General features: G+C 39.0%; 6 protein-coding genes across 6 annotated transcripts; 2 read left to right on the forward strand and 4 right to left on the reverse strand.

Moving 5' to 3' along the window:
* Positions 1–2,859: 2,859 nt before the first annotated feature.
* dhodh (dihydroorotate dehydrogenase) lies at positions 2,860–13,365 on the reverse strand. The gene is made up of 9 exons (XM_022201242.2): positions 13,250–13,365; positions 11,453–11,665; positions 11,162–11,361; positions 9,234–9,316; positions 8,640–8,827; positions 6,951–7,064; positions 5,496–5,649; positions 5,235–5,394; positions 2,860–4,263 (listed from the first exon to the last, which is right to left on the reverse strand). The coding sequence occupies exons 1-9, from the start codon at positions 13,265–13,267 to the stop codon at positions 4,176–4,178; spliced, it is 1,218 nt and encodes a 405-aa protein (XP_022056934.1). The 5' UTR covers positions 13,268–13,365; the 3' UTR covers positions 2,860–4,175.
* Positions 13,366–20,483: 7,118 nt separating this feature from the next.
* On the forward strand, positions 20,484–27,061 carry pkd1l3 (polycystic kidney disease 1-like 3). The gene is made up of 8 exons (XM_051945018.1): positions 20,484–20,704; positions 20,798–21,000; positions 22,252–22,439; positions 22,685–22,817; positions 23,672–23,867; positions 23,982–24,201; positions 24,889–24,973; positions 25,826–27,061. The coding sequence occupies exons 2-8, from the start codon at positions 20,913–20,915 to the stop codon at positions 25,870–25,872; spliced, it is 957 nt and encodes a 318-aa protein (XP_051800978.1). The 5' UTR covers positions 20,484–20,704; positions 20,798–20,912; the 3' UTR covers positions 25,873–27,061.
* A 2,267-nt stretch (positions 27,062–29,328) lies between these two features.
* ist1 (IST1 factor associated with ESCRT-III) lies at positions 29,329–35,186 on the reverse strand. The gene is made up of 10 exons (XM_022201222.2): positions 35,029–35,186; positions 34,330–34,430; positions 34,013–34,193; positions 33,835–33,922; positions 33,656–33,739; positions 33,438–33,548; positions 33,152–33,343; positions 32,455–32,556; positions 31,926–31,971; positions 29,329–31,279 (listed from the first exon to the last, which is right to left on the reverse strand). Exons 2-10 carry the CDS (start codon positions 34,418–34,420, stop codon positions 31,113–31,115), a joined length of 1,062 nt encoding a protein of 353 aa, XP_022056914.1. The 5' UTR covers positions 34,421–34,430; positions 35,029–35,186; the 3' UTR covers positions 29,329–31,112.
* Positions 35,187–36,254: 1,068 nt separating this feature from the next.
* Positions 36,255–43,540, reverse strand: mphosph10 (M-phase phosphoprotein 10 (U3 small nucleolar ribonucleoprotein)). The gene is made up of 11 exons (XM_022201191.2): positions 43,401–43,540; positions 41,418–42,090; positions 41,145–41,326; positions 40,883–41,048; positions 38,971–39,112; positions 38,786–38,853; positions 38,555–38,692; positions 38,353–38,463; positions 37,908–38,015; positions 37,587–37,817; positions 36,255–36,526 (listed from the first exon to the last, which is right to left on the reverse strand). Exons 1-11 carry the CDS (start codon positions 43,484–43,486, stop codon positions 36,377–36,379), a joined length of 2,055 nt encoding a protein of 684 aa, XP_022056883.2. The 5' UTR covers positions 43,487–43,540; the 3' UTR covers positions 36,255–36,376.
* On the forward strand, positions 43,483–48,829 carry mcee (methylmalonyl CoA epimerase). The gene is made up of 3 exons (XM_022201214.2): positions 43,483–43,604; positions 44,473–44,813; positions 47,878–48,829. Exons 1-3 carry the CDS (start codon positions 43,577–43,579, stop codon positions 48,028–48,030), a joined length of 522 nt encoding a protein of 173 aa, XP_022056906.1. The 5' UTR covers positions 43,483–43,576; the 3' UTR covers positions 48,031–48,829.
* Positions 48,830–49,102: 273 nt separating this feature from the next.
* LOC110955984 (ferritin, heavy subunit) lies at positions 49,103–52,943 on the reverse strand. The gene is made up of 5 exons (XM_022201203.2): positions 52,623–52,943; positions 51,340–51,445; positions 50,463–50,609; positions 50,049–50,174; positions 49,103–49,545 (listed from the first exon to the last, which is right to left on the reverse strand). The coding sequence occupies exons 2-5, from the start codon at positions 51,439–51,441 to the stop codon at positions 49,387–49,389; spliced, it is 534 nt and encodes a 177-aa protein (XP_022056895.1). The 5' UTR covers positions 51,442–51,445; positions 52,623–52,943; the 3' UTR covers positions 49,103–49,386.
* Between the last annotated feature and the right edge of the window lie 2,064 nt (positions 52,944–55,007).

Raw genomic sequence — 55,007 nt, forward strand, 5'->3', positions numbered from 1 at the left:
CTGAGTAGTGACAGACGGGAAGAAAAATGTATGAATATGTATTAGTAGTACTACTGTGTACTACTATATACACAACGCACAACATTTAGCTGACTGATTGCAAAGTCCAACAACAGAAAACAAATTATGAAATTGTAATAATTTATGATACAAGAAGACCAAATCTGCAGCCACAATAGAAGCTCTGAGAGCAAAGTGTGAATTTTAGCATGCTACTGACTCTTAACATGTTGATGCGTAGCAGGTCCATTTTCATATACGCCACAAGTTTCCTTGATCAGTAGCCACTGAAATACAGAGGACCTTCTCTTTGGGACAAACTACATTACTCCCTCTAAAAACATGTATTAGTTATATTATTTATAAGCATTTATAATTGATTTGTAACACTTTCTGGACTTCAGTGAAAGGCATCTCGGCTTGTAAATTTATAAACTCCACACAAATCACACATTTCTACCAATTTTTGAACTGCCGATGCTTTAAGGAATTCCACAATTTTTGTACTTATCTTTTGGTAAATATGTAGCTATATATACACTGATCAGCCACAGCATTATGACCACTGACAGGGAAGTAATTAACATCGATCATCTTGTTATAATGCAACGTTCTGCTGGGAAACCTTGAGCCCTGACATTCATGTGGATGTTTGACATGTAACACCACCTAAACATTGTAGGTCAAGCAGGAATTCTAAGTGGTGGCCATAATACATTAAAATATTTACAAATGGACACAGGTAGATACACAATATCTACCCGTGTCCATTTGCTGCTCCTCATATGTCCCATTGCACTATTTGGTTCAATGCTTTACAGACACATTTTACAAGGATGGAAATTATATATCATGTTGATTCAATGATGTGTTTATTTTCCCTTTTCTGCTACTTTTTGCTTCTTCACTAGCTGCATGTGTATTAAACAATGTGTTCTGCTGAGATGCTGTCTACTCACACTACTGTATGCAATAAAAAAAGCATGCCTGAACTGTAAAGCCTTCATTATTGAGCTTGTAAATACATACCAACAGTAAACACTTGGTTACTGCTTGTTCCAGATGATATACCTGACTTCCCTGGCATTCAGACTCAAAACGCAGCACAAACAGCATCTCAGGAACAGAGTGCTGAGTCCAGTCAAAGTTATATGAGGAAACTGTACATCTAAGTGGCTGTATTTTTAAGTTTTGCTCGTCTGGAAGCCAAGCCTCTCCTCCCCCGTGGACACCACATATGGGAGACAAGCCGGTCTGGACTTAGCCGGAGGACAAGGAGAAGGAGGCGCTTGGCAGCTCACAGCTGATCCTCACAGAAGTGTTGCCTTCACTGGCTACATCTAATGACCGCTGTCTATTCTGGGCTCAGCAGGCGGTGTGGCGATACGCTAGGAAGGCATTTCATTGTGTCAATGAGTGAGGAAAACCTAAGAATAACTTTCAAGACAGCAGACCAGACCTATGGGAGTAATAATAACAGAGGACAGTGAGAGTTCAGCTGAGGGGAAGATGACTTGAAGGGCTTCCTGTTTCGGTGCAGGGAACTCAGCAAAGTCATCTCAGTCCTTCAAGTCTGTAAATCTCTTATATCATCCGACCTCCAGTTTGTTTGCTGCTGCTGCAGATGAACAGGATAGATCGGGCAGATGTTTCTCCTCAGAAGGACAGCAGAATGTTATTTTAGTCATCGTTTAAATTCTTGAAAATAATTGCAGTTCTTTTCACAGTGTAACCTTTGTTTATTTCTTATTGTTATCTTAAAGCATTTTTTTAGTCTGCGATTCTCCTTTCCCCACATACACACAAGAGCAAAAACAGAGTTTGCATGAATTTAGAGACTGTTAACTGTACAAGCCAATTCAAAACAAGTCAATAATTGCAAATTCCTCAAACTCAAAGTACTACATCCCCGCCAAAACAAAACAATTCAACATGAACGCAATCTCCGCAAAAATGTTTTTCATCATTGCTTCAAGGTCTTCCAGAGCAGGAAAAAGCAGATGGTTGTAAACAGCCAGCTTGACCTGACCAAGTGTAACATTTAGCAATTAATTAATTTTTGAAGTCCTCCGGTAGACGATAAAAAGCTCATTTAAGAGCTGGTTGCAAAGATCATCTCAACAACATGACTCAGAAAATACAAGCGTGTTTTTAAAGAAACTGAAAAAGAGTCTTCCACAGAGGGACATTAAAATCTTTAATAGATTTTCCACTAATCCGATCTTCAGTCTGAAGGCAGCGATATATTAATAAGTGTAGTCATTGCACCAGTCAGTTGGTTGATCTTCTGGGGACAATAAACAAGCAGAGACTCCTTCAGAACACCTTTCAGTCTCAAATAAAGACGATCAGGGCTCTGGCTGACAAAGGTGCTGTTATTGGTCAATCGGTCATGCCACATACAAGTCTGGTTTATGTCTTTCAAAGTAAAAACGTACCTTATACATACTTTATAGTGAAGCAGCACAGAAATTACATAAAGGCCAATTCATGCCTTCCAAGTCTGTGTGTCTGCAAGGATCTGGTGACGTAACTTCACCATCTGCCCAAGTTCACGGGGATCTGCACGAATCCCTCTGTTGATGTTTGCATGAGGCCCAAAACTTGTAACTGCATGAGGGTCAATATATAATTGATAAACTTGATAATTTATTAAGTTGAGATAATCATGACAGATATTTCTTTTTTGGCAATATATCAAATTTGATATTGAAAATAGCTAATTGTATCTGTGTCCAAGAAATCACTTTCAATTAATTACAAAAACGCCTCTCAAGGAAGTGCTTTAATTCCAGATCACATGACCTGCTCCACATGATGTCATTTCCTCCTGAAGAAAAGACTGACAAGACTCCAAGGCTTTCTGAGCCATTTAATATAAAGAGATGTGGATTTATGGCATGTCAAGAGGTTTACTACAATATCTTTATAAATAACTTTCAATTTAAATTTTACTCAATTGTATGTATAATATTTAGAAGTATCTTTCTTTATAAATGCCATGTGGTATTTGGTTATATGCTAACACGTTGATTTTAAGCCTGAAAACAGCAAAAATGTCAACTACGTTACAAAAAATCTCGCAATTATATATTGTCCCATTAACTGTTCACACTGAGACACAAGAACCACATGTTCTAGAAAGGCAAACGGTCCTCAAAACAAATGCTTGCTATGAGGAGAGACTGTAGAAGAGATTCTCCATCATCCACATCTGTATATTTCATCATTACAACATTTATATTTGAAGGACGATGGTGTCCAAACACAGTGGAAAATTCTGAAATCTCCAGAAAATCTTGTGCCGAGTTCGCCTAAAGTGCAGACTTTTCTATACCTATAATGCATAAAAGGAGGCATGCATGTATCTGCTGTCTGAGAGGACTACAAGAAGTCTATTATTTATCAGCCCAGCATCTTCTGAACACTGAACATTGTGGCTTTTGTTTTCTAGAACATTTCAGTTTTGCACTTCAAAATCAAATCATGACATTCGATAGAAAAACAGGTAAAACAGGTTTTATTTAGTGCTTCTGAGGTACCAGCGCAGTGCAGAATAAATAACCCAAATAACATTTGAGCTGTTGTTGTGTTTAACTGTTTTGTTCTGTACAGCACCATGCTAAATATCACCTTACTGCATTTCCACACGCCTTGCTCCACTACTTGTTTTAGAGGCACAAAAAAACTTAACACAATGTCAGTTTTTGATAGTTTCTATTCAATTAGACAGTTCCTAAAATGGATGGCAATGAATTTACTGTCTTAACCACACATCATTGTGGCAGATTACTTTCTTCACACACAAGAAAACAGTTGGCAGGAAGTGACTGAAAAGTCTTAAAGACTTTGGTGTCAGTGGGTCAGTTTGAGAAACACTAACTGCTGTTACACTGTAACAAAAAATAAACACCTGAAATCAAGTTACAGACCTCAGCCTCTTAATACTGTAGATGCAGCATGTAAAGATTTATCATTATTGACTTCTAATTTTCACATATGGTGAAATCTTGTGAAGGCAGTTCAGACCATAATTTATCTCCCACCCTGGAAATCAAGATGGACCATCACAAATACTCTGCATTGACCAGAGTTTGGGAAAAGCTGACAATCGTGTTGCCTTGTTGGAGGAGACGGCAGCTACAGATGTCTGTGTCAACATTTACCATTTACTCTTACAGCGAGCTCTTCTTAGAAGTCGACCCGTCTGCTTCCCTGTGATCAGCTCCAACTGCTTCAGAAACATTGCTGAAACCTTGTTCCCTGTGCAAACAGATGCAGTCGAAAATTACAACACTTGCATCCAATTTTTGGAACAACTTTATTACACTAGCAATGCTGTCATACGTGACAATGACTTTTATCTACTATTACCAGCAGCCTCTCCCACATTTTAACCATTTAGCCAAACTGTTCAGGTTCTATTTGAAGGCAAAACCATCATGTGACCTGCAGTATGTCATGGAATGATGAAAATGATCTGCAAACTGTGATGGATAGTTGATAGTTTGGGTCATACCTTTTTAGTACACAGGCCCCAAGTACTATACAATTTGGGATAAACCAGAACTATATTTTAACACTTTGAACCCCAAAACCTGTCAGCAGGTTTAAAAGCTGAGTTACGTAAGTACGTAAATAACCAAATAAATAAGAAAATTGAACAAAATTACACCATTTATCATGGGCAGAAATGATAAAAACAGAGACAGTTTTCTGATTTTGAACTTTCAGTGCTCATCCACAAGGTGCCGCTCAGTCAGGAAAACTATCCAAACCGATACTTAGAATTGAGACATTTAAACAAAGCTGCTTAATTCTACATCTTATTTAAGAATTTGTGCAAAAACACACTTTTTAGGCTGACTACAATATGAAAAAACAAATAAATCTGCACTCCATGACAAAAATTCAGAGTCTTTCATGGTACTATTAAAGTAGTTTTTTTTATTTTATTTATGGCATTCTAACTTTGTTGCATTGCACGACAGACATTTCTGATTCTCCTGTATTTCTACATATGTTTTTCTGCATTTGGTGCATTACTTGTTGCACTGAAAAATGAGCCCACAGTGAGTAAAAATGTGACAGTAGAAAAAAGACAACATTCAGAAACTGCTTATTAATTATCAAAAAAAAAAAACTAAAAATAAATAAATCTTCAAACTTTAGGAGCATCTGTGGCTTCAGGGTATTTTCCTTTTTTGGTCACTTCCATGCACACTCAGACTCACTTTAGTAGTTGTTCCAGTTCTCGCTTTATCTTCTTCACTACAGGTGGACCCTGATAGGTCAGAGCAGTGTAGAGCTGAACTAAAGAAGCACCAGCACGGATCTTATCCATCGCATCCTGTCCGCTGGCCACACCTCCGATTCCAATGATTGGAACTTTACCTACAATAACATTAACACGCACACAGAACAATATTTTGAACGTGAAATTGAGACTGAGGGAATGAGAAATGAACAGAAGCATCAGGTATTTAAACAAGCACCTTGTGTGAGGCTGTACATCTCCCTGACGGTGCTGGTAGAGAGGTCTTTGAGAGGCTCTCCACTCAGCCCACCGACCTCAGACCTGTGCGGGTCCTGAAGCGACTCTGGTCTCGACACAGTGGTGTTAGACACCATTAAACCATCCACTCCCAGCTTCAAACACAGAACATACAAAGAAGCAAAGACAGAGAGTAAGTGGCGTCTGTAGCTGTGGAACTCAAGTATGAAGGTGACTAAGAGTAAAGGCCATCTGACTTTCTCAGGCCTCTCATGTGAAGTGCACTGTGACAAAGACAGAGTGTGGCTGAGATATTTGCTTTCTTTTCCCTCTTTAATGTCACTTCCATTAAGCTGTGCCTCCTCCTCGCTCCAATGAGCACAAAAACCTACTGAAGTAGTGATAAAGCTACCAGAGCAGACAGGAAGAGGAGAGCCATACCTTTTAAATGACCCTGTCCGAGTTTGAGGCAGAGCATTTGTGGTTAAATTAATGATGCTGAAAATCAGCGGCTAATAAACAGTCAGTTAAGGCATTAAAGCAGTGACCTTTCTGATGGTTTAGATTATCACGTAGGAAACAGAGAACTAACTCTCTCACCTTATTCAATCTATTCTACACATTAAGGTTGCTGCATAAAATAAAATAAAAGATGAAACTAAAGCTAAGGCCGGTTTTGTCAGAACTTGCTATAATTTCAACAGCCGACAGCAGCTTTGCATAAGGATCTGAGGTCTGCAGATTCTGTGATGTCTTTGAACTCTCTTCAGAAAAATAAACACACACCTGCTAAAAATACATTTTCATTGATTTGTGGTTCTATAGTCATATCTTTATTTGTTAAACTTGTGTTTTTAAACCTCATTTCAGTTTTTATTCAGTCCATCAGATTTGATTTCAGTCGCTGTACTTGGATCACACTGACTGCCTTTACTTGTAGCCCTGAAATGCTTACATTTTTTGACTTGTGAAGCACTTTGTACTTGTATTTTGAAAGATGCTGCATCAAGAAGGACGCTTTCAATGATGCTGAACTCGAACTGTTTTTTAGAGTCACATTTACTCCTTTAAATGAGTGAGTGGCTGCAACCTTCCTGAGGGTGTGTTCAGTTTGCATGAGAACATGTGACGTGGTTATTAATGTTGTCACGTCAGAGGAGGATGTGAGCTTTCATCGTTTTTTTTCTGTGAGAGGTCCCCTGTATTCTTGAGAAAGATTTTAAGAAACAATTCTGAAAAGCATTGTGTGTAAACTCCAGATTAAACCTGCACACAGCCTCCATTTGCCATGAGCGCAGCAGAAATGAAGCACAGCAATAACGGAGAGAATTCAAATAATATTTCACAGGAAGCAAACATTAGACTAGAATATAATCAAATTATGAACATCCTACAAAATCCAATTAAATGCACATTGGAAATAGAAACTAAATATGTACAACAACTAAATTCAAACCTCAGTAACAACATCAGCGATGTCCTGTTTGTCCTGGGCAGTGAGATCCGGAGCGATCTTCACCAGCACCGGAGGTTTGCGTTCTTCCTGCAGGGCATCACGCTCCTTTAACACCTGTACAGATTGTAAAAGTGTGTTTGTTATAATGTTAAAATAATAATCAATGCCCCTGCTCTACCAGTTGAGCTGGTTGAGAGGGCAACCAATAAACAAGGGTCATATTCCCCAACGCAGCGACCCATGGCCATTTGCTGCCTGTTTTTTACCCACTCTGCTCCCCACGTTTCCTGTCTCTCTCGCTCTCCACTATCCTCTATAATAAAGGCTACAAAGGCCCAAAAAAAGAAATAAATCAAAATCATCATCATCAAGTGAAAGGGCAAAAAGAGGCACAACTGTCCTGTAGGTTTTAAAACCTTGGAAATGGATCCAGCATCAGAATTGATCTAAATCAAAGGATGAGGAGTTGAACAGCTCCTTTGTTTATAGAGCAACGTAACACCACGTTTAGAAGCAGAACACCTTTACAAATTAAAAACATGCTTCAAAACTCATGAGCCTTGGAATTGGGTTTGAGAACACTTTATGGAGATGGAGACTTCTGAAATATCTTCAAAAATCTAATTGTTGTGGGCGCCCCAGTAGCTCAACTATGAAGAAGGGAAGACATGAAGAAGAGCGATAGCCCTCAACACTACTCTCTTCTCCCCACATTTCTTGTCTCTATCTACTTAAAACTATAATAAAGGCTAGAAGCCCCCCAAAAAAAACGTATTTATTTTTTTAAATCTAATCATTTTTACTTCCCTCCATCATCACCTAAACCTCTCCGATTCGGCTCTGCTGACGGGGCATATGGCTTTTATCGCATATGTTGCCACTGCTCTGTGACATTCATTAACCCTGTCCTTGACTCATTTTTCCTCTTGCTGCGAGGGAAAACAGCATTTGCTCCTCACAGGGGGGCTGTTCTGCAGCTGCAGAAACTAAAGTAGAAACAGCACAGAGGAAATGCTACCAATTCTACTTTATCCCTGAGCTACTGTCATCAAAGTAACAGTTTACATGACCTGAAGGAAAACTCGTTAGCTGTTGTTGCTGCAGGTCAAAAAATATGATGCATGATCAGAGGTAAGCTGAAGTGATGCACCCGCATATCAAAGTTCAAGTGAAGTTATTAAAAATGGCACTAGTTCTCATTCTGACATGATGGAAAGCAGTAGTCAAAGGGACAATGACTCCTGCTTGCCACACCAGGTTCAGAGGCAGACCAGTTAGAACTACTAGTTCAGCTTAGCAAAGTCAAGGTAATCTTTAATCTACCTGAAGGGCAATTTGTCCCACAGCCAGCAGTACAACACAGTGGTACGCAACAGCATGTCACTCCACACCACACAGTAGGCAAAAAAGGCGATGAAATGAAATAAAATAAAAAGAGATCATTCTTTATTGTGCTGTATCATCTCTTTTCTTTATATTTTATTGTCTTTCCTTTAGTTTTGTCTTTCAGCTAATGTGGCTGCTGTTAATTGTAAAACACTTGCTGTTTTTAAATGCACTTTAAAAATGAATTGGACTTAGCGAGTTCAATTATTTTTGATTTCAAAAGGCTGAGCATCTTCCTAACTCACATTGTTGTGGCTGTTGCCTTGTGATCCAGTAATGTAACAAACATTCAGACGTTCTTACTGTATGGAGGAGCTGGCGGAGCTCAGCCTTCCCTTGTAGATCACGGAGACCCGGAGTGTTGGGACTGCTGACGTTGACCACCAGATAGTCAGCCAGGGGACCCAGCACTCTCACCCCCTCCAAGTAATCTGCCCCTGCGTCCCGAGACAGCTTGTTCTTCCCCAGGTTGATGCCCAGGGGAAGGCCAACTATAAACACAGACACGTACGCACACACAAACAGGAAAGCTCAGATAAACACAAACACAGGCTGCATCATCAGACACATGACTCAACGGGGGCAGGGGCTGCTGACGCTGGTGTGGCGCTAACTGAGCTGGGGACACGATAAAACGTGAGGAAAGGACGGGTCAAGATCATTAAAACAGAACAGGATAGATTAGTGTGTTTAGCTAAGTTTACAGTTTAGTGCCGGGCTTCCCCATTACAACCTGACCTCATGGTGAAAAACAAACATATGACAAAAAAAACCTAAAGATTCATACCTTACAGTATTGAAATGATAGATTTTAATGCTCTGTACTCAGTAGGTTTTTAAGCTGAATCTGATATCACTTTCAAAGTAGTTCACTGAATATAATGAAGAGCTGCTAACCTTTACTTTGCTCTTGCTGCGTTTCTTCTCTGGCCTTCAGCCTATTCTGCACTTCTTCCAAACCACAGCTGTTGAATCCATATCTGGAAACACCACAAAAACATGCACACGCAGCGAGCATAAGGTCATGCAGGGGAAAAAAACAACCTTTAAATAAAAATAATCCTTCACACTTCTTAAACACAGAACTAAAAATGAGCTAAAATTGAGCTTATGACATTTGTAATGAGAAGCTAAATGATAGGGTTGACAGATTTCTCTCCTATGAAGCCATTTCAGTAAACAAAGATGACATTTGTGATGGTGAATCTTCTTCTCTGATCTGTTCATTGGCCTTATTCAGCTGTCAGTGCATATTCTGAGGTCCTGGCTTCCTTTTAACGATGGATGAATTCTTGGGGTCAAAACAAGGCTTTATAATGAGATTTGGCTTGTTAAAAAGTACAAACATCTAAATGTCTGAAAATGTATTCCGTCTAATTAGAAAAAGAAACCAACTTCCAGCTCATAATTGGACATAGCAAGATGTTTTTTCCTCACTGCTGCAGCTCGGCTTTGCTCTGTGTTCATTTAAAGTCCCCACATATACAGTATGTCAATTAATGTTAAACATATTTTTTGTTTGAGAAACACATTTACTCTAAAGCACACTGTCTGACGAGTATATTGTGGATATGCTACTTACATTATAAATTATATATAATTGTAACTGAGTAGCACTTAAGAAGAAACATCGTCAAGGGCAACAAATGTGTAGTTGTTATTATGTGCAATATTTGCGACTTTTGCACTCCTCTGTTTTTTGTTCCTAAGACCCCTGTAACAGTAAATTTCTCCTTTGTGAGATCAATAAAGTCTATCTTATCTTATCTTATCTTGAATATAAAACCTTAGTACAAAAATTTACCTAAAGTAACAACTAATTTTACAGAAACTGTGTCAGAGATGTTGGAATTCATTCTCAGGTAAACTGACAACGACTCATGAAGATAAATTTTCATAAATTATCATAAATGGCCCATTTTACTGCTTAATTTGACAGAAATACAAAAGTTAATTTAGTTCAATCTGTGCTACAAATTATACTTTCATGAATAATTAGACAAACCTGTGAACACTTATTTATAGTTTTGCAAATGTGAACCCTGCAGTAGTAGTAATCCTGTAGGCAGAATATTTCTTTGAACACACAGAATAAAGTAATAACAAACATTGCCATTACTGTCTCTGCTCTCAGTTTCGGTCTGTTCTGTTTTTAACATAAATTAAGAATAATGAAACTCTTATACTGTCATCATTTACTAATAAACTGACTAACAAAACAATCATTTGTGGTAGTAAAGCATAGAAAATAAATAAAATGAGTCATGAATTGGGACCACTCACTGGTAAATCCAGCATCTCTGTGCTCCACCAAGAGTGAAAGAAAAGTTTTAGCTTTTAAAGCTGACATATTGTTAAAAAAAATCTCAAATTAACTACATTGTAAATTAATGCAATAACTGCTTCAAGATTATTTTCCAATATTTTGCAATAGAACGTTACATTTTTACAAAAAAAGCATCTAAATGCCATTGAAACAGTGAGAAATAAAGAAAACATTTCATATTTACATAAAAACACTGTGACAGCAAAACATGGTTACTAATTTATACATTTTCCAGTACACTGGATACACACAGCAGCCCTGCAAATATGTTTCAGTAGAATTCGTAACACAGAAAATTCCCATCTCTGAAGTGGCCATAAAGTAGCATCAGCACCTCTTTGACATGGTTAAAAAAAACTGAACATTAAAGCCTCAGTGAAGGAGGAACATATACAACCAGACTGCAATAGTTTGAGTATGGTGGAACAAACAGACCAGACAGCAGAACTTTGTTTTCCAGCTGGAGCACTGACAAGAATGAAGCCTCCCTGAAACGTACCTGTTTATAATCGCCTTATCTGCAGAGAGTCGAAACACGCGAGGTTTGGGGTTCCCGTCCTGTGGTTTGGGAGTGATCGTCCCAACTTCAACAAAGCCGAAGCCCAGTTTGTACAAGCCGTCCACTGCCTCGCCGTGCTTGTCGAAGCCTGCCGCAATCCCAACAGGGTTCTTGAACTTTAATCCGAGGACGTTCACTTCCTGTAGAGACGCAATAAAAAACACAACAAAGTCTTGTATCAGTTATAGAAACTGCCCAGTCCACTGAGGAGGCGGTACGGGACATGCTTACCAATGATGCGGGGTCCTGGTAGCGGTTCAGAGGCACCAGACCCAGACCGATCGTCTTCACTGCCAACACATGTGCCGTCTCTGCCCCCACAATCCTCTGCAGCAGGGGCATCAGCTGGTTGGCATAGAAACGCTCATCTCCAACCACAGTGAGGTAGGAAGCAAACAGAAGGCTACCTGAGCTGATGACCTTCACGGCTTCTTTCAACTGTTTCTGTTTCCAAGAGGAAATAAAAATGGAAATGGAAGGAAAAATGTCATTTCAAACATTCATTAGTCTGACTGGACTGCTGTCAAGTTTGCAGAGAACCTGTGTTGGCATACAGAGTCTTGTTGAATAAACAGCCGATATTTAGAAAGAAAAGTGGCAGTTCACAAGAAAAATTGCAGACTGTCACACATCATATTATGTCTTTGAACACAGGAAGTCAAATCGAACACAGAGGAGCACCACCAACAAAATTAATCACACTTGTTGTTCCTGGCAGGACAAATTCAAATGTGGGCCATGGAAAAGTTCTATTTGAAAAATCTTGTATAAAATAAGATTTTGTTGAAACTTAAATACAGAGCTGACACCATGAAGAGCGTAACAACACAAAAGACACATGAGTAGCATAACATCACAGTAATCTAGCTTTGTAATCTGACAGAGGTCGGTGACTAGTTTCTTTGTGAAAATACGCTTAATTGTCACGTTAAAGGAAAAAATAATATATATCTAAAGTGTCTTAGTAAGATAGTAGCGCTATGTGCAGCCAGAACAACTATAGTGCACATTGGCATTGATTCTCTAAGTCTCTGAACTCCACTTCTAAAAGATATTCCCTCAGTTGGTGTTTGATGATGATGATGATGGTGACAGTGTTTAACATGTCAGTCTAAAATCTTCCATATGCATATAATTAGTTTGAGGTCTGGAAATAAGGGCTACAGTATATGATTGACACCATTTTTATGATTTAGTCATTCATTGACCCCATGTGACCCATGGATGAGGACTCTGTCATCCTGGATCCTAGAAATGTTTCATCATGAGTTAAAATCTCCTCTTTGTTGTCTAAAAGAGCCACCAGAGGTCATCACTGTAGGGGTCAAAGACTCAAGTGTTTTACTTTAATTTGCTTAAAACAATTCTTTATTTATGCTGAAACTGTCCTGCTTGTGTTAAATTAATCTAAAATTTAAACTGGTTTAAGAAGACAGAGTAGCTTAAGATATCTTTATGAAATAATGCCAAGGCATTCTTTGATTGCAAGATCCTGGTATGTACATTAGTGTAAAGAATTATTCCATAACAAGAGCAGATGACAGCATGTATGTACGCATTTTTAAGTTCTTTAAGAATCACCATTTTGGACTCCTGGACTGATTGCTCAGCTTTAACGATTTTCACCATCAGTATAGTAACTAATGTGCATTCAAAGGTGCTTGACGAATTGACATCTCTTTACTGTAAAATGTGAAAAACAGCTCAGTAAGGTGAGACAAGGCTGATGTAACAACAGTTTTAGTCGCTTTTCCCAGCAGATTATTACTTTCTTGAGAACATATTCTCACAAATCACCACACTAATGCAGAAATGAGGCGATTACTACAAAAATATAAGCTGCAGGTAACAGTGTTTGCAGCCTGTATGTGTTTCTGTGGTAACATGCAAAGTCCGTGCAGGCTGAAGCTACAGTGTTTCCTGGTTTAACGCTACCATCAAACCACGCGAGCAAACAGGAAAACACGTGTCGTTTAAAATCATCTCATTCTGCAGAACAAAAACATAAAACACTGTGTCTGAAATTACCTTCAATCGTCCCGCCATGTATGCAGTTTTGTCATTGCACTAAAGGGCACTGGTCGCCTTTCCTAACATGTTACACAAACACACGCTTCCTCAGCTTCCTGCTTATCTTCTCGCGATACTTCAATCCGCGGTTTGATCGGGAGGAGGGAAACTCCATCAATGTGCTTCTAAATGAACACAGTGAATATGTGTGGTGATTTAGGTTTTAAAGCAATTATCATTAGAATAAATACCAAACATAATAAACAAAGTGTTTTCCATCTTAACTCCTAATAAAAAGTTTAAATTGTGCTGCTCAGACTGAAGATCTGCTTGTGTGATCTTCAGTGAGAGTATGTCTCCTTCACTTTGCATCTTGTTTGTGTGTCTCCAGTGATTTTCCTAATGGACTGGGAACGTATGCAGAGTTTTTCTGGAGAAAGCTCTCTAATTTTCATGTCACGGATCCAAGTGTCCTTGCTCAGTTGTTGTTCCAGCCACAGTCCCTGCAGCACTATGTGCTTTGGCTCTGTGCTTTATCAAAACAATGGATACGTTTGTTCGAACATGCGTCTTTTTGTGGATTTCAGTTGGATTTCTATTCGCACCTGAAAAGTCTGAGGCCTGTCATCAGTGCAAGTGTGAATTTGTTTTCAAGAATGCCTGCTTTGAGTTTGTTAATGAGTCGTACACTTGGTCTGAAGCCAGAAGCAGCTGTGAGGAGCAAGAAGGACAACTCCTGAAGATGATCAACAGCCCCATCAAAACCTTCCTGAATGGCATCAGCAGAGAGAAAAACACTGGAAACTTCACTTGGTGGCTTGGAGAGGGAGTCAGAGGAGATGTCCAGAGACCCACTACAAGTGAGTGGCTTTTGTTTTATTGTGGTATTTTTCTCTATTCCAATTTATTGTCTCTTTGGCTTGTGATCTTTAAAATCAAAAAGTGTCCATCTCATCCCCTCTGTTATGGCCTTTACATGCAGAGATGTACAGCTAAGGCAATTAAAAAAAAAAAAAAGACTTTTCAGGTTGTTTGGTTTGGTTCATCAGTAGCGGTATTGTGGCTGAAGGTTTTTCAGTAAGAAAGAAAAGGAACACATGAGAAATAGAAAACAAAACACAGAATTATGTCATGAACCTAAGGAAGGCTGATGACTTTCTCGTGCTACGAGTAAGGCTGGGTTTCATTTGAATTTTTGTGGTGTGAACACAAAGTGGATTTTAATATTTTTGAATGCTTTCCTTTGGAGGATTTTAATATTTTTTATGTGTCAAAACAAAATAAAATAGCTGACAAGTTTGTTAATTAATTTAGATAGATAGATAGATAGATAGATAGATAGATAGATAGATAGATAGATAGATAGATAGATAGATAGATAGATAGATAGATACTTTATTAATCCTGAGGGAAGTTCAAGTAATTCTAATTTATTAGGCAATAAATCATTCATCAGGCAAAAATGTCAAGTATGTTCTTTCAACTTCCAAGACATGAGAGTTTGGATAATTTCTTGGACAAAACAAGCAATAGCGAGACCTTACACAGACGTTTTGGGAACGGACTTCTTTACTCTCTTTTGATTTTTCTGAAAAATAATTGGTAGATTAATTGATACAGTTGATGGTTCAGTCCTAATGATTGTAGTAGACAGTGGCGCTTCTTGAGAATCTGTCTCAACAAGTCAGCTTCCCTCATGCCGTGTGTTTCTTTGCACACATTTGTTTTTTACGTAACAGTAAATGGCGTTTCAAAGGACTTCTGCACATACATGAAGCTGAATCCTCTTCAGCTCAAAGCATCTGATTGCAACCAGAGACGAGGCTTCCTCTGCACCCACAGTACGTCCAAATCACTGCTTTAACGCTGCGTGTTTTCCTTTCTTCTTTCATTCTTAACAACTGACTGATTTTTGTCATCATTTAATTTCCATATTTCACTCTTGTGTCACTCTTGCTTTAAAGTTCTGCGGCCTCCATCAAATGCATCGGTAAGAGACACAATTTCACACATTTAATCAGTAAGAAGCCATGTAAACCTTAAGGCCTAATTTGCATATGTTCTCTTCACAGAATACAGTGACATCCAGTCATCCAACCAGATCTCGTAAGTTAGATTGAAACATTATTTTTCTTTGCATTCAGCACCCATAAAGACGAGTTTACGTATCTTCTGACTTTTTCTTTCTCCACTTTTCAAACCCACTTTGATTTCAGGGCCCAAGAGGGATGTAAACCTCATGGGTAAGAATGTCGCGGACATTACCAAGCTACTCGAGGTGAGAGAAGTTTCACTAACTTTACATACATCTTCTTTGACTTGTGAATTATGAAGAGTGCTAAACTGAACAAAAAATGAGCTTTTGTTAATTATACTCCAAATTTTACAAGTGCTGTTTTTGTGAAACAGGAAGCAGACAAAGAACTACTGCGAATTGAAACAACTCCTGGGGAGCCAACAGATAACAACAGGGTCTGTACCTTTATTTTGGAAAGCCTGTGGCAACTACGTCAATGTGGTTCCATTTTGTCCGTATGCTATACCATGCTTAATTTTGTCTGGTTCTCATTCTCACAGGACAAATTTGTTCAGTATTTGATGGACGGCACTCAAAAACTGACTCCAGAGTTTGCTCTAGAAAATGACAACATCATCAAGCACATTTACAACTGTTGCTCTGCCATCCTGTTTCTCTCAGTGGCAAAATGTGATGCTGATGTCAACCCAAACCGTGAGGTAAATTCTGATAACTATATAACATCACCCTCCTGCACACAGTGCCATGTTACTGCTTTAGCTACCACAGTCATGTGATGCCGCGTTTTTCCTCCCTAGTCCTTCTTTGAGGATGTCATTGAGATTTTTCGGCAACTTTCTATCCTGACGGGTAATAAAAAGACAGTTTTCGAGTACCCAACAGGCACCATTTATCAGGACAGGTTGGTGTTTTTGTTTCAGATTATCACTTGTCTTGTCTTTAAAAACTGTTAGATACAAATTAGATTTTCTCTGCCATCAGGCTGAAGCCAGCTGAACTCGGCAATCAAGTCCTGGGTTCAGAGGAAGAGGGTGAATACGTTAAGCTGCCCTCATTTGAAGCACTGAGTCCACACATTGGAAAGTCAGGCCCAATCACCACTCAGGTCAGTGTGTGTTGTTATTAATATCACACGTGTTTGCATCTTTGTTGTTGTCTCCAACCTTTTTAACAAAGCTTCTCTCCTTTTTAGCTTGCCACTTTCTCAGTTAACCCTCATCCATCTGATGACAACATAAGCGGAATTGTTTGCAGCGTGTTGCTTAACGATGGAACGTCAGAGATTAAGATGCAAAACCTGTCAGAGATGATTGAGGTAAAGTCGGCATGAAAACTGGCTACTGTGTCATCAGAATTCTAGCGCTATTTACTTTAGGTGACACTTTTTTTTGCAAGCAATTACTATGGTGCCTCCTGGCAGTGCAAGTATAATAATGGCAGTAACAGTAACAGTACCTGCACAAAACATGAAGCTCCTCCTTGACAATGAAGAAAAAAAAGCTTGGAAACCACAACAATGGAGTTAACACCGATGAACACAACACAGAACACAGGAACTGTCCATTCAAAATGTTAGGGAGAAAGAGTAGTCAACACATAACTATTGTAAATAGGAAAATATGTATTGTTATTTTTTGTTATGACACCCCCAAATGTTTTAATTAGTGCTATAGTCCAAAAATATGAATATCATGTTATATAAATTAAATATTGGGATTTTCAAGCCTCCATCTCTACTATGAATGATGTGTATCACTATTAAAGTCAAAGGCGAGACAAATACACTCTAAATAATCGTCCATTTTGCCCATTTAGCCACACTTTTGAGGTAAAGCTGGCAACAGTAACTATGCCAGGATTTCTTTTATGACTATTTTCATTTTTAAAAGTGTTTGTCTTTGATCACTGTAGTAGATTTATCCCCACAAAACTACATATGACCTGACAATATGTGATTTAAGAAAAGTAAACAGTGGCTCATACTGGGAGGCTCACTTACTAAAAGAGGGCTGTGTAAAAAAAAAAATCCCTGATGGTTCCTTTTCCTGACTGTGAACTTTTGCTTCACATTCTAATTTTAAACCTTCTTGTTGAGCACAAACACCTGCAGTCGGACATTCTTATCAAGGCCCTATCCTTTCTTTCTCCTCCAGATCTTTTTGCCTCGTCCCAATGCTTCAGAACTGCTGAACACCACTGTTGTGTTGGAAAATAACAAAAAATCGGTGACTGAAGTCAACATTACAGACCCGTATATGACCGTTTTCGTCACTGTGGAAGCCAGCGTCGACGTGTCACTGGCTGTGAAATTTGCTCTCGGATCACCTGATGCCTCTAACTCCAGCAACTCAACCATCTTGACCCGCAAAGGTAACAACCTCCTCTAGCATACTGATCTTCCTGTGTGACCTGATTGCTGTCACATTCTAGTTGAGTTTAACATTACTGAGGTATTTTAAATCCTCTGTGACTGCAAGAAGATTCATTCAGTTGGTTCTTGGAGTATAAATTCACATATTTGCAAATTCTTGTTTCAGGAGGCTATCGGTTTATGATAACACCAGAGATGACACGTTACACACCTGGGACCTACTATGTTGACGCCAGACTCTACAATTCCACATGGGTGCCAGGTTTGACACTGAAGATCACTTCTTTTATGAGCAAGTGCTTGTACTGGGACGTAGACAAGGTGAAATGGAGCACTGCTGGCTGCATGGTAAGGCTGCACAAGGATAAAGTTGGATATCGTGGCTGTATTGCTTCGTAGCAGAGAGTGATGTGCTGTTTTCCTCTTAGGTCGGAGACAAAAGCACCCCAGAGCGAACGCAGTGTCTGTGTAACCACCTCACGCTGTTTGGGAGCTCCTTCTTCGTGATGCCGAACTACGTTGACGTATCTCGCACAGCCGAGTTGTTTGCCACTGTGAATGAGAATTTCGTGGTCCTGGCCCTGCTGTGTGCTTTCTTTGGCCTCTACCTGATCACTCTGCTGTGGGCCTGCTATGCTGATCGCAGGGCGCGCTCTAAGGTCGGTCTCCTCTGAAAGGCCTCATACAGCAGGCTTTGTGTGCGATTTCAGCCCACCATGCACTGTTATAACGTACAGATGAGTAGGAACTTAGCAGGTCGCATCAGAAAGCCAAACACCAAACTATTTACATCACCTCAGAATGTTAAACCAGAGTGTCCTGATTGTCATTGTTGAACTGTGGACTTTGTTTGGAAAATAACTCATTCATGCACCACAATGTTTTGTTTTGCATAATCAGCGGAAGATGACCCTGCTGGAGGACAATCACGCTGGTGCTCAGTATAACTACCTGATCGGTGTCCAAACTGGGCATCGCAAAGGAGCTGGGACCTCAGCTAATGTAAGAGTCTTTATTTCTTTTTTTAATCTAATTTATTATCAGAAATTAAAATTGCTCAGAGATTGATTCATTTCCTGACTGTATTTAGTTACAACTTGTCTCAAAGAACTGCTGATTGTTTTGTATGTTTTCACAGATTTGTAGAATTCAGATTAATTATTGTTTCTTCTGTCTTCCAAACAGCCAGAGGCTTCAGTTCAAGTTACAGTATTAATATAGCTGATGCTAAACTTTTACACGAAAACGAGGGAAGCAAGGATTGTTTTATAATCTTGATTCAAAGTCTCGTCCAATCCAGAAGGCGCACATCAAGCAAACATGGCAATTGTGGAAAGAACAATGTGCCCTTATGTGTCCCTAAAGAATAGTTTGGGGTTTTTTTTTTTAGGTTTTAGGGGAAGAATAGAGCAAGCAAGCCACCTTTAATGCTCTTATAATTACAAATCTGAATAATGTTTTCCAAAAAAGTTGATACATTAGTGAACATTGTTTTCGGCCATTTAACAAGTCTCTGATGTCAGAACTTCTCATTGACACTTGAATGCCTCATAATGGCATGATGGCATTGGCATTAAAAATGGGGGGTTACATTTATGATGTCTGAAGGATTTTGTGTTCCAGAATATTCTTAATCACACATAACAAATAAATGCTCACTTATCAAATGCTGCTTTTAGTTCATTTCAAAAGGTACCAAAATAAATGGAAACCAGGTTGGAAAAGATTCTAAATCTATGGTTTGTTTGAAAAAAATTGTACAAAACTCGTATGGTAAGTATACACAATTTGTAGTATGTAGACCAAACTAGTGTGGTCCTCTGCTGTCTGGGTCACTGATGCATGTATCCAGAATTATTTTATCAGTGTGCTGTGCTTTTCTGCAGGTCACGGTGAAGCTGATTGGCGCGGAGGGAGAGAGCACCATACACAACCTGACGGATACTGACAAGCCGGTGTTTGAGCGGGGAGCGGTCGATATGTTTGTGTTGGCCACACCCTTCCCACTGGGAGAAGTGCGAAACGTCAGGCTGCAGCACGACAACACTGGAGGTCACCCATCATGGTACTTTAGATGCTGAGTATATTTCAGTGGTCAATTATGCATTTAGTATCACATTAGATAAGAGCACAGTGCCTCCAATAGAAAGAAAGTACTTTCATCCCTTCATATACAGAAATTACCCAAAGCTGTCCACTTGAAAATGGCATACCTCTAGTTTTATGTAATTTTTAAGTAAAGTTTTTCTTACAAATTGTGTGTTTTTATGCTTGGATTGATTCAGCTCTGCCCTGGACATGTGTCTGTCTGGCAGGTGTCAGTGTAAGTCTGTAATCGTAGTTGTCAGGGCTTCGTACAGGTCACATTTGTTGCCGTTCTAGTCTGTTTCCTCAAAGTGACACCTTGAAATGTCAGGCCTGCCTTATCGTTTAGCACAGCCGTGTTACCAGGTCTTGTTATACACTGTGAGCACACTGCACGCATGTAAATGCACACGTTTGCAGGAGATAGATAAAAGCTCTACTGTAATATAGAAATAGGATTTGAATTGCATGAAATGCTTTGGGCAACTGCAGTTCCAGTAAGACGCTATGACCAATGTGGCATCAAAGGTTGATTCTACCTTTGCTTCTGGTATGATTTGGTAATATCATGATTTCTTTGTCGTAATTTCATCCTATTCCAATACTGGCTGTAGCTGCAGGCAACAAATCTCTTTGTACAGATAAATGAAAACATCAAAGTAAAATGCATAACATACATAATATGCATGTAGATGTCTTTACATTTTGCTGTCATTTGGTGCTCTCAGCTTGAGACGCTTCCTTGTGTAGCTCAGAGATTAACATTTGCTTTTCTCACTTGAAATTACCCATATGGTTAATATGAAATATTTATCATTTTCCTAATAAAAAGGTATATAAGCAAGATAACCGTACAAGACCTCCAGACACGACAGGTGTATCAGTTCTTTTGTAACTGCTGGCTGAGTACTGACCGAGGAGAAGGCTTGACCAAGAAAACCTTCAATGCTGCGAAGAACAACGAGATTGCCAGCTTCAGGTCAGAGTTGGGGAACTTTTGCACTGCTGAAATAAACTATCCTAGCTCCTAAGAATGTTGTGTTAACTGATTATCGTCTATTTTCTCTGTTAGGAACATCTTCCAGAGCAGAACCTCAACCGGCTTCAGGGATGAGCACATCTGGGTGTCCATAGTGGATCCTCCTTCACGCAGTCCGTTCACTCGAGCCCAGAGGGTTTCCTGCTGCATGAGCCTCCTCCTGTGCACCATGGCCATCAACATCGCCTTCTGGAACATTCCTGTAGATCCCAACTCACCAGTGCTCTTCTCATTAGGTGACTGTAGAGTTTTTCAGTTATATTAGCTCGATCTTAGGCCTATTACCTTTGGAGTTTCATGGAAAAGGGAAAACGACTCAGTGTGTAAATTTTATCGCTCAAGTGACTGCTGATCATGACACTTTTAGTGACAGATGCTTGTTGATGCTCAGAGGTTTAGTCTCTAGGACATGAGGTCACAACTGTAGTTTAGATATTATCTAAAATATCTAAAATGTAATATATTTTTAGGTTTCAGAGGTTTGGATTAAAGGTGAAAAGTTGAAGCCAGCATATGAGCTGAAGCGGTACATGGAATTTGATTAACATGTTAATTGTTCTGTTATCTTTTGATGCCTCTGCGTTCTCATGTGTAACTGAAATATGTTAAACTATAGAAGCATCAGCGCAGTAATTGCAGCAGGAATTGAACGGAACATGGAATGTAGGGAAGAAAGTACAACAGTGGTTCTACATCCACACTGCCTAAATGTGTGTGTTACAGTCTACATTTTATTGTACTACCTGTTAGCTAAAATAAAACATTAACGAATAGATGGATGGCAAATGCCTGCATACAAATCCAATTCAGCATGTGTTTTTAGGAGGTAAGATTAAATGAAGTAATTGTTTATTTTATTAAAACGCATGAACATGGCATTTAACTCTGATTTTCTGAGGAAGTTGTCACATCATATGAAAGATTTCAACGATCTGCATGGCTGAAGTATTAATTCACACATTTTTGAACCCTTAATGACTCATCTCTGTGCATCTATGAAAAAAATCCATTCACCATGGCTTGACAGAGCTAAGATAGAATTCTCGAATGTACAGATCTATGCAGTTGTCAAAGCAAAAACAGATTTGTACCATGTAGTGCCGATTGCCTAAAAACACAAAATGTAAAATAGGTGATTTCCTATTATAATTATCCCCTCCTCCATGCAATTTTTAATTTATCAATATTACTTTGCAGTAATCTGCTTTCACTTGGACATGACAGAGCCCTTTTTTGTAAATTCTTGTCAAAAAGCCAAATTAATTTGATAATGATCCAAAAGGGGAAAACTTCTGAATTCTTTTTATTACCAAAACATTTAGTATTTTTTTTGTAAGTGTAAACTATATATAAAAAAAAAACAATGTATCTTTATTAGGTGTTATAGTTGGGACTGATGGGACTACCTGATGCTGCAGTGTTTGGATGTTATTGGCTGGACCTGTTTTTCAGTTGAACATTGTGTCTTCCTTTTCATATCGGTCCAGGTTCACTGCACTTCACTTGGCAGGAGTTCATGGTGGGAGTGCAGAGCGGTCTCCTCATGTTCCCAATCAACATTCTCATCATCACCATCTTCCGAAGCATCCGGCCTCGCATCATCTCCAAAACCAAAAAAGACAACTCTGAGGAAAACTTCAGGCCTGCCGCAGTTACTCTACCAAGTGTTCTGAAGGTTTGTTTTGCGTTATGTCATTTCTGTGATTACTTGTTTTGTGCATTTATCTGATGAAGCACACTTGCCTCATCACTGACCTTGTAAGAGCAGAAAAATGTTTTGTGTTCAGTTTATGCTGCCGTCATTTCAAGAAAGCTGTGTGGCTTGACGTCTGTATATTTATTTTATAATATACATTTCTCTATGTAGTTGATAAAATAGCATATATGTTTAATTTGGTATTTGTTGTTCTTCCCTACTAGACTACAGAGGAGTTAGTTTCTTTAGTGAGTGGGAGTTCAAGAAACAAGATATCAGAGATACAGAGACTGGAGTCTGCTGATCACCTCTGTCCTGCCTTGGACAGCCTGCATACATTTCTACAGAATATGCAAGGTAGTTTTTATAATATTTTGTTCATATTTAAATAAAATATAGTAAACATTAAACACCTTCCATTAGCCTGACTTGATAAAGTGGATGGAAAAGACAGTCAAGTGTTTCTTCTGTTAAACATTCAAATTAAGGCAAAAAAAATAAATAAGCATTAAGCTATTAGAGCATAAATATATCCTGATCAATACAAGTTTAAAGGCAAAATTGTATATTTTTTATCAACACATCCCATTCAAAGACCAAACCAAGACAACATGCAGTCCCTCTCAACACTCCCCAACATCTTCAGCCTTTTAGTCATCGCTGTTCACCAATTATTTCCTGAAGACATGAATTTTGAAAAGGGGGTCACAAATACTTTTAATTTTTAAAAAGGTTAATTTCATCCCTAAAACAACAGTGAAATGCAGATTTTCTGAAAACATGCTTAAACATGAGCAAATGGTGCATTTTTAGAAGAAAACTGCAGCTGAAGACGTGGTGGAGTAGTGAATATTCAAAGCAGCGGACTAATTTAAAATAATACCTGAGTGTTCATGCTCAGAATAACGAGGAAGCATGTCAGTCAGAGCAACAGTGTGAGTTACTGATGTTGATGCAGAGAAAACAGAATATCACCAGACTTATCCTTTAAAGTCCATCATTTCACTCAGAGCACACTACTCACACCCATGCATTTTTATTTAACTGACATTTTAGATGCAGAATTTCCCTCTGCACTTTTCTGTTATGTGTAACGAGGACAAACATACACCTTTCCTCTTAAAAACAGAAAGTTCAAGCTGTTGCAGGGAAATGCTGCACAGTAAAATGTACAGTTGTCACACACTGATCTGTATCTACCACTGTTGCAGGGGAGACTGAGAGTGACCTCCACTTGGTTTACTGCAGCAAGTTCCTCCTGGCTGGTCTGAGTCACCTCCTCATGTGTCTGGAGAAACTGGACGCTAAAAACTTCCCGAGTGTACAGGAATACCAGCAAGTCCTCAGCCTCACCAACCTGCTGGTTCGCAAAGCTGAGATGGTTTTCAGCTGCCACCTGGCCTCCTGGTCAGCACTCCAGCCAACCGACCGGGAACAAAAGTATCAGTAAATAGCCAACTGTTACTGATTTGATTTAACTGGAATGTCTTGTCTTCTGTACTCTGCTTGTTGTCGGTGCAGCCCGCCTCCTGTGAAGACGAAGAAGAAGAGGTCGGCGGGCTTCTGGCTGCCTTGGTGGTGTGTTTTCCTGGGCTGGTTCCTGTTGCTGTCCATCAGTGCCATATCCACTTACTTCACCCTGTTGTACGGCTTTCAGTACGGCAAAGAAAAGTCCATCAAGTGGGTCATGTCTCTGGGCCTCTCGCTCTTCCAGAGCATCTTCATACTGCAGCCTCTGAAGGTGGGTAGAGACACAAACACTTTAAAGTAGGGATGGCGGATATTAGCTTCTTTGCCAATAACCGATATACCGATAAAATCCAACTCTCAATTTCTGATTCCGATATCAACCGATGCCGATATATGTGGGCTATTTATCTAATTTTAAGTAACATCACATATCTTCTGTCGTGGAATCAACACATCATGTCTAATTTTATTGTGATGCCCCATTGGATGCATTCTCAAATGCAACAAGGCCTTCCAAATATAAACATTGTCTGTGCAAAATAAGAAAACTACTTCAACTTAAGTTATGGGGGAAAAAAATGCCATATTTATTTATTTTTAATTGTCTCAAACAATAATTCACACTCTCCCTCCATCTATAAGTCTATAGTTTGATGATGTTATCATTTGCGCACCGGTAAATGCCGGCGAAATCCAGGCATTATTTTATCGATTTTCATGAGAGGCAAAAAACAAACAAAAAACGATCACGATATTGACCGACACTTTTATGCCAACATCCCAACTTTAAATGCATCAAACGAATCCTATTCAAAAGTAAAGGTAGTTTATCTAAAACCTGCATTGTTTTACACTAATTATTGGGCAATGTGTGTGTAAAGGCATGTTGCTTTTGCTAGATTATTGCAATTTGTTTAAAGGGTCCTCACTAGATCTGTCTGTGGCTTGTTGTTCACAGGTGATAGGCGTTGCTGTGATCTTTGCCCTGCTGCTGAAGCCTGTCGCTGTAGAGGAGAGTGAGGAAGTTGAGCAAGTGATGTTAGGTAAGAAAGACATTATTCAGCCCCCGTGCAACCAGAATGGTGGCAGGTTCCTCTGTGAAGGCTGGAAGACAGCTGGAATTGTATTTGTAAATAATCTGTGTTTGTCTGCTATCTGTAAAGTTATGTAATGCAGCGTAACAAGCATATTAGCTTTGCATAGATAAAAAAATCCAAGCACAAAGCAATCAATCTTAGAATCGTATTCATGTATCTGGTAGCAAAAGACACAATTCCAAAAAAAGAGTATTGCTCTGCAATTGCTGGTTGTCTAAAATAAGTAAATGCTGTCATGTTAACTCCATCAAACCAAAAGATGCATCTTGTTTCCTTTGACCTCAAGTGCTTAAAAATTTGGCTTTGGAGGTCTAAAGACATTTTGAGAGTCTGAAGTAACACTTTTACTGCAACTTTAGTGGTTTTAATGCACTTTAAAATATCTGTTCTCCAGCTTTTCACTTCAGCGAAAAAGCTTTCATAAAATATGGAATACCTTCTACAACTAAAACTGAAAAAAAAAGCAAAAATATGTATGTATACAACAGCAGAAAAGCCTGTGAAGCAACAAAAGATAGCCTCCAAATTTCATTTAACACACACATTGTTTAGTCCAAACTACTTCTTTATATTTCACAAAGCCTTTTGTTGTATTTCAGGTTGACTGCAGAGAGCTCTTATGTAATCACAAGTATCACCCTGCAAAGATATCTGCTCACAACTGTAAACTAGCAGCCCTTTTAGTTTTCTACTCCTCCCAGTAACTCCTTTCTCTTAAATGTATCAATGTACTGTTTCTTTAGCTGAACAGGAGTAAAGTACATTTAGTCTCACTGCAGCATCTTCTCTATTTAACAGATCAACAGGAGAAGTGTAGACGGTACTCTGGCAGGGACACGCTGTGAGGACGCTGCATTTAGCCTGGACGCTGCCTTCTCTGACGGGTGCAGCTGCAATCCACGCCACCCTCGCTTCCTAAACACCCTTTTGCACTTATTGGAAGTTTTACTTTCTGAATTATATAACGCAATCTGTTGTTTCGCATGTGTACAGAGTTTCCGGTGCCTGAGAAAGTTTTCTAGAGTGGTGAGTCAAAGTAAATGGGGGATTAAATAGCTGCTCTTGCATGCCAAAGTCTTGAGGATGATTTGTGTGTAAATAAAGAAGAACTTTGGGGGCTTATTTTAAACATATTTCTGCATTGTTTATTCAATGTCAGGGCACAAAATGAGTAGAAAGAGTCACTGAGGCTTTTAAATGTCAAAAACTGTGTGATTTATCAGTTATTTTAGTCGGAAAAACTGCCCGTAATCAAATGAAGTAAGCATAGTCATCAAGTAATAGAGCAGAAGCTTATATCGAAATACCTGACACATATAGAATAGCAGCATTATCTGCAAAGAAATGCATATTTACTCATCATTTAACAGTTTTATTGTTGCATTATGATTATTAAGACATTTTAAAGGCTCTTCCACTGCATGAAATGTTGGGAAACATTGAATTCTTCTTGTTTTAGCGTGAAAATGATAAATCATTAATATTTAATTTTTTTTGTTGGCACTGAATTATTTGCAGCTAACATATTTTCAAAATATTGATTTGATCCACATTCAAAGACTCCTAAAAGCTGCAGCCAGCTGCTGTCAGCGTGCCTTTACAGCACAGCGAATGACAGCCAGCCATTGATTATGAATGAGCATAGACTTATGAAGAAGAGTGGGAAGGTGCTTTTATGTAATTTCATATATGAGAGCTAATGGTTAATTGATTACGTTTTTCATTTCACTTGTGTCACTATAATACATGCTGGAAGTGCATGTCATCCCTTTTCATCTTTCATGCCTGCTTCTATGAGATTGGGTCTGTGCGCCCTCTGAATGATTTATGTAACAGAGCTGACTACATTCAAGTTTGTGCTTCTGAGCAGGGATTACAAGCAGATCTGTAGACACTTTAATGTCCTGTCTTAGAGCTGCTGCGCTGTTATGTAATCATAAACGACCGACTTATTTATTTCTTTTGGTTTCCTTTGTAGATTCTATATGTAACATATGTGCGAATTTGAAAATCAATAAAATCTATTGCATTGAATCCCTCCATGACTTTTCACTAAAAAGCTGCAGACATACAGATCTAAATGTATACTAAATTAAAGTATATTGGCAATTATCACATTTTCAATTGGTCAGTAGACTGCTTATGTATAAATCTGAAGTTTAACAAAAACTCATCATACATCAGAAGTCATTTTGACCAGCATGGTAACAACAAAGTGAAATTTCAGTCATATTTTACTGCACCTAAATATCAAAGTTTTCTTTGCATACATACTGTTTAGCAAACTTTTAAATTGAAAGGTAGATGACACTCTAAAACATGCAACAAGATGCAGATGGTTGCGAACAGGTTGCTGAACTAGAAACTCCAGTTTTAATCATAAAAAGATTTCAACTCCGATTACTTAAAGCTGAAGTGTGTAACTTTTACTTATGTCCATCGCAATAAAGTCTCTCCTGAATGAATTCACACTCTGCTGATTAAGCCTCAGTGAAGTGTAAACTTCTTTATATTTTACAGCACAATGGAGTTTTAAGTCTAATGTCTGTGGTGACATCTCTGTTTTACATAAGTCAGTGATCACTGGTTTGAAAGAGCTAAAGATGGGAACAGCACAGACAGAAACCTAGAAAGAATCTAAGAAAACTTTCTGATGCGAAGTACATCCCTTTCCTCTATGATGAATTACAAGGAGGATTTATTTGGATATGAAAAACATAAACCAAAAGCATATTTTTTCAAAAACATTTTGCTCAAGAATCTTTTTGTCATTGTATCTCCACACAGCAAAATTACGATTGGTGAGTCCCAGCTCTAGATAAAAAATAGAAAATGGCACACTACATATAAATAAAATAATTCTAAGTGCTTATCAGTCTAATAATTCTCCACTAATCATTCATTTTAAGTTTGTGTTTTTTCGTCACAACCATTTGGACAGCCTGAGCCTGCCCTAAAGTACCTTTCTACTAAAATGGCTGATAATCTGGTTTTCAAATCAGGTTGCTGTTTAATTATTTGTACCTCGCCTCTTGCCCTGCGTCAGCTGGGACAGGCCGCCATGACCCTCCATAGGATAAAGCAGATATAGCTAATGGATGGAAGGACGTTGAATTATTTACAATCACCACTAAAAAAGCAGTTCCTGTCTAACCAGGTGACGTCAGCCTCACCTGGATCGACCAGACAGCCTCTCAACATGGTATCATAAGCCAACAACAAAGACATGCTTTGATGCGTCATTTCAGTGGAATAATATTTGAAACGACTGAGGGAACCTTAGTTACTCCAGTTTGGGCTTTTTCTGCATTTCTCAATGTCAGTGTAGAAAGACTTATTTTCTGCTTGGCCTTACTATAGCGATCTTTGTTAGCATTTAGGTCTTATTCTTGCATAGGCTGAATGATTGTAAATCACTTTAGAAGAAAGTGTCTGGTTTAAAGAATGACTGGCCTATGAGGCTAATTCAAAAGGTTCTCAGGTTTACCAGAAAACATCACAGGACAAAGATTTTGTGTATTTTTAAAAAAATATAACGGTCTCAAAACTTCGCTATCCCTTCACAGAAGATCACATTTTGAGACGCCAGCTTGAGGCCATCCTATTCTTTTTATGTTTGATTTAAATATTTCAGGTTCTGTGGACAGTGATATGAAGCTTTATGGTATACGGATGCCCCAAAATGGGAATTATCCCAGTATGTTCAGGTAAGGCCAAGAACTTTGTAAGTATTCTCATGTGTTGTCAATAAATGTTTAGCTCGGTTATAGAAAACACACCAATAAACAGACTTGAGCATTGAAAACAAAATTCTGGAGTGACAAAGACTCTCTACAAAATGTACCTCCACAACTTCAAAAGCTCTCAATTTCCTTCCCATTATGCTTGTGGATAAAAAAAGATTCTCATTTTCAAATGCCAATAACACGCTGACGGATAAAAATTCAACAGAGGTAGGTGAACAAGTTAATGACCTGGAGGCTTTAGACACTCTTCAACCTCCCCTGACTGTGAATAAACGACTATTCACCCTGCGTTGATCTACACAGATGCAGATGAGGACAGGCCAAATGTAACTTGAAGTAAAAAGATTTTCTAACCTTCAACATCACACTATTTTTAAAAACCCATTCATAAACAGAAGATCTGAACTAGGTCACTGTGAGTGAAGTGTTTCTTTCAGTGCTTTCCCTTTACATTGATGACACCTGCTGGTCCTCATTACACATGACAGCATTAGAAAGTGGAGAAAAAAAAGGCCTACAAAAATAGATGGAAACTGTTTAGAGACCTCAAGGCTGTTCCAGTTCCAAATACTGTTTTATTAAATTGTTATTTCAGTATACATTGGGAAAGAAAACTTCTTATTTTTTTGCAAAAAGACACCATATCGTGTCTTCAGTTTAGCATGAAAGAACAGTCCAACATAGAAAAGACAGAGCAGGTCACAGTTCAGTAGTGTTATTACCTCTCTACTTTCTCCAACACATGTACAACCTATAGGTAAACTGTGTCTTCCACTCAGCTAGAAAGCTTTTCAACATAACTCCAGAGATCGCCAGAGATTCTATTCAAGGTATCCATCCATTTGCCATGCAAGTAGAGCTGGGTGTGGTTAGGTTACACAACAAAACCCTCTCACTCCTTTTTCCCCACAGAAACTTCTACCTCAATTACCAGTACAGATGGGGGTTTTTTCCATCCAATTTTAACTTTTTTTCTTAGATAATCTGTCATGGGTAAAGTATTTAGGTATAAAGTGTAATCTGAGACAACACACGTCTCCAGTCTTGATGGATAACAAATGCTTCCTCCTGGTACAGACTGGCAAGGCCTCTGACGAGAGATGAGAGCTAAGGCAAATGCAGTGATGCACATACAGTATAAGACCCATGCATACAATCACAGGAGACAACACAAAACTATTATTATCTGGGGTCAAAATTTACATATATTCAAATCAGGTTGTCTTGTGACTGCTTTTGTCTCAGGATTTTGTTTTCCAATTTAAGTACTTCAGTCATAAAAAAGTGCAGGTATTTGGTAAAACGGACATTTAAAAGGGAGAAAAAAAACTTTATTTGGAGATAGTGTGTATAAAACAGATTTGTCAAATATCGAACAACTCCCTGCTACCAAAGTCCTATTGCTGTACAGTTAAATCATTCATGTAAATAAGTATCTATATTACTGTAAGTGCATTATATTACAGATATCCATACACTTTTTTTGTCACTTTACATCTGTGTCCCACCACCCCTGCAACAGATGAACAGAACAGGTTTGTGTCACCATCAGCTTTTCCCGCAGGACTCACAAATACACTCTCCTTCTGATATAAATGCTCCTTGAACATCCGTAAGTGATGAGTGTTTAAAAATGTCCATTCCACAGTGACTAAACTGTATAACTGCACAATGGGAGTATGGCTTCTACATGTCCCAAATCCTTCATGAAAATCATTGCCGGGTGGTAAAACTTCGCCTCTGAAATGATGTGGTGACTTCACTGAGCGTGAATGCCCATTCCCCACTGAAGTGGGACGACCTGTCAGGCTGGTTTAACTGGTCTGAGACAGGACTGAGTGACACAGTGGTAAAGATCACAGCGACATTAGCATGTGCAAAGTAGAATCAAGGCATGTACTGTAAATATTAGTCAGACCCAAAACCCCTGGAAAAGCAACGATTACAATCTGAATTTGATTATACTTTATCACACAGACAAATGGAAAAAGATTAAAGTCGGTGCAACCTTAAATGAGACGGAGTGAACAGAGGTCGACACCTACATGATTGCATGTAAGAATTTAGAGAATATCCCATGAAGAAAGAAATGAAAACACGTGGGGCTCACTGGCCAACAGAACTGACGTTAGTGAGCATCCAAACCAGTAAGCTGGTCGCATGTATAAATGAGGTAAGGATATATGTATGTTCAATATCTATGTCAAATTACTTCACCGTGTAAGGAGGAGGAGATCTACCAAAACCTGATTCAGAGCCTCCGACGTTTCCCATTTCCTGTTCTGAGCTGCGTAGGTGACGACACAGGTCTGTGTGTGTATAGAATAGACATATAGCAATTAGGTCTTCTTCTTCAGCTCCTCAAACCTCCGCGTTAAATCATCAAAGTCGATGTCATCTGAGGAGGTGGGGTTTCCGCCAAAGGACGATGTTGGGAGTGTGTCGGGGACAGAGGGGAGTTCTGGAAGAGTGTTGTTGTCAAATGGACCAGACTTAGAGGCAGGACCTGGAGAATAAAATATAATAATTTATGCAACAACATATCTGGCAGTCTATACAACAGCTAAACGAATAACCGTGTTGAGCTTATATGGACGACACGTTTTCAATATTATTTCAAGGATAAATCTAGTAACATCTTTTGCTTTTCTTCCTGTCAAAACACACTATAGAGAACCTAAAACCAACAATGACTAGATCCCAAGCAATTCCTCCAGTGGTCTCACACCTGAGAGTCATAGAATTGCTTTAGGTAAGGTGGTTTAATCATGACGACGAGAAGTACCGAATTAATACCACATACACTGTCCAGCTGCACTCAACACTCACCAAAGCAACAAGTCAGCTTCATGATAGAGTTAAAATAGAGTAACCAACAAATATGCTGTTTGCTTTCATCAAGTAGCATCTGCTAAAAACCACAGTGCCCACACGCTTTAATAAAACTTCCTATTAGTGACACGATAATAAAGAACTTGGATGGACTAATTGGGCTTGCCCGAGACAAAGCAATAGAGAAAACCTTTGCCAGGATGATTAACATATTGTTGGCTTCAGTCTTGTATTTGAATTGGTTGGTGATTAAAAAAAATATATATAAAAGATCATCTGTCCTATCCTTTAACACTTGGTGACTGGTGGAAAGAACTCACCTATGGCCTGGGAAGGAACAGAGGGTTTGTCAGTTAGGTCATCAATCTGAAACACAGTAAATGTGTTAGTCATCATGTCACCCTAATACTGAAACCTAATTATATTTGTTAGTACTGAGAAAGAATTAACAATTGCATTCAAGGATGCAGAAGTAAAACCCAATTGTGAAAAAAGAAAAGGCAGGGAATTTTTGAGAAACCATTACCTTTAGTGTGTGACACAAAAATTGATGTTAGGAATGAACTAGCCTAAACTGTCTTAGCAATGGATCTGACCTTTTCATGTCTTCATTTCAGCCCTGCTCAGAGGGTTAGTAGGTTAAAATATTGACACTTCATGCTCCCTACATCCATGCGGATGAAGCAGAATTTGGGCCTACTCTTAGAAATAGTGTAAAAGTGCGGAGGACAGGCAAAACTGGAAGCAAGCTGAATAAACTGCTCTTCCCTCAGTGGTTCCCTGCCCTGTCCGTCTGTCCATCTGTGGGAACAGGAAGGGGGCATGGATGGGAGGGGTTCAGTCACTTACGGACTCATACGTGGGGGGAGAAGTGGGCAGCTGAGGGGGCTGCCCTCCTCCCATGTGGTGCTGGAAGTTGTTGTAGGTTCCAACAGGAACATTAAACGGTTCCTGGAGGAAAACAAAAAGTGTGAAGGGGGTGGCTCACTGCAAATATAAAATGTTCATCTTTCATCCCATACAAAAGACAGAATCACAAAACACAGGTATTTTCAGACCATATATCATGTTTAACTGCACTAATCACTGCATTTTTCTCTTAATAGCATTGCCACACTGTCATACCATCACAATTGCCATTTTCAGCAACAAACACGAAAGATTTTAAGTAGCTAAAAACAGAAATTACTGAGGTTAATCCACAAACTTCTCTGTAGGCAAACAAAAGCCCACAGTGACATCTGACTGTTCTGATTGCCATATAGATTGTTCATGACAGAAACATACTGTTTTTAGATGGTTTCAGAACTAAAAAAACAAAATTCCATGTACCTCTGTACTAGTGCACTGCTCGGGCAAACCTTAACAGCAGATATAAAAAATTAAGTGAGAACGGTTTGTTTCAATTTAATGGCCAAAAACCTGATGACAACTTGTTTAAAGAGATATTATTGTAATATAAACATGTTTTAAGTCACTAAACTACTGAGCATTTTAAACTGTCCTGCGGATTTAGTAATAATCAGACGTCAATATGACGACTTACAGCTCCTTTGGGAGGTGGATAGTTGAAGGCTGTTGGCATAGGCATGGGCATAGGCATGGGCATTCCCATGGGCATAGGCATAGCAGCAGCAGGAGGAGCAGTGAAACCTCCACCACCTCCTCCGCTGCCTCCAGACTTCCTGTCAGTGTCCACATCAATCAGATCTGCCTCTTCTCCTTGACATACCTCAGGCTGCCCGGAGACGAGGGTGAATGATGAGTGTGTTAACGCACAGAAAGCACAACTTCATCCTTCATAGTGAGCGATGACATTCTTTAACTCTTACCCGGACCATGGCGTCAGGTTCATACGGTACATTATAGTTCTTAGCGATCTCTATCAGGTAGCGCTCTACCAAGATCTTGGGAGGTGCCTCCACACTCAATTTGTGCATCAGCTGTAAACATATCAGATATTTGATCAGATGCTGCAACAGGTTACCCAGTGAAAGGTTCATGCATTCTTAAACAGCCTTGCCGTCAGTCACTGGAAAAAACTTCTTACCCTATCGTTGACTGTGCCAATCTGGTTTGTCCTGCACAGCTTGCCGTACTCCTTGCTATATTTTGCACATAGCTGTTCAGACACCTGAAAGAAGATTTTAGAGTCAAGACTAGCAGAAACGGATAGAACTAGTTCAATAATGTCGGCAATGCGACCACGACTATGTTAGACAGACTTACAATTTTTAGTTCAGAAACCTCTGATTGGAGACGAGGTGCTGCCCAGATGAGGGTGGACACTGCCTCCTGTAGGCCAGGATCCAGTTCTCTAATAGGTGAAACAGAGACAGTGTGAACACAAAGAATGAATTACATACATTACTTGTATGCTGTGAATGTTCAGTACTTCAATACTCACTTCATTGACTGAATAAGGCCAAAGCGAGCCAGCAGCAGGTCACAGTAAAGCTCCAGGATTTCCATGGCTTCTACCAGATAGTCCTCTCTGATAATGTGCTCCACACGAATTCGTGCCCGCTCATCTTTTCCTGATGACAGATAATCAGCAATCTCCTTCCTTGCCTTTTGAGCAAGCTCAGCTTCATTTTAAAATTCGGGAACAGGAGCAGAGGAAAAATAAAAGCATAATTAGTGGGAGGGACAGAAAAATAAAACCGCTTTACAAACAAGACTCTGTGAGAGTAGGACACCGTGTTTCATTCAACCAGTACTCACTTTTCTTTTTCTCAAGCAGCTTGAGTCGGTTGATGACAAGTCGAAGGTTGACCCTTAGCCTCTCTGGTTTGAACCCTCCACCAAGCATCATTGTGGGCTGTCTGTGGAAAAACAGAGCTTGAAATGAGCAGAATCCAGACCCAAACATACAACCGAACTCAACCTATAGAGTCCATCCAGCCCTCACCCCCACCTCTGAACCAGTGACTCATTTAATCATGTGAGCATGGCCAACCCATCCCAACACAGTGACTCCGCAGATTTACCCCCAAACAAATACAACACACATGAAAACATAGCGACAACAAAACATTAAATTAGCTTGCTAACGAAAACTACGTAGCAACGACTAACATCTGAGAACAAGTAGCTTTAGCATGTCGCGACGGATAGCTAACAAGACGCAGACACGGCGCTTTGAACGTTACCGACTTATCTTTTAAACTTGTTGTTTTTCATCCATGTAATTCGCTACAGCGTCGTACTTAAACACGTTTAGAACAACAAACCCGTGTCTGTGTTACCAAACCTGACTGATAGCTAGTCTTTGTTAGCAGTCTCCTGTCACCGTTTGCGCTAGCTACCTTGCTGTGGCTCAACGCTGGCAAAACATAAACAAACTTATAAATACACTGGAATACTCCGGATAGTTTAGTTATTTGGACGCAGTAGATGGCGAAGAAAGCGAAAGAGACTCACCTGTACGTGTGAGTCGAGCGTACACACCAACTTATTTGGGTTTCTGTCTGTGTTTCGTCGCCTGGTTCACTTCCGTAATGATCTTCCGTGACGTCGTTGGGAAATTACCTCCAGGGGGCGGGGTCCTTGAGTCACTAGGGTTTGGTTTCAATCACAGGTGGAGGTATTTTTAAGCATAACTATTCATAACTAGTATTTAATTAGTAACTAGTATTGTATTGCGTACTTTTACTGTATGATATCCAAGATAAACATTCTGTACTGTCTATTGCACATTGGAAAATCTGTTTCCATGATCTCATTATCTGGCCTTGAAAACATTTTACAAGCAAGTGAAATTTTTAGAGATTAAAATAATTTACAGTATATAGACCAGACAGCAGTGGTGATAACTTAGTAAATTTCTGTTCCTAAATGCACAATTGGGTTAACTTGTCTCCATTCGTGTATTTTAAGGGAAATAATCAAATCAAATTTTTCATATTGCCCGTTTCTAAAACTGAGTGGTGTACAAAAATATATGCAAAAAAAAATAAAAAATTTGTAAAATCACCTGGCAAAGAAAAATTGAATAATGTACCACTTACTCTTACCATTTTACAATGGATGAGACAGAGATGACATTAAATGTTGTCACAAATCACAAATGTAATCTATTTTTATGTTTGACTTTTGGGGTGTGAGCATTTTGCCACCCTTAATGTTCTGTTTTGCAGAATTTCCTTTAGAAATGGGCTTCAGTCAAGCAGCTTAATTCATACACTTGCGTTTCATCTTCAAATTCTAAAGATAGTTTGTTTTGTTCTCCACCAGAAGATGGCACCCCCACATCAGCACCCACGTTTTATATGCCAAACACTGAGACGTAATAAAAACCATATAAATCCAAGTGACAAACTGATGGAAAATCCTTAACTTTTGACCCCGACAGTAACAGGACACAGTGGTTTTGGTTATGCTGTGGGGGATCTTTGCTGACATGAAGTGTCCTAAAGCTTAATAAAACATATTGTTGGTTTTCCTTTAATATGTTACATATCTGTGGTTTGTGCTGAAGATTGTTTTTGAGATGGAGATTGATGGGTTCAACCTTCCATCATCTTAACCCTCATGGTCCCAGCAGAGTTGCTGAGGTAAAATAGCGTTGACTCACCCTTTTTTTTTTTTTACCAGTACCAATGTATGCGTATCATTTTTTGTAAAGAGGATAAAAGATTCCACTAATGTTATAAGTTTTAATGACACTTTATTTTTTTATGACTTTCAGATTAATATATTGTAGTTTTATCATAAAAAGGACTCTGTACAATAAAAAAAAAAGTTGATCATCCACAACAAAATATCACAGCTATAACTTTAGTTTACTGACAGAAAGCTCTTTGCTTTTCTTCTTCTTTGAAGACGGGTCCTTTGCACTTTTGATCTGACTTTTCACCTGGTCCTGCAGCTGAGAGAAGAAGGCTTGAGAGGAGCGTAGAGCCTTGTCCTTTCCCTCATCCTGAAACCAAAAAACAAGGTTAGAAAGTGAGTTTTTTCATTTATGCACAGTTATAAAAGGCTGAGGAAGATTTAGGGCAAATGCATTTCATTGCATTTAAATGTACAAATTGTACCTTTTATGTCAATAAACAGTATTACCTAAAAGTTACTGTAATGTTTGTTTTGGCATTAAAAGTGTGGCACGTCCTGGTACTAAAAGCAGAGGCTGAGAAATCTGTTTGACGGCTTAAAATAGATGACCCAGTTTGTGAAGGCAAAACGCAGCAAACATCAGCTGATCCAAGACGCAGCTCTGGTTCAACTGGCTGCTTGAACTCATGCATGTTGTTTGATAAATTCAGGCATTTTGTTCATTCCATACTCAGACGCCAACTTCATTTCAAATCAATTCAAAAAAATATATTTGTCCCCGGGGGTAATTGAACAAACACACAGCAGTTGGATCAACAAAAAACAGGTGCATGTCTGTGTTATATGGCAAATAAAATGTAAAAAAAAAAGAAAAAAAGTAAGTCAGTAATGTAAAATAAGTTCTTGTATAAAATCATGTGAAGTACCAAAACCACAATGAAGTTATGCTCCACTACAAATAAAAGTATTGGCATTGTATCCACAATCTTGTTTAAATTGCAGGACAAAAGTATCACTAGTATTAAAGGTAAATGGCTGCTGTCAGTGACACAGATATAATGTGGTTATTCATGCTTGCTTTGATCTGTATACTGATCAATACACACTTTTGAGCTGTTTGAGCTGTAACAATGCATTTTCTTTTCAGATGCTGCAACATAAGTAGATTTCTACTGAAATGGTGAGATGGTATTACATTTAATACATATATAGAAGAGTTCTGGATTCAGTTTTCCAAGAGTAGGAATTGACCTATTTAATATTTAATCTGCAGTCAGTGTTCATATCATAGTAGCTTTTTATGACCCGTGTAAATCCTCGAACATGTTTACAACCGAGATCTTTGAGCAGAACAATACCGACGTCCTACTGAGAGACATGACAAGTGCAAACTGATCTGAGGAAATGAAGTCAGCTAAAACACTCACCTTGAGTATCGTGGCTTTGCCTCCTTTTGTCAGTTTCTTCAGGTTTTCTGTGACTTCAGCCTTTGATAGCTTTTTGTTCTCCCCAGTCTGACTGGCCTCTTTAAGTTTCTGCCTCCTTTCTTTCTCCTTGATCTTTACATGCTTCACCTTCTTTTTGTGGCGTCTCTCACGCTTCTTGTCTGTTGACGTCTTCTCAGTACTACCCAGCACATCTCCTGCTTTGTTCTTCGCCTTTGGGTAGAAGAAAGTATTATTAGACATTCTGTGTAACCAAATATACAAATATCAAAATAAATGTTTGTTCGCAGACTGATGACAAACCTTGATTTCTTCTGGTGCCAGCAGAGTAGCATCGCTAGTGCCGACTGGAGCCACCTCTTCCATGGTAATGGATGGTAAGTTAGACACCACTTTGACTTCAGGAACAGGCTGTAGAGAGGACAACATGAATGCGATTATCAGGAACAGCACTGGCCTAATATTATTTACATGACAGCAAGGAAACATTCATATTATCAGCATATGTTTTTAAAGTAATTTTGCTCTATTTTCACACAACATGCTTTCAAAGTTATTAGCATGATATATGCTCGAGATTAATAAAGTATCTATCTATCCTTCTTTACAATGTTGAAAGCTGTTTGTGCATGAAGAATCACAGGTCGAATTGATAGAACAGTTTTTAACGAACATTTCCTAATGGACAGTCAATCTCAGTATTCTTGGTACATTTTTGGTTCAGTGACTACTGTCAGGCAAAACTCACTGGTTTAGGTGTGAAGTGGAAGTTAGAGAGAGCATCCAACTTCAGGAAGAGTGTGTCCATGAGCTTTTGAATTTCGACATGGCTCGGGTTTTCCTCTTCCTCTGTCTTTTGCTGAAATCAGAAAATGAAGAGACAAAATAAATGGATGCAGCGCAGGTTCACATGTATTAGACTAGGAGTGAGAACAGCATTAAAGTCAAACCTGTGTCTGCTTCAGGTATTCTTGCTCGTAGATTTCTGCAAGGCTCTGCTTGCTCTTCTCATGGTCCAAAGTTAACCTCTTCTTGTACTCAAACACCTCCTCTTTAGGTTTCTCTTTGCGGACTACATCATCAAATGCCTTTCAGTAACACAAAAGAGTTCAAGTGTGAGTTCGAAATTAAGCAACAACAGCTAAAACAGATACTATAAAATGTAAGTAATTATGACTAACCTGGTCTTTAATTCTTTGCTTGATGATGTCTTCGAGCTGTAGTGTGGTTTCCTCAGTGATAGCAGGAGCTAAATACAAAATTTTAACAGTAGTTTTAATTAAATACCAAAAAATAAAACTAGTGTGAATAACTGTGTGTACCCAAAACAGCATACAGTCATTAGCCCACAAACAGAGATACTCACCCCTCCTGGATGCCTGCTCAAACTCCACATCTTCCTCCAGCATGCTGTTCTCTGGACGAGTCTGTGCTGTGGCCTCTCCGGACAACTGCCAGGGCTTCTCTCCTAAAGCCACCTTCTCCAGCTCCTCAATCTGCTTTGCCATCTGCGGTTATGAATAACAATAAAATACAATAGGTGCTATTAGTGAAGCAAAGTCGGCCCTGTGCTAAAACAATGTCTGGAGGTTACAATGGTGGTAGTGTGCTGCTTCACAAATCCAGATCTGTGGATTTGAATCAAACTGCATGGACCCTCCTAGAAAAATGTCATGAGATTTAACATGTCATCCTTTACTCTCTGCTGCTACGTTGAACCAAGTAACATTCCCGGATCACTGTCAACACAGTTCAGTTCAGGATAGAATGCCATTCGATTCACATAAAGGCAGCTGCAGAGGGTTAAACATGGAAAGAGTGAGAAATGTACATCTTGTCCTTTTTTTATTTCCTCCATCAGGATCTCTTATGGGTACCAGTTTAATAAACTGAGAAACATTAAGCACAAAATGAATTTTAAAATTCAGAGGAGATTCTTCATGGCAGATCAGTCTATAAAAACTATTTCCCTCCTTGTTTTACAACCCAGACAGAGGTTTATAGACCCCGGCACATCAAAGTAGCACAAAAGAATGCCCAGAAAAAAAAAATCAATACAGCATGTGAGCAAACAGGAATTACATGAGATTCTCAACTTAAAGTAACCTACAATGAAACACTTGCATGCAGTCTTGGATGTTATAAAAATAACAACAGATGTGTTCTCTTGTGATGTTGAACTGTGAAACTGATACAAAAATGCATCAGTGGCTTCAATCAGAAGAAAAGTTGAGCATCCTGTGAGATCATGCTGGTCTTTAAGGATCCAGCATCAAAGTCAGTATGTTAAAACCCTTCTTTGGTCATTCATTAGACCCCTAAAAGCTTGTTTTTGTGTATCTGTTATATATTTTAAAAAATGTCCTCTAACAATTATCCTTACCTGTATTAAAAATGTCTTACATGCAACTTCATATCATTGTTCCTCTACATTATTGGAGAAATTCAGCCATACATGGCCCATCGAGAAACTGATCCCTGTAGAAGAATGATACGGACAGTACCACTTCGGAAATTGACAGGCTTGGTTCATTGGGTTGGTTAGGTATGAAACCTTGACTGTCTGAAAATGTGCTTTCAAGATCGTCATCTGTACACTGCAGTTTCCAGGTGAAAATGCTCAGCTACAGTGTTGATTGCTTTTTCCACTCATGGCTCAAAAAAGTTACCATATGGACTCATTAATCATCATTTTAGGAGACAGATGACATGTTATGTTATGTGTTCCTTGTCTGAAAAGGCCTTCAGACACAAAACCACTAAAATACAGACAAGAACGCTGAAAATATATCAGAATTTATCTACTGCTGAGACAATCATGAGGTAAACGGAATAAATACCATGTTCATGTACCAAAATAAACCACTAGGAGTGTGAGCTTACATATTTGATTAGCAAACACAACTAAGTCTGTTCAGCTTTTTTATTCTGCAAGTATTGATCTCTTTCAAATGAATGTGATGGCTGTTTTTAAAAGCGTTAGTTGCAGGCTGAATAGACTATGGCTGGTTTAAAAGTTCTATATTTTGCAGATACCAGCAGGAATCTCTCTCCAAAGAATCGAAAAAAAATCATAAAACCAAAACTTGGTATCCAATGCTGGGACCAAATCCAAAATCTTCCTCATTTTCACAGACTATATGTTTCTAGACTGAAGCATTCACTTTGCATTTCATGTAGGTGCAGGCTTCACACATCTGCTACAAGCACTAATGCATTACAAAAGTTATCTTGTTTAACTAAGTAACTGGAAAGTTAAATTAGTCAAACTGTGTTACCTTTTCTTGCCGTTTCTCAAATGATGACTTTGATTCGGACTTTGCTGAGCTTGGAGCTTTCCCTCCAAAAATGTCCTCCATTTCCTCTCCCTCGCTGTCCTCGTCCTCTGAGAGATTAAAGGTCACTTTCTTCTGAGATGCTTTGGACTGGCTTCTTTCCTCATCGCTGGCAAAGGGCAAACACAAACACACTGGAATCAAGCAAACATGCTTCTCCCACGCGCAATTATACAGACTTCATCATCATTTTGATCACACTTACTCATCGTCACCCTCCTCTTCACCATCATATTCATCTTCTTCGTCATCCATTTCTTCTTCGTCTTCTTCCTGGCTTCCATCCATGCTGTCATCCTCTCCATCTGACTGGTCGTCTGTTTTAGCTGGCTCACCCTCCACAGCATCAAAGAAGTCCTTGTACTTGAGATTCCTGGAGCTCTTCACCTGTCAACACAAACAACAGTCTGCATATTTACTTCGTTCTAATCTGTACCATCAGGACCAAACAAGGGACAAGCTATGCTGAAGTACATACAGTGCGTTTCTGCTGCTTTTTGTTGGAAAGCATTTTAACTAGGTCAGCATCCTCATCCTCATCAGAAGGCAGGTCCTGAAAATAGTCTACGTCATCTTCATCCTCATTGTCCTTTCCTTCTCGCTTGTCCATATCATCAAGAAATGACTCCATCTCTGACAGTTTGAAGAACGTATCATCAACCTCAGAGGGAACCATCTTTGTTTTAGAGCCTTTTCTTCCCATCTCCTTCTTTTGTTTCTCTCGTTTCTCCAAAGCATCCACATCAAAATCTAAATCAGAGTCCTCTTCTGAGTAATCATCTGCTCCATCCTGAGCCTCCACAGCCTTTTTCTTAGACTGTCTGGGGTTGGGTGGTTCCTCAGCATCATTTTCATCATCTGTTGCTCCTTGTTCTTCTCCTTCACCATTCTCCTCCTCTTCTTCCTTCTCCTCCTCTTCAAGCACAGTTAACGTTTCATCTGATACAGCTTCATCAATTGCATTTTGAAAATGTTTCAGTACAGCATTGTTCTGCAGCTCCAGTTCCTGCCAAATCTGCTCTTCATCAAAGTTTTCCACCACCAGCTGAGCCAACGGGCTTCCTTGGCAATCTGCAGGCTCCTGAGCTTTGTGGAGGTCATACAGTGTCTTCGTGAGAGAAGTAAAGTCTGCAGCCACTCCATCCTGAAGGCTGCAAAAATGAAAAGACACAATCAGTGGGACATGTTTAAGGTAAAACTAAAAGTACAGGGGTTGTTGTATTTAAATTGAAATCTGGTACAGGTCTTTTGCTTGCAGTCATCAATACTGGGGTTAGTAGACGTACCCAGTACAACAGTACTATGGAATACTTTGATCCGTGATACAATCACTTTAACACTGGTGTTGGCAGATTGGATAACAGAATAAAGGGATTACTTACTATGAAACAGTGTGTTTTCCCCATTAAATGTGATATGCTAGGAGTTTATTTTAGAGACAATTCAAAGGATTTTAACCTGAAATAAAGATAATCTACATTTTTATGAACAATTCAGAATAAATTAACAGCGCTGAGACAGGAAAAGTCAAAATCTGAAAGGTCTATTGCCTTACAATGTCTTGGGATTGGTACAATTTAGATTACTAGTCAAACAAATTTTTTTCATTCATTCTACACTAACACAATAGAAAATAAAGAACAAATTCGATCTTTTGTTAATCTTTGTGGATACAGGACATTATATGAATGACTCAACTGAAAATTTATCAACAGCAAAACATGAATTGCAGTAGTAACCCGTCTTCAAATCAGAGCTAACCCATCAAATTATAGAATGATGCAGAATTTACTTCACAAACAATTTGGCTTACAGAAGCCGATTATAACATCTAACTATATTACTTACAAGTAGGTCTGTAATTTGAGAGTTAAAATCTAAAATAAAATTTCAAGATTTGTGACAGTGGATAAACTCCAACTATACTGAGTTAAAAAAACAAACAACAAAATAACACTGAAAGTGTTTGGTTACGCTCACAGTTCTTTCAATTTTCCAGGTTAATTGATAGTACGTAATAGTACTGTACTGACTGTTTATTTCCCTCTTCTAAACATAAATATGTTAATGTCCCGGGCTGCGCTGTACCCTTTCAGTCACAGTCACGCTGAGGATATACTTTAAAAAAACTTTTTAAAAAATAGAGGGAAGTAGTGCAACTGTAGGATAGCTCGCTTTCCTGTGGTTGTTGTGATTTTCATTGATTAGATGAAAACTATATGAATTAAATATGTTATGCTTTTGTCGACACATCAAACCGCGTCTAGAAAAAAAACATCAAAGAATGAAGCAACAGCTTCGAGTTTATTTTCACTGGTTAACGCTATCAGTTTGTGCAGTTAGCTTTAGCCGATTGTTAGCTCGTTGAACGGTTTCTCTCCAAACACGAGACTTTAAAAAATATTCAACCGCTTTTTTTTTACCGACATACAATAAACAAGAATAAACAGCAAACACTTGCCTCAAAAACTTTTCCGGCTGCGCTGTGTTGGCATTTATTTTCTTTACACACGCCTCCAACACACTCCACACATCTCCAGTAGCCATGGTGTCCCCCACATGTGTGACCGTCTGTGCCGCAGGTAAACAGGCTCACCGAGGAACTCTTCCGCTGCTGCTTTGTTCCGAGCTACAAACATGGCGTCCTCAGTGCTGAAGGTTGCAGGTTGGTGTGATGAGATAACTATCTAAACAACACATGTGGGCTTTTCTGTCGTTTATTCTGAAGTCACATATATAAATATGGGCATTCTCTTATTTATTGTATAACCACGATGCGTTGTTGAACTGAATCTAACTATGTTCACGTTACACCACGATTTTGTCTTTTTGCAGTGTTTGCTTACATGGTACTTCTTGTAATTTATGCCTAAAAAATGTATGAACATAAATAAAGCGACGCAGAGATCATTTTAATTAATGAAAATGCAGTGAATGCTACTGCGGCACTTTTTCCAAAAGCATTAGAAAAATACGTATCAGCTGCTGAACTTTGTGAAGCTGAACGTTGTTTAAACTCACAAACCCTTATTATATAACCTAGTGGAGATTTCAAATTATGCATTTATGCATCTAGAACATTTCAGTTTAATGGAGTAGTACATCCGTGAAATACACGTTGGGTTCTGTCTGTAAATATCTAACTTTACCTGAAGATCTGGAAAAAGTTGGTACAGAATGTACTGTACATCTGTGAAGGTAAACTTTAGGTCATTCATGATACTTTGTAAAAAGTTAATTCCTTAAATGTGAAAATTTTCAGAATGCACTTTTTTGCACTAAAACGAAAGGGAAAAAATGGAGCTGTCATTATTTATAGGTTATTATGCTGTAATTTTACCGGTCCATGACAACTGAGATCAAACTGGGCTGAATGTGGCCCCTGAAATAAAAAGTGAGTTTGACTCCCCTCCTCTAACTCATCCCTCAGTTAAATTCAGGATGAAAGCATTCTAAGGTGTTTACTAAAAAGTACAACCTGGAATTCTGTCTAAAACTACAATTCTACGATTTAATTTAATGTGTTTATTCAGTGGCAGGCATTTCCAGATGTTCTCGTGTCGCGCTGCTGAGGGCACATTCAACGACGGCGTCCCTCCATCAGGGCGTTCCTGCATCCCTGTGGAAGCTGGGGAGGCTGAACCACATTGCCATCGCCGTGCCTGACATGGAGAAGGCCACGGCTCTGTATCGGGATGTCCTGGGGGCCACGGTGAGCGACAAGGTGCCCCTGCCTGAACACGGTGTCTACACGGTGTTTGTGGAGCTCGGCAACACTAAGCTGGAACTGCTCCATCCTCTGGGGGAGAAGAGTCCCATCGCCGGCTTCTTACATAAGAACAAGTCTGGGGGGATGCATCACATTTGTATTGAGGTGAGACGGCAGTCACAGCATGTCAGAAAGACCTGGTCAGGACTGTGTAGATCCCAGTTTTCCCTTTTAATGCTATTGTGTAACAGTGACAATGCAGAACGCCGTTTCATGACGAAGCAGGTGAGTCATATAACTAATAATAGTCTTGAAGGTTCTTTGCCATTTGTTTGTGTGAGGGAGCCAGCTTGCATAATAGGTTTTTCTCATAGCAGACATTCTGGCTTGTCATACCAGGAAAACATAGGTGTGTCCTGACGACACAATGGCGTTCACATACCTGACTGAAAAATGATCCATTATCCAGTCAGTATTAGTTATACCTGTGTTTCATCAATCAGAATGGCTGCCATGAAAATGCTCTAATGTCACAATTTTATTAATTTAATAGATTGTAAAGACAGAAAAGTAGCATTTATGCAACACATTACCTGTTCTACTTTATCCTAGAGGTGCTTGTTTGGGTTTTTGGGTGCAGTTTTGTATCTACTCTGTATGTCGCTTTGGATAAAAGCGTCTGCTAAATAAAATTGTAGAATTGTAATTTTAGACAGAATTCCAGGTTGTACTTTTTAGTAAACAGCTTACAATGCTTTCATCCTGAATGTGTTTGGTGCATTTGGTCAGCTAAGTTGTAAGTTCAATCACTAAATGTGATCACTAAACTCAATATATAATTGAGGGACTTTTGAAATCCATGGGATAGATCTTGCATACATTTTCATTAAAAGTTAAAAAACTAGTATTTTTTTTATGTTCATTGTGATCATTTCTTTACAAATTCCATAATTATTTATTATGGAAATAAAAACTTATTAATAAAAAGATGGTTGATATCACTAAAATGTCGACTAAATAACCATCTGAATTTAATAACAGCTTCGTTCTAATTCTAATTAAAAAAAATTGACTGTGCTCTGTTTCTTAAGATAATCATGGCATATTTTTTGGCAATATCAAATTTTATATGGAAAATAATAGTAGTAATAATAAAAATTTGTATCTGTGACTGAGAAATCACTTTCAACTAAGTTACCCATTACAAAAACACGTCTCAAGGAAGTGTGTTAATTCCAGATCACCTGACCTGCTCCACATGATGTCATTTCCTCCTGAAGAAAAGACTGGAAAGACTCCAAGACTTTGAGTTATTTAATATAAAGTAGTGTGTGAGTCACATGTGGATTTATGGCAGGTCAGCAGGTTTACTGTAATATCATTATAAATAACTTTCAATTTTACTTTTGTAATTGTATATTTAATATTTAGAAGTATCTTTCTGTAAAAATGTTGATTTTAGGCCTGAAAACAGCAAAAATGTCAACTATGATACTATGTTAGTCAGTAGACTATGTTACAAAAAGTCCCACAATTATATATTGCCTTTTACCTTGCAGCCCAACCAACAGTAGCTTATTATACACTATATTGCCAAAAGTATTCACCTGCCTTGACTCGCATATGAATGTAAGTGACGTCCCATTCCTAATCCATAGGGTTCAATATGACGTCGGTCCACCCTTTGCAGCTATAACAGCTTCAACTCTTCTGGGAAGGCTGTCCACAAGGTTTAGGAGTGTGTTTATGGGAATTTTTTGACCATTTTTCCAGAAGCGCATTTGTGAGGTCACACACTGATGTTGGACGAGGAGGCCTGGCTCTCAGTCTCCGCTCTAATTCATCCCAAAGGTGTTCTATCGGGTTGAGGTCAGGACTCTCTGCAGGCCAGTCAAGTTCATCCACACCAGACTCTGTCATCCATGTCTTTATGGACCTTGCTTTGTGCACTGGTGCACAGTCATGTTGGAAGAGGAAGGGGCCAGCTCCAAACTGTTCCCACAAAATTGGGAGCATGGAATTGTCCAAAATGTCTTGGTATGCTGAAGCATTCAGAGTTCTTTTCACTACAACTAAGGGGCCAAGCCCAGCTCCTGAAAAACAACCCCACACCATAATCCCCCCTCCATCAAACTTTACACTTGGCACAATGCAGTCCCACAAGTATGGTTCTCCTGGCAACCGCCAAACCCAGACTGGTCCATCAGATTGCCAGATGGAGAAGCACGATTCGTCACTCCAGAGAAGGCGTCTCCACTGCTCTAGAGTCCAGTGGCAGCGTGCTTTACACCACTGCATCCCACGCTTTGCATTGCACTTGGTGATGTACGGCTTGGATGCAGCTGCTCGGCCATGGAAACCCATTCCATGAAGCTCTCTGCTGAAGCACTGTTCTTGAGCTAATCTGAAGGCCACATGAAATTTGAAGGTCCGTAGAGATTGACTCTGCAGAAAGTTGGCCACCTCTTGGCACTATGCGCTTCAGCGTCCTCTGACTCCGCTCCATCAGTTTACGTGGCCGACCGAGTTGCGGTCGTTCACACACACTTCCACTTTCTTATAATACAGTTGACTGTGGAATATTTTGGAGCGAGGAAATGTCACGACTGGATTTGTTGCACAGGTGGCATCCTATCACAGTTCCACGCTGGAATTCATTGAGGTCCTGAGAGCAAATGTTTGTAAAAGCAGTCTGCATGCCTAGGTGCTTGATTTGATACACCTGTAGCCATGGAAGTGATTGGAACACCTGATTGTGATCATTTGGATGGGTGAGCAAATACTTTTGACAATATAGTGTATGTATATATTACACTACAAACTTTACAGAAGTGTCATAAAATATATACAGTAGTTAACTAACTGTAGAAACAATGAGGGTTGCACAGTTTGTTTGTCTTGTGTTTATGCCAAAAAATGTTACTTTAAAAAAAATCTGGTCTCAAAATTATTCTAATGCTAGTAAAATTACTTACAGCCTAACAGAATATGGCCTGTACTTAAGTCTTCAGTGTTCATAGAAAAATATGTATTTGATATGAGCTGATTAAAGACTGCTTAGTGCTAATACTAATTTTTGACTCTAGGTGGACCTCTCAGGTCTTTCTGTGTGTGCCACAGGTTGCCACTGCAGCAAATGCAGTACATTTTCACACTTAATGCTAAAGTACGATAAAGTTTGCAACTGAAATTAGATGAATAACTGACAAAGTTCTCCTCTTGGTTGCAGGTAGATGACATTAATGCTGCAATAGTCGATCTGAAGGCAAAGAACATCAGAACTCTGTCAGCGGAGCCTCGGATAGGAGCTCACGGGAAACCTGTCATGTTCCTTCATCCGAAAGACTGTGACGGTGTGCTGGTGGAGCTCGAAGAAGCCTAAACATCTCAGTCTGACAGCATTTATGTCAGATGTTTATTCACATTTATATATTCCACAACCAGTTTGCTATCTGATGATAACAGGTGGTTCCTCACAGCACTTCTCCTTTCAGGCAGGTGGTTTTTCCAGTTTTGTTTCACTTCTGTTCTTTACTTTCCTGTTTTGGTGTGAATAAATGATTGTGTGGTGTGTGATTGTTGTCTCTTTAAAATGTAGTGCCAATGAATGCAGCTTTGACTTTCTATAATGCTGTAATCACATACATTTGTCTGTAACACAGTAGAGTGATGCCTTACTGTACGACTCCAAATAGGATGCTAGATTTTGACTCCCAACAAAAATCTATATAAAATTTTGTCAAGTACTTATGATTCTGTGCTGCAACTTGTAGTCTTGTTAGTTCTAAATCACCACTAGAGGGACTAACTGCTGTACCATGTCCCTGAACAAAAACAAGTCTGTGATTACAAAACAGAAAAACTGTGGGACGCTAACATAAAGGCCTCCTGGAAACAATGAGTCAGAGTTGGAAATCCTGTGATTACTCTACTTATTTTAAAATCTCTAGAAAACAATTTAACATACGTGTTGTAACTTTAAGAGCTCATCTTTGGAACTAAGGATCCAAGGAGCCTATGAAACACTGACACTGTTGAGACCCTAATAACAAATACTACCTAATTTGGCATCAAGCTGCTTATTTGGAGTTCTGGTGTATACTTTCTGGAGGCCACAGGCTCTGAGAAAAACCATAATCGTGTTCTTGACATTCAGATAAACAGTGATTATTTTTCTGCTTGGACTGGAGTTTTCTTGAACTACCACAGCTTCTCCATTTAACATGATTTAAACAGCTGAGTCTTCAAAAACGTGTTTCTCTGAGGACTCTTGTGGTTTTGTATAAAATTTTACCTAAATCTGTCTGGCTGCTTAGTTCTCTTTTCTCCGGTAATGGAAGTGAAACAGCTCACCGGAGAGGGATTTTTGACAGTTTCAGTCACGGAGCTTAATTTAAACCATTCAAAAGCTCAGTTTTTAAACATCTGGACAACACAAAAAGAAACAACACAAATCAGAATCCAGAGGGTTTGGTTTATTTGGTCGGATCAACAACTCCTGGCATAAAATACAGCAAATATATGTCTTAATGACATGAGTGTATCAGATAGAGCGGTGCAAGACAGAGCAAGCTCTTAATGTCCAAAATCACAGGGGATTTTAGGAAATGGTAATGACATGAATAATATGGGACATATAAATGACTGGCCAGGATCATGCAGATGGCTTGAAAACATTTAGGAGCAAGATACAAATATACATATACAGAAGCGTTTGTAAATGTGAGCTGGGGGGGATTTAGCTGCTTTCTTTGCCCAGGGTATGTTTGTCAAACAGGTACTCTGCCAGGCCGTTCTGTGGAGCTCCCATGCGGCGCAGGTTGGTCACCCAGTCTGCCAGTTCTTTGATGGACTTCACCTGCTCGTCAAGGTAGTGCGTCTCGATGAAGTCGCACATCTGAAAAAGAGAGTTGAGTCAAATAAGAACCTCTGCGATCGTCCTGCTAAAACTTTTTTCAGTGAACATGAGCATAAGCTGCTGAAGTACTGAAGGCCAATGCTTTGGTGATGATTCTTGTGCGATAGAATTATCAGATAGTGATGTTTTGGAATGGTTTAGCGAGTTGTAGCCGTGTCAAATACACTGGATTTCAATGCAGCTTGTACTGAATACTGAGAAAGACAAATCAAATATGAAATTGCGGCAGAGCTTGTTTACGTCAACAACCCTCAGCAGCATTGTAGGAATGCAAAAATAAATGTAAAATATGCAGAATTTGTACAAAAAAAAATCTATTGTCATAGGTGTAAAGCTAACAAATGTCTTTAGTGCTCTAATCTTCAAACCTACATCGCATTATAATAATTGATAGTTCAATGGTGAAGATTTGGACTGGTTTTCTCTAAAACTAAAACGTTTCTTAGTGCTTTGCAACTGTCGAGCAACGTTGTAACACTCACGTGTGGGTCGTTGTGATCAGAGCAGAGCTTGTGCAAGTCGAGCAGCGACTGGTTCACGCTCTTCTCAAGCTGCAGGGCACATTCGAGAGCCTCAACGCCGCTGCCCCACTCATCCCTGTCTGGCTTCTGCAATTCAAAGCAGGTTAGAAAAACACTTATTAATGTGAGGGAGGAGGTCAGCAACCCGACCCAGACAGTGGGCTTACTAGGAAGTGGGTTTGCAGTTTAACGTTTTACTCAAGCTTGGGGGGGTCGTGTTTGCGTGTCCAAAAAAGATAAGCGCCACAGCGCACTCACACCCTCTTTATCGGTTTGTGTCTTGCAATATGGGCCTTATGATAGTCCAAACAATCTCACACCCAGGAAGAAGTCGAGACACACATTACATTGCGTTTACTTTCACAAAACTCATACCTTGATATCTTGCAGAAAGATCCTTCCTCCCCTCTGGTTCTGTAGTTTCATTAGCTTCTCAGCGTGTTCCCGCTCCTCGTGTGACTGATCACGGAAGAACTTGGCAAAGTTGCCCAATGCCTGGTCATCCCGGTCAAAGTAGTATGACTGTGAGGAGGAAAGAGGGAATGGTATTTATTACAACTATTCAAGTCTTTCAGGTGAAGTCAAAATGTCTTGAAATCGAAAAATCAGAAATGGCTAGTAGCTGATGTTATTCCACAAAACTAAAATGAGCCAGACACAAATTCAGAAAAATAAGGTAAACAGAATGTTCAAAATTTAATTTAAAAAAAAGCATTTAATTCTTTTTTCTATATGCTACAGCATGTTGGGGGAAAGCTGTGCTTAGAGTGACGTGGGGGGCATTGTACTTTGCACTTTCTCTGTACGTCATCTCAAAAAGGAACTTCAACCTTTGTTTAATTACCTGACCACAAAACATTCACCTCTCTTCAGTTCAAAAACAAAGATATCTAACAAACATCTAAAAACTCACTCGCACATTTAGCAAGTCGATACTGTCTTAAATCTGGTGGCCGTTACTTTTGACAGCAGCAGGAAACTCATCCAGACTTTTCACATTCATGTTGTACACAGTTGCCACACCATACTATAGTTATTTAACCACAGTATAATCTGTTTAATAGGACATTACAATGACTTCTCCATAATAACCGATATAAGCTTAACTGATAAACACAGTTCTCCTTTCATTCACCACTTCTTTTTTTTTTTTTAAGCTATCAGCTCTTCCATAGTGGGTTTTCACTTATCTTTGCTTATTCAGCTGACTTCCTACTTCATTATCATGTTTTTCTATCTACTGGACTCTCACCATGGACAAGTAGACGTAGGAGGCGTACAGTTCCAGGTTGATCTGCCTGTTGATTGCAGCCTCGCAGTCCTGATGGAAGTTTTGTCTTATTTGGGAACTCATGGTTCTGAAAAACAGCGGAGATCACATTTAACAGTTCAATGATTATTTGCGTAATTTATTGAGCAACCACTTGATTACTTTATTTAACAAAAATGCACCGGTTTTCTCTGCATTATGTTATTGTAAACTAAACAAATGAATTTGGGTTTTAGATTACTGCTGGAACAAAGCAGGCAACGTGCAGACATCGTTCAGGCTGTGAAATAAGTTGAGGTCATATGTAACAATACATGTGCTTGCACAGTTATATGGCTCATATTTTGTTGATCCCTGCAAAAAATGGACACCAACCTCATTTTAAAAATCATACATACTCTTCATATACTGTGCATGTGGTTTTGTGAAGCATAGTGTCTGTTACAGTTGTGTTTCTTGACAGGAGTGCTTGAGTAATGAATTATGAATTCAAGTTCAGAGTTTCTCAATACACTGTGACTTATAGAAAACAAAATAAAGAACTAATCCTATTGTTTTCAAATGACATTTTAATTATGATGCAGCAGATGTTTTGTAATGTTAATTCACATACCAGAAGTTATTTAAAAAAGTAAAATCACACCAAACAACTTTTTGGCAGTGAGAATACAAAAAATATATTTAATTATAATGCTGAGCTTCTGTAGCAATGACGCAAAATATGAATTAAAAGAAATAAAGAAAAAACATCCAACTGATGTGCTGTTGTTACATCGGATGTAGCCTGTGGTGCACTACTGCATATTCCAACCGGCCATTTTATGAATTGGTATGGCATGGATTCATTTTGTTACGCAAGGAAAAATCTCACCACGGAAGCAGGAACAAAAAAGAATTTCCCGAAAACCATATAAACGTGGCAACTGTTCCTTCACCTGCTCAAAATATATAAAAATACGACTTACGTGAAACTTAAAAGTAGGATTGCTACATTTTACAATATTTATTTAAAACTCTTGTTTTGTGTGGCAGGTCCCCAGTCGTTTTGAACCATGCCTGGCGCTAGAAAACATTGCGCATTGTCTGGACAGCGAAACTGCGCCAAGGCCATACTGGCGGCGGCGGCAAGGTGATAAAAAATGCACCAGAGCTAGCAGTAATTTACACCCCTGGACAGGGACCGCCATTAACGTAGCCTTCGGTGTATTTCCGTCAGCTACACGCAGACACATGTGAAAAAACAAAGCGTACAATTGTTTTCTTACCAACTGTTCTTGGCAGGTCTTCACGAGAGGAGGTCAACGCTGTCCAAGTGGCTTGTTAGCAAAACAAACAGGTAGCTTCCAAGCTAAGTGTGTGAGGATAGCTCAGCTAGCTGATGCTTTAACGTACTTAAAAGTTGGAATAGTTGGCGTTGTCAGTGGAAATTTGAGAGATCGACGCGATTGCTTCCGTCTTGCGGTGTCTGAAGACAGTTAAAAGGTTGCCGTTCAAGCACTGTTGAAGCAGGTAACCTTCACCGTCCGACAGCGAAAGGATCGTCTGAACGTTTGTGGCCTGAACGTCCACAGATAATCCCGATGGTACGGACCGTGACGTCACTACGGAAGAGGGCGGGTTCATACGGCTGAGAAGTCCATGGAGAAGTCACCATAGTAATAAAACACGTAACCCACGTCCGCCTCTGTGCTGTTTGTCTGAGTATTTCTACTTCATTCTCGGAATTACAAAGGATTATATAGATATACTTTTCACTACACTGAAGTTCTGTCAAAAATTGTTCGTCTGCCAAAAGCTGACTATTGTCCAGTTTCTGTAAATTTCCACCCGATTTTATCTGATAAAACAGTAAAAACGTACAATTACAAATAACTATATCCATATATAAATATCCACAGTGATAGTAAAGGTGTGTTTTTGAATAACTGTGACCAAAGAAATATTTATATTTTATAATGCATCCAAGAATGACAATTAGGATTATGGGCAAAATTCTAGCATTGTTTCTGATGTTTAGACTGTATGTGTCTAATATCCTTGCTTGTTTATCCTTGTTATTTGGAAACTCTATTGTAATCAGCATGAGATCTGGATGAGTTTTAGACATAAAATAAAGAAATTTTCTCATTTGCAGTTATCTTAAAAAAAAGTAATGCTCAGAAATCAAGTTAGTCATTCTGATGTAATTTTAGTCACAATATGTGTGCTACAATCCCTTTTTGGAGGAAAATGCACTTTATGTGAACTGACTTGGTATTTTATAGCTATTTCAGTGGGTAAAAACACCTGGATTAGTTATCTAGGGCACAAATGCAGAGATGTAAGAATATTTGCTCCCAATCACTTTTTGGCACAACACCAATCTGGACCTTTAACTTAGAACATAATAAATTACATAAAATCGATAAATCTGCGAAAGAAACCCTCTGTCCAACAATTCTCCTTTGGGCTAGTTGTCAGTTTTTAGGTCTTTTCATGAATGATAGTAGCCTTACTAATATGTAAATGGAATTTAAATTATTTCATTGAATGAGGAAATTAAAACCCGTTAATTTAAATATTATATTTTTGTAATCTGGTGTAATATAAGAGTATGACTTTTGAGGAATTTCTCACTACTGTAGTTTAAGCATCCCTGCTGATTGCTGATTTAGGAATGTGAAGAGACAGAACTTTTAGAAAAACCTAACTTCGCTCCAAGGTCCTGTAAATCTTGTGGAAATAATCACCCCATTGAAACTATTTTAAATTAAAAAATATATATTTGTTCCTGAAGTGTTATCTGTCTTTTATGTTGCAGTTAAAGTCAGAGCAAGATTATAAAAATAAATGTAAACTTTTAGTTTTAGAATAACAAAGTTGTAGTATGTTATGATTTAATCACCCTATAAATTTGTTGTCGTAGGCAAACTTCTTGTGCATCTATTATATTGATACCCAGAAAAAATATATATATTGAAAGGAAATAGGCATCTGACTCTGGCTTACCCGATATCATAAACTGAACTAGAGAACAGCGTAAAGCAATTAAAGGTCCACCTCCACCAGCATACATTCTAGCCTTTCAGCACATTCACGGCTTTTACATTTCATAATTAACAGTACACAACAGATTGGTTTCAGATTTCTTAGGCTTTTGTGCTTTTACTTGTTAGTGTTGCTACTTATATATACTCTAAATGTGTTTTATTGGTTTCAAGTCCTGGCGACCTGTCCAGGGTGTCCCCTGTCTTCACCCGAGTCAGCTGGGATAGGTTCCAGCACCCCCCACGGCCCTAGTAAGGATAAAGCGGTGTATAGAGAATGGATGGATGGATGGATGGTTTCAAGTCAAATGGTATACTTGGTCAGGTCACAGTTTCCAGTTTTTTCTTTGGAAACTCTTTTATGATTTTGGTGGTTTCCTTTCCATGTTCTTTTGCAAAGTTTTGTAACATAAGGGTTAATTTCTGTCTCTGAGATGACGTTCATTGAGGTTGATGTTATGTAATATCCTCCACACTGTCTGAACTGTTACAAGGACACTGATTTGCACCAAACTGCTGTGTCAGTCAAGTCTCTTCATCTGCTTTCTAGAGGTAGATTGTGTAGGTGGTGCACAGTCCATAGGGTTCTATAGGATGACCAAAAACGCTGTGATTAGTGGCACT

Source organism: Acanthochromis polyacanthus, chromosome 2 (genome assembly GCF_021347895.1).
Source record: "Acanthochromis polyacanthus isolate Apoly-LR-REF ecotype Palm Island chromosome 2, KAUST_Apoly_ChrSc, whole genome shotgun sequence".
In the NCBI taxonomy this organism is placed as follows: Eukaryota; Metazoa; Chordata; class Actinopteri; family Pomacentridae; genus Acanthochromis; species Acanthochromis polyacanthus.

What these genes read in the sequence shown, in the direction of transcription:
- mcee (XM_022201214.2), top strand. Translation starts at nt 43,577, where the DNA reads ATGGCGTCCTCAGTGCTGAAGGTTGCAG. An exon ending in CTCAGTGCTGAAGGTTGCAG is followed by an intron (nt 43,605 to 44,472) that starts GTTGGTGTGATG and finishes GTGTTTATTCAG; the next exon opens with TGGCAGGCATTTCCAGATGT. An exon ending in TGCATCACATTTGTATTGAG is followed by an intron (nt 44,814 to 47,877) that starts GTGAGACGGCAG and finishes TCTTGGTTGCAG; the next exon opens with GTAGATGACATTAATGCTGC.
- LOC110955984 (XM_022201203.2), bottom strand. Translation starts at nt 51,441, where the DNA reads ATGAGTTCCCAAATAAGACAAAACTTCCATCAGGACTGCGAGGCTGCA. An exon ending in CCTACGTCTACTTGTCCATG is followed by an intron (nt 50,610 to 51,339) that starts GTGAGAGTCCAG and finishes TCCTCCTCACAG; the next exon opens with TCATACTACTTTGACCGGGA. An exon ending in CTGATCACAACGACCCACAC is followed by an intron (nt 49,546 to 50,048) that starts GTGAGTGTTACA and finishes TCTCTTTTTCAG; the next exon opens with ATGTGCGACTTCATCGAGAC.
- ist1 (XM_022201222.2), bottom strand. Translation starts at nt 34,420, where the DNA reads ATGATGCTTGGTGGAGGGTTCAAACCAGAGAGGCTAAGGGTCAACCTT. An exon ending in ATCCACCTCCCAAAGGAGCT is followed by an intron (nt 32,557 to 33,151) that starts GTAAGTCGTCAT and finishes GTTTTCCTCCAG; the next exon opens with GAACCGTTTAATGTTCCTGT. An exon ending in TGTTCCTTCCCAGGCCATAG is followed by an intron (nt 31,280 to 31,925) that starts GTGAGTTCTTTC and finishes TTTATTCTCCAG; the next exon opens with GTCCTGCCTCTAAGTCTGGT.
- pkd1l3 (XM_051945018.1), top strand. Translation starts at nt 20,913, where the DNA reads ATGAGCCTCCTCCTGTGCACCATGGCCATCAACATCGCCTTCTGGAAC. An exon ending in ACCAGTGCTCTTCTCATTAG is followed by an intron (nt 21,001 to 22,251) that starts GTGACTGTAGAG and finishes ATATCGGTCCAG; the next exon opens with GTTCACTGCACTTCACTTGG. An exon ending in TCATACTGCAGCCTCTGAAG is followed by an intron (nt 24,202 to 24,888) that starts GTGGGTAGAGAC and finishes TGTTGTTCACAG; the next exon opens with GTGATAGGCGTTGCTGTGAT.
- mphosph10 (XM_022201191.2), bottom strand. Translation starts at nt 43,486, where the DNA reads ATGGCTACTGGAGATGTGTGGAGTGTGTTGGAGGCGTGTGTAAAGAAA. An exon ending in TGAGCAGGCATCCAGGAGGG is followed by an intron (nt 38,854 to 38,970) that starts GTGAGTATCTCT and finishes TTTTGTATTTAG; the next exon opens with CTCCTGCTATCACTGAGGAA. An exon ending in AATACCTGAAGCAGACACAG is followed by an intron (nt 38,464 to 38,554) that starts GTTTGACTTTAA and finishes TTCTGATTTCAG; the next exon opens with CAAAAGACAGAGGAAGAGGA.
- dhodh (XM_022201242.2), bottom strand. An exon ending in GCAGCAAGAGCAAAGTAAAG is followed by an intron (nt 8,828 to 9,233) that starts GTTAGCAGCTCT and finishes CTGTGTTTATAG; the next exon opens with TTGGCCTTCCCCTGGGCATC. An exon ending in TCCGCCAGCTCCTCCATACA is followed by an intron (nt 7,065 to 8,639) that starts GTAAGAACGTCT and finishes CAATCTGTACAG; the next exon opens with GTGTTAAAGGAGCGTGATGC.